Here is a 70,310-nt window from a genome sequence, read left to right on the forward strand (position 1 = left end):
TTCCAATTTTCTAACTCATATTGCAATAAACCTGGACTTTATTTATTTTCTTGGCTACATTTCCAAAGTGGTTTAACTGAGTCAATGAGTGGACAGCTGTCAAGTTACTTTGCCTGTAATCCACATTTATGTTTGAGATAACTAGAAAAAACTTTAAAAGAATGGTCTTAAAGATTCTTAAAAAACGAAAGGAAAATGTGGAGGAAGTCAAGAAAATGATGTATGCATCAAACAAATACCAGCAGAAGTGGAAAACTTCACAAGAAGTCAAAAAGAAATTCTGGAGCTGAACAGCACAGCAACTGAAATGAAAAAATCACTATAGGGATTCAAATTCAGATTGGAGTAGGCAGAAGAATGAATCCATTAACTTGAAGATAAGACGACGGAAACAATAGAGGTTGAGGAATAGGAAACACACACACACACACAAAACCGAACACTGAAGAAGAGTGAACAGGGCTTGAGAGTAACAGAGCTTGAGGGACCTGTGGAACACCATCAAGCAGACCAGAAGGAAGTCCCAGGAGGAGAAGAAAAAGGGACAGAGCAAATATTTGAACAAAGAGTGACTGTAAATTTCTCAAATTTGATGAAAACATGAATATAAACATCCAGAAGCTCAATAAACTTCAAGTAAGATTAACTTAAAGAAACAAACACTGAGATACATTCTAATTAAACTTTCAAAAGACAGAGACAAAGGGAGAGTCTTGAAAGCAGCGAGAGAGAAGCATACAAGGGATCCTCAGTAAGATAATCAGCAGATTTCCCATCAGAAACTTTAAAGGCCAGAGATAAACTGTCAAACGAGAATCCTCTATTTGGCAAAACTCCTTCAAGAGAGAGAAATGAAGATGTTCCAGATACACAAAAGCTGAAGGAGTTCATTCTTACTGGGTAAGAAGTGCTTAAGGTAGTCCTGCAAGGTGAAGTGAAAGGACACCAGACAATAACTTAAGGCCAACTTTATAGGGATAAAGACCTCACTAAAGCTGAATCACTGGGCAATTACAAAAGCTAATATTTTATAATAATAGCTTGTAATTCCATTTTTTGTTTTCTACATAATTTAAGAGACATGCATTTATTTATTTGTTTTAAAGATTTTATTTCTTTATTAAGAAGAGAAAGAGCATGAAAGTGGAGGAAGGAGCAAAGGGGGAGGGAGAAGGAGAGGGAAAGAATCTCAAGAAGAGTCACGGCTGAGCGCAGAGCCTGACACAGGGCTCGATCTCATGACCCGGAGATCACAGTCTGAGCTGAAACCAAGAGTCAGAGGCTTAACTGACTGAGCCACCCAGGCACCTCTCAGAGACTAATGCATTTAAAAGAATTATTAGATTATATTTTTAACCACACAACTATAAAGATGTAATTTTGTGACATCAGTTGTACACAAAACTAAAAGCTGTAGACATGTATGTCATGTTCCAAGGAGAACCCAAGAAAGGACTACCTTTTGGGGCCTGTTGACGGCCTGTTAGGAGACCCTTTGTGGCCCACCTATAGGCTGTGGACCACATTTGAGAACCACTGGGGACAGGCACAACTGTTAAAGGACACAGGGCATGAAGCTGGAGTCCTCAGTGAGGCTGAAGGGCCTGGCATGAGCATGATGGCTATACTTGTGTGAGATGGGAAGGGGTCAGTGGGGAAGAGCACCTTTTTTGATGCAGGCTATAAGTAGGAAGTGATGGTTCCTGCTAGCAGGAGTCGCCCATGTCTGCTCCGTATGTGTACATTACAGTTAAAAGTAAGCCTCAAACTGAAGCTCAGTCATTGCTGACCTGCCATGGGGCTTCAGTCTAGAAATGAAGTCATGGACTCCATTTCCAATTCTCTAAATGTCTCCTCTTTCTCCTATAGCAGAGTTGCAGGCAAACTAGCAATGAATGGATCTTTGAGCCCTTGGCATATTTTTCCACCACCCAAGGAGAACTTCCCTGCCACTCCTTACCTGGACAAGGCATCTGTTGGGAGCACATCATGCCCCCCTGCCCAGTAACTACGTACAGTCCTGGAGAGCTGAACCAGTAGTTTACACTTCCAAGTGGAACTCCCCTGGCAGCTGAGAAGACAAGTTTGGCAAAATAGGGACTTTTTAATTCTTTTAAGCAGTTATCAACCAAATAATTAATAAAGTATCAACCATCATCTCACATATGTGTCCAAAAATGCTCCCAGGATACGAGATAAAAAATATATACCTCCCTTGTCCTGAACTGCATGTTCCGTGAGGGCAGAGATTGTGTCTTATTTGCCTGTGCTTATCCAGGGCCTAGCATAGCACTTACCATAAAAAATATTCAGAATCCAAGTGAGGATTCCATTTAGTTGGCAAGACACAACCATGGAAGCCAATGTAATGGCAACATGATACAGAAGAAAGAAAGCGCTTCTTGTATATCTTCCTCTGCGTCTCTCTTATAAGGACGCTTGTGATGGCATTTGGGGCCCACCTGGATAATCCAGGGTAATCTTCTCATCTCAAGCTCCTTAAATTAATTACATCTGCAGATTTTTTTTTCCAAACAAGGCAATATTCACAGATTCTGAGGGTTAAGGACATAGATATATCTTTGGGAGCCATTATTGGCCTACTGCTCTACTTCTGGCCTATGGCATGTGACCAGAAGTAAGGTACACCGCTTCCAGGGCTTCCCTGGTGCAAGCTTCCCAGGTGAAATATTTACTCTCTTTCCCTCCCTGCCAGCTATCCAGAGGGGCTGTGGAAGCCATGTGTTAAAGATGGCAAAGACCCTAGTACTCTGGGTCCCTAAATGGCTATGTGGTTCAGAGCCCCATATTATCTTTGCTAATTGTCCTTTACATAAGCAGTAATATCTACTGCCTTAAGCTATGGATAATTTGGGATTTTTCTGTTTCAAGAGATAGCATTATCTTAACTAATTCATTATAAATCTGAAGTTGTCCTCTTTACCCCTACTAACCTCCTTGTCAATATCCTATTAATATCCTTCCCAGAAGTAATTATTTTATTAACTTATATGTTTGCTCTTTTCTTTTTTTAAAAGATTTTATTTATTTATTTATTTATTTATTTGACAGATATATATATATATATATATATAGAGAGAGAGAGAGAGAGAGAGAGAGAGAGAGAGAGAGTGTGTGCACAGGCAGAGTGGCAGGCAGAGGTCAGGGGAGAAACAGGCTACCCGCCGAGCAAGGAGCCCGATGCGGGGCTCCATCCCAAGACCCGAGGTTCATGACCTGAGGTAGATGTTTCACCGACTAAGCCACCCTGGCACCCCTGTTTGTTTATTTCTTATATGACTCTCACTAGACTGTAAGTTTAACAAAGTTAGGGGCTGTGTTCGCCTTGTTCACTACTGTGTTCTTAATCATCTCATATAGAGTTTGGCAAACAACAGCTACTCAACATGTATTTGGTAAAAACAAGAATCAAAGAGCCCCAACAAGTCAGCTCTGTAGAGGGGAAGAGACTTCTGCAAAGGGTCAAAGAATCAGATCATGAAGCATGATGGGTAGTTAATTCTAAAGACCTCAAAGAAGCCCATCTCACAATCTTACGTTCTTACTGGGGGAGCGGGGATAGGCTCCCACACCTAAGCCATGATGTAATCAGACCCAGAAAACAGTGGGCCAAGCTCACATACGTTGCCTAAACTCTTCCCAAGTAGCTATATAACTGCTGGGACTCCATAGCTTTGCAGGCCAAGAAGCAGATCTTTTTTTTTTTTTTTTTAATTGACAGAGAGAGACACAGCGATAGAGGGAACACAAGCTGAGGGAGTGGGAGAGAGAAAGGCAGGCTCCCCTCCGAGTGGGGAGTCCGATGTGGGGCTCGAACCCAGGACCCAGGATCCAGGATCATGACCTGAGCCAAAAGGAAATGGTCAACCAACTGAGCCACCCAGGCACCCCCAAGAAGCAGATCTTAATGAGAGCACAAAGAGGATCCCCTCAAGTTGCCTGATCCTTGGCCCATAATCTTAAAAATAAGCCCCCTCCGTACTGTGAGGCCAGAAATAAGAGCGTACTCAAGAACCAATATGCAGTTATTCTGAGTTCTACAGATACCGGTAGGAAAGAGGAGCTGGACTTCCAAGTGGCCCCTGACTCTGGATTCCACAAGGCTGTGCTCTGTCTGCCAGGACACCTTGCTACCCAGTGTCAGGCTTCCAGATACTGTCTGCCCTTTCGACGATGAAGAGCTGTTGGTTGGGTACAGCGTGTGAGCTCCTTGGCCTTTGTATTTTTGCACTGTATCTTAAAGGTAACAGTAAAACAATTTCTTACTCCTCAATTTCTTATATATGGCTTTTCTGCCACCTGTCTTCTTTAGTATTTCTCTCTTGCTAAGAGCACCAACAAACTCAAATTTCCACATGCAAGGCACATCCTTCAGTCTTCATTTTATCAAACATCTCTGTAGCAGCTGACAAATGATCACCCGGTAACGCCTGAAATTGTCCTTCCTTGACCTCTAGGACAATAAACTCAATTCTCCTCCTACTTCAGTCAGCCCCTTTGCATTCTTCATTAAAGTCACCCCTCCCTACCCATCCCTGAGCTGTTGAGGACCCTTGGAATACCATTCCTAAGTCACTGAAGGATCCTATCACTCACATGGCTCCAGAGATGACCTGCGTGCTGAGAATTTCTAAACCAGTCTCTAGAAGATACAGTTCATCTTTGGAGCTCTGAGCTGAAAATCCACTGGCCACTAGCATTCCAATGTGCCTCATATTTAATAAGATGCAGGAATGAATAATATAGGATCAAAAAAATACAACATCACTTATATCGTATTTCTGCCATTTAAAATGCATGATGTGCATCTAAGCATGAGGAAACAGACAAACCCAAATTAAGGGACAGTCTACAAAACAATAAGCCTGTATTCTCTTTAAAATGTCAACATCAAGAAAGGCTGAGTCCAGATTAAAGGAGACCAAAGACACAGGACAACTAAATTCAATGTGTAATCTGGGATTAGATCCTGACTGGGGCGGGGGGGGGGGGGGGGATGTGCTATTAGAATTAGGAACAGTAATGGGTTAATCATTTGAATTTGAATATAAACCAAATATTAAATAACAGCATTGTTTCCATGTTACATTTTCTGAATTTGATAAGCAGACTGAGGGTAGATAAGAGAATACCCTTGCTCCTAGGAGATTTACATCCAAATACTTAGGGATGAATGAAATGATCTTTGTGACTTATTCCCAAATACTTTAGTAGAAACAAAGCAAAAAAAGAACAAGATAAAGCAAAGTTGGGAAAATGTTAATAATGGGTGAATCTAGATGAATGGTCCATGAGAGTTTGTTGTAATACTTTTTTTTAAAGATTTATTTATTTGACAGACAGAGAGAGACAGATCATAAGTAGGCAGAGAGGCAGGCAGAGAGAGAAGGGGAAGCAAGCTCCCCGCCAAGCAGAGAGCCTGACAGAGGGTTAACCCACTGAGCCACTCAGGCACCCTTTGTTGCAATATTCGTGCAACTTTTCCAAAGATAAGATTATTTTTCTTTAAAAAGTTCAAAAAAAGAGCAAGAAGAGGTTTAGGATTTAGATTCTAGCTCCATTGCTCTCTATCTGTGCAGCCTTGGGACACTGTATAACCATCACTGCCTCAGTTTCTCCTGTTATCAACTGGGGATAATGACTGTAGCTACATCATAAGTTTTTGTGAGGGTTACAAGTACTGACACATGTAAAGGGTTTGGAACACTGCCCACTATATAGTAAGCGTTCAGTAAATGTTAGTATATCTAAAATTGAACTCCAACGTAGACTGTCTCTTGCATTCTTCACTATGGTTTATAGTATCATGATCCAATCAGTTTTCTGAGCTAGAACATTCATTCCATCCTTCTGTGTCCCCAGCATTTTGTCCATGCCTCTGTTATGGTGTATTTGCATATGTCCATCTCAACTAGATTGGAGTTGGAGGTGGAGGCAACAGAGAAAGAGAAAGAACATTCCAAATAGAGCAAATTTAAGGACACCTAGTGGGCTCAGTCAGAAGAGCAGGTGACTCTTGATCTTGGGGTCATGAGTTCAAGCCCCATATTGGGTATAGATTTTACTTAAAAAATAAAAATAAATAAATAGATAAGTAAATAAAATTACCCAGAAAGAACAAATAACATGAAGGTACAGAGATGAGAGAACAAGGCATACAGAAGTCCAATTAGATTGGAGTACAAAAGGTGAGAGAGGAGGGGTATGAAATGAGGCTAGATTAAATAAAAATATATCATTAAGGGATTTATTTTTTTTTTAAGTGGGCTCTGCACCCAACATGGGACTTAAACTCACAACCCCTAGGTCAAGAGTCACATGCTCTACTGACTGAGCCAGCCAGGTGCCCCGTAAAAGGATTATTGGTATTCACAGTCTGAAAAGAGTTATCTGGTACATACTTTAGATCAGTACTGTGGCACTTGACAATACCTCTTCCCTCTTCTCATGAAAATGGGAACTACAGCTAAGAGAAGCAAAGACAAAGCCAGAGAGGAGAAAAAACAAAAAGGCATGACAGAGGAAAAAGAACTCAGGCAACTGGGGCTTCCAGAGCTGAAAATGAGACTACTCAATGATAGGAGACCAGCATTTAAATGGACAAGACATTATCAGGTAAAATTAGTCATTCAGGTGTCTGAGTACAAGCTCCTGGTAGACGGCAAACTCCTTTAAGACAAGGAGGGACTGACTAATCTTGCTCCCAGCCTGTGGTATGGTACATGTCCCATAGTAGGGAGGCTCAGGAAATACCTGCCGAATACATGTGCAGCTACCAACGGCTTGACCTCGGAGGCCAAAGTCTTGACCGGGTGTGTAACAGTCCTACTTTGCCTCAACAGGCCTCAAACCCCCCCAAAGCATTTAGAATCCTTATTAGCATTGCTCACCAGCAGAAGCAGCTTTCATCATCATCTGGGCAAATTCGATGGCACCTCCTTTTCTGAAGGCTAATTTAAAGGTAGCCTGTCCTTCCCAGCCACCTGGGGGAAGAAATGACACACACTCACTAAGGTGCTGGCACCTCTGGCCGGAGAGGACTGCCCCGGACAGAGAGAGAAGCACTACCCAAAGGAGCGGGGCAGCTTTTTTTGAATTCCAGCATGAGCCAAGTCTGAATCTTAAACCTTCTGGAAGCTTTTGAGAAAAAACAAACAAACAAAAAACCACTTCTGAGGGGGCACTTACCATCTGGGGCTGCCTGAATGATTCCTTTAATGAAGTTGGGGGTAAAGACGGGTTGTTCAACGGTGCAGTTACTCATCAGATCAAACGGCATCATAAAAGAAAACATGGAGTCATTGACTGTGTGTGAAGTCACGAAGATCACCTACGAGAAGAAAGAAATTTCAGAGAAGGACTACAGTTTGTCCACGGATTGAGACATAGCAGAGCAATTCTAAGGTCAAGGCTGCTTTGAAATCCTGGCCTAATTGAGAAACATCACCCATTTTCTTCCATATTCCTCCACATGGAAAATCATAAACGTGTGAATGTTTTAAAACACTTTGAAAGTCAACATTTACCCTCTCTCCATTTTAAGGAAAACAAATGCGCAGTTAATCTGATCAAAGAAGAAGTAGAATTACCCGGTATGAAGTAAGAAACACTGTTCCCCTCTTTGTACCACAGAAGACACTGGATCCCTCTGGTTGCTGCGGGAAGGAGAGTTCTACATCCTGACACTGAGTCAAAACACTGCAGAAAAGAAAGGGTAGACGCCGCTCAATTCCAAAGTCATATAAAATGACACACATAAAGCTTTTAGCATAGTTCCTAGCCCAGAGTGAGCACTCGATAAACATTACCTGCTGCTCTTATTGCCATTATTTCACTGAAATAGAAAGGAAATTAAATGATATTATTCTCTGACTGCTCACCTATTCTTCTCCCTTTTAATCACTAGTTTCTCTTTTTACTTTTTCTTTTTTTTTTTTAAGATTCATTTATTTATTACAAACTGAGGGTTGCCAGTGGGAGGAGGGTAGGGAGAGGGTGGTTGGGTTATGGACATTGGGGAGGGTATGTGCTATGGTGAGTGCTGTGAAGTGTGTAAACCTGGCGATTCACAGACCTGTACCCCTGGGGCTAATAATACATTTTATGTTAATAAAAAATTCTAAAAATGTTTTAAAGATTTATTTATTTATTTTAGAGAGAAAGCATGCACAGGCAGGAGGGAAGCAGACTCCTCACTGAGTTGGGAGCCCTACGTGGGGCTTGATCTCAGGATCCTCAAATCATGACCTGAGCTGAAACCAAGGGTCAGAGGCTTAACTGACTGAGCCACCCCGGTGCTCCGGGTTCTTTTTTTTCTTAATTTACATTCTTCTTCTTCTTCTTAAACTTCTTACCATCTCAAAACCTTCTTACCATCTCAAAAAAGAATTTTTATTCTTTATGTGCAGTAAGTATAAAGCACTGTGGTAATGGAAATGTTTCTCTGACTCTTATAGAGACAGTAAGGCACACAGTGGGCTTCAGATTCCTCAGGCATGTTGTGTCCTCTTCCTGTCATGTTCTCCCTTCACTATTAACCTGAGAAACTTGGACTCATCCTATTCTTGCTCACAGAATCCTAACGGATTTCTTCTCTTTCTCAGTAATTACTATAATACATATGTGCTTATTTGTTCAATGTCTTAACTATGATCATTAAGGACAATGTCTTTCCACTGTAGCTCTAGCAAACAGTGGTTGCTACTAAATATTTATGGACAGAATGACTGAATGAAAACATGAATATAAATAATAGAGCAAGTATTGGGGCGCCTGGGTAGGCTTAGTGGGTTAAAGCCTCTGCCTTCGGCTCGGGTCATGATCTCAGGGTCCTGGGATCGAGCCCCACATCGAACACATCCTTGCTCAGCAGGGAGCCTGATTCCCCCTCTCTCTATGCCTGTCTGTCTGACTACTTGTGATCTCTGTCTGCCAAATAAATAAATAAAATCTTTTAAAAAAATAAATAAATAATAGAGCAAGTACTAATATGACATACATCACATTACTAGCACAAAAATGTCATAGCAGTTTAGTGGAAGGAGAGATTAGCTTTGGTCGAAGTGATTAAAAATGACTTTATAGAAAGATCGAAGTGTGAGCTGATTCTTAAGATATGGACAGTGTTTCAGGAGGCAGAGGTGAAGACAAGGGGCAGTCTGGATAGGGAGCAAACGGCATGAATGGAGGTGCAAGAGCAGCATCCATGGTGTACGCAGTGGGAAGCAAACTGCACACTTGGGAGCCGGCTACATGTGTGGATTCAGCAAAACAGCATGGGAGTGTTGGGGTGGAGGAGAATAGTGAGATAGAGCTGGAAAGCCATGCTGGAACTAGAGCTTGGAGACACTATTTAATAGGCGAGGAGAAACTGTGAGCTACAGCTGTCTTAGCAGGCTAGTCACATGATCAAGGAGCGGGGTGCGGAATATGAGAGGCACCACTTTAAGAATCCCTAAGGTGTACTCTGCTGGCTCAGTCAGTAGAGCATGCAGCTCTTGATCTTGGGGTCATGAGTTCAAGTCCTATGCTGGGTATGGAGTTGACCTTAAAAAAAAAAAAATCCCTAAAATATTCCTGATGTGCCACAATAAGAACTGGAACTGGGGTGGTGGTGTGGTGATAAAAAGGGTTTTTTAATATACAATGAAAATATAGGATGCCAGCAAAAATGTCAGGAAAAATAGGGAATTCCGGGGGTGCCCGGGTGGTGCAACTTGTTGGATGTTGGACTTGGTTGGGGTCAGGTTGTGGCCTCAGGGTCTGGGATTGTGTCCTGAGTTAGGGTCCACACTCAGTGAGGAGTCTTCTTAGGACACTCTCTCCCTTTCCCTCTGCATCTCCTCTCTCTCTCTCTCTCTCTCTCTCTCAAATAAATAAATCAATCTTTGAAAAAAAATAGGGAACTCCAAAACTCGGTTCAGAACTCTGGAATCTAACCAAAACCTTATAGCAACTAAGATAATGTTTAATCAAGAAAAAAATAGCTGAGTCTCAGTAAGAGAGCTTTTTGACACTTTAACTTACCCTGGTACCATCCTCCAATCCCCAGTTTGGCAACAGCCTTAAAAATAACCCACATTGTGGGGTGTCTGGGTGGCTCAGTAATTAAGTGTCTGCCTTTGGCTCAGGTCATGATCCCAGGGTCCTGGGATCAAGCCCTGCATGAAGACCCCTGCTCAGTGGGAAGCCCACTTCTCCCTCTCCCAATGAAACTCTGGTGAAGCAGACTATTTCTGAATAAACGTAAATAATAAAATAAAATAACCCACATTCCTAGTCTAAGTGCCAAGTACCAAAGAGAGCAGAACACACCTTATTCTCAAAGAATTGTGGTTGTTTTAACTTGTCTGGTAGCTCCCTGAGGGGCTGGCTCAAAGGGTGTGTGCCTAATTCAGGCACTACCCAGGTGACTACCCAGGGTGCATTTATCAAAAACAGTTCAAGGTAAATGTATTAGTTGCTGCTATCTGGGGCAAAGATGACACTTAGTGCAAATGAACAAAATTGAAAAGTTAGGGATGAAAGGCTGATGAGATGCTTTAGTGAATAACAGCTTTGAAAAGCTCTGACGTATTCATGGAACTCTAGAAAGCCATATGCATCTCTGCCCAGGGCTGGATTCAGGCTCAGAAGAAAACTGAGAAGGCCCAAAACTTTTACCTCTGGTTGACAATAAGGCTCTTCTCAAGCAGGAAGTGAAAGCTAAGACAGAGCTGTAAACTACCTGGCTGAGTGACAAAAACATGCTCTAAACATACGGGCAGACCCCATCTGCAAAGGCAGGGAGGTTTTTTTTGTTTTGTTTTGTTTTGTTTTGGTACAGATTTATAAGGTAATAGTCAAATCACTAGTTGGCAACTAAGTTAACATAAAAGAGACTTTAGTGACCACATTGGACAAAGAGTACAAACTTTATAAAATTTATAATTCAGAAAGCTATTAAACAATAACCACAACAAGCAGCAACAATGTACCCTAAGAGAGAAAATCTGATTTTCAGATTTGCCAAATTATAATATTCAGAATGTCCAGTTTTCAACAACAATAAAAAATCATGAGGCTTGCAAATAAACAAATAAGTATGGCCCATAGGTTTTTCTGTGAACATTAGACAATCAAGCTAATAGAAACTGTACTGAGGAAGCCCACACATTGGATTAACTAAACAAAGATGTTATTTGTTTGTCTGTTAGGTGAAACTCTAAGTACAACGTGGTGCTCAAACTCCCAACCCCAAGATCAAGGATCACATGCTCTATTGACTGAACCAGCAAGGCACCCCACAAGACCAAGACTTTAAATAAACTATTTTAAGTATGCTTAAAGAGCTAAAGGAAACCATGTCTAAAATAACCAAAGGAAATAATGAGAACAATGTTTCAAAAGGTTGAGAATATCAATAAAGAGATAGAAATAGAAAAATGAAACAAATAGAAATTCTGAAGATGGAGATTATAAGTGAAAAATTCAATAGTGGTGGGCTTAATGGCAGATTTCAGCAGGCAAAGGAAAGAATCAGTGAACCTGAAGATAGGTCAATTAAAAATAGCAGTTACTACCCCAGTAACAGAAAGAAAAAAGAATGAAGAAAAATGAACAGAGTCTAATAGACCTGTGGGACAAAATCAAGCTTACAACCAAAGGCATAATGAGACTGCCTGAAGGAGAGGAGAGGAAAAAAGTGGGCATAAAAAATATTTGAAGAAATAATGGCCAAAATTTCCTCCAATTTAATGAAATACATGAATCTACATATCCAATAAGCTCCTACTAGGATAAACTCAAAAAGACCCACACCAAGACATATTATAATCAAACAGCTGAAAACCAGATACAGAGACTCGAAAGCAGCAAGAGAAAAGGATCATCACTTACAAAGAATCCTCAATATGACAAATAGCTGACTTCTCATAAAAAACTAGGGAGGCAGGGCTGCCTGGGTGGCTCGGTTGATTAAGTGGCTCCCTTTGGCTCAGGTCCTGATCCCAGGATCCTGGGATTGAGCCCCACATTGGGCTCCCTGCTCAGCGTAGAGTCTGTTTGCCCCTGTACCTGTGCCCCTCCCCCTGCTTGTGCTTTCTCTCTCACTCTCCCAAATAAATAAAATCTTTTTTTATTATTATTTTAAAAAATGTTTTAAAGATTTTTATTATTTATTTGAGAGAGAGTAGGAAAGAGAGAGAGCATGAGTGGGGGGGAGGGGTAGAGGGAGAGGGAGAAGCAGACTCCCCACTGAGCAGGAAGTCCAACACAGAACTTGATCCCAGGACCCTGGGACCATGACCCAAGCCAAAGACAGATGCTTAATGGACTGAGCCACCCAGGCACCCCTCAAATAAATAAAATCTTTAAAGAAAAGAAAAAAACTATGGAGGCTAGTGGAATGACATATGCAAAGTGCTAAAAGGAAAAAAAAATCTGTCAACCAAAAATTCTGTATCTGGGAAAACCATCCCTCAAAAATTAAGGAGAAATTAAAATACTACCAAGTAAACAAAAACTGAGAATTCATCACTAGTAGATCTGAACTATAAGAAATGCCAAAGGAAGTCCTTCAGCCTGAAACAAAAAGACTCTGGGGGGTGGGGCCTGGAAGGCTGTCAGTTAAGAGTCAACTCTTGATTTCAACTCAGGTTATGATCACAGGGTTGTGAAATTGAGCCCTACATCAGGCTCCATGCTGTGTGCGGCCCCTGCTTGGGATTCTCTCTTCCCCTGCCTCTCTCCTTCTGTCCCTCCCCCACCTTTCTCTTAAAAAATAAAAATAAAAAGACATGGACAGTAAATTAAACCCTTACAAATAAACAGAGAACACTGGTAAAGCTAACTACATAGGTAAACATAAAAGTCAGTATTAATGTATTTTTGGTTTGGAACTCTTCATTTCTTCCTATATGAATTAAAAGGCGACTGCATAAAATAATAATTGTAAATCTTCAGTGATCAGTACACAATGTATAAAAATGTAAATTGAGGCAATAATTGTATAAGGGGACAGACTATATAGGAACAAATTTTTTGCATAGAATTAAAATTTGGTATTGGGGCACATGGGTGGCTCAGTCGGTTAAGTGTCTGTCTTTGGCTCAGATCATGATCCCAGGGTCCTGGGGTCAAGACCTGTGTAGGGCTCCCTGCTCAGTGGGGAATCTGCTTATCCCTTTCCCTCTGTTCCCCCAACTCATGCTCTCTTTCTCTCTTACTTGCTCTCTTTCTCTCTCAAGTAAATAAATAAAATCTCTAAAAAACAACTAAATTGGTTTAATTTGAACCAGTGTTACAAATCAAGATGTTAAATGTAATCTTCAGGACAACCGCAAAGAGAGTAACTAAAACACAAACAGTAAAAGAAATAAGGAGGGAATCAAGATAGCATATTAGGAAAGCATATTGGATACAAAGGAACTAAACTAAACTAAACTAAACTAAAACACAAACAGTAAAAGAAATAAGGAGGGAATCAAGATAGCATATTAGGATAGCATATTGAACACAAAGGAAGGCATTAATGAAGGAACTGAAACATAGAGGAAACAAATAGCAAAGGAGCAGAAGTTAATTCCTTCCTTATAATTATATTAGGTGTAAGTGAATTAAACTCTCCAATTAAAAGTCAGAGATTGGCAAAATACACATTTTTAAAATATGATACAACTATACGCTGTCTACAAAAGACTTCCTTTAGATCCAAAGACACAAATAGGTTTAAAGTGAAAGGATGAAAAAAGATATTCCATGAAACAGTAGCCAAAAGAGAGCTGCAGGAGCTATACTAATACCAGAAAAAAATGGACTTTATTTATTTTTTTAAAGATTTTATTTATTTACTTGACAGAGATCACAAGTAGGCAGAGAGGTAGGCAGAGAGAGAGGAAGGGAAGCAGGCTCCCCAGTGAGCAGGGAGCCTGATGCAGGGCTCCATCCCAGGACCCTGAGATCATGCCCTGAGCCAAAGGCAGAGGCTTTAACCCACTGAGCCACACAGGTGCCCCCCAAAATGGACTTTAAAACAAAAATTATTATGAGACAATACTATATCATGATAAAAGGGCCAATCATCAAAAGACATTACAAATGTAAACATGAATACATTTAATAAAAGTCAACTAGACCTAACATAAGGACACTTCAGCCACAAAGGTAGAATACACATTCTTCTCAAATACACATGAAACATTGTGTAAGACAGATCATATGTTAGGCAACAAAACAAGTCTCACTAAATTTATGAAGACTGTAATCATATTGAGTATCTTTTCTGACCACAATGGAATGAAATTATAATAACAGAGGGAACCTGACAAATTAACAAATACGTGAAAATTAAACAAAACGCTCTTAAACAACTAATGATTCAAAAAAGATATCACAAGTGAAATTAGAAAACAGAATTGAATCACTAGAAATTAGAAATTTTTAGATGAATAAAAATGAAAACACACAAAACTTTTGAGATGCAGCGAAAGTGGTGCTTAAGAAGGAAATATATAGCTTTTAATGCTTGCAATTTTTTAAAAAGATTTTATTTATTTATTTGACAGACAGAGAGCACAAGTAGGCAGAGAGGCAGGCAGAGAGAGAGGGGGAAGCAGGCTACCCGCTGAGCAGAGAGCCCTATGCAGGACTCGAACCCAGGACCCTACGATTATGACCTGAGCCGAAGGCAGAGGCTTAACCCACTGAGCCACCCAGGCGCCCCAATGCTTGCAATTTTTTTCAGAACAGCAAACACATAATCTAATTTTCCACACTAGAAAACTATAAAAACAAGACCAAACTAAACCCAAAGCTAGCAGAAGGAAGGAAATAATAAAGATTATAGTGAACATAAATAAAGAATAGAAACAAAAGAATCAATGAAACCAAAATTTTATCCTTTATCCTTTAAGCAAAATTGACCAACTTTTACCTAGACTAAGAAAAAAAGAAAGAAACACTAAATTACTAAAATTTGAAATAAAAGTGGGGATGTTATCACAGAATTTATAGGGAAAAAAAGATTATGAGCGAATATATGAAAAATTACATGCCAACAAATTAGATAATCTGGGGCACCTGGGTGGCTCAGTGGGTTAAAGCCTCTGCCTTCAGCTCAGGTCATGATCCCAGGGTCCTAGGATCAAGCCCCGCATCAGGCTCTCTGCTCAGTGGGGAGCCTTCTTCCCCCTCTTTCTCTCTGCCTGCCTCTCTGCCTACTTTGATCTGTCAAATAAATAAATAAAATCTTTTTTTTTAATTTTATTTATTTATTTGACAGACAGAGATCACAAGTAGACAGAGAGGCAGGCAGAGAGAGAGAGGGAAGCAGGCTCCCTGCTGAGCAGAGAGCCAGACGTGGGACTCGATCCCAGGACACTGAGATCACGACCCGAGCCGAAGGCAGCGGCCTAACCCACTGAGCCACTCAGGTGCCCCTAAATAAATAAAATCTTAAAGAAAGAATGATACCTTGTGTCTGAGAAGAAAGATATTTCTACGCTAAGAACTCCATCATGTGTCTTAATTCCATAAAATAAAACCATTTTTTAAAAAATGGTTAAAATTGGGACACCTGGGTGGCTCAGTTGGTTAAGCAGCTGCCTTCGGCTCAGGTCATGATCCCAGCGTCCTGGGATCAAGTCCCGCATTGGGCTCCTTGCTCGGCAGGGAGCCTGCTTCTTCCTCTGCCTCTGCCTGCCACTCTGTCTGCCTGTGCTTGCTCTCTCTCTCTCTCTCTCTCTCTCTGACAAATAAATAAACAAAATCTTTAAAAAAATAAATAAATAAAAATTTAAAAATAAATAAATAAAATAAAAAATGGTTAAAATGGAAAATTTTATGTTATATGAACTTTACCTCAGTAAAAAAGTAGGTTTATATATTAAGTGTAAAACCTCAATAAATCAATTAATCAAATTTAAAAAACTGTGAAGAAAGAATCCCATGAGTTTGGATTGGATCTGGGAGACAAAAAAGTCATGAGAAATCAAAGGTGATCTTTGCCTCCAAAGAAATAGGGAAGCCAGAAAAAGAAGCTTATTGGGAAGTAGGGACATAAATTTGGCTCTAGACATGTTGAAATAGTCAGGAGGCAGGAGTACTCTTTGCAATTTCATTCTGTCGTGTCCTTGGGTCAGCACATAGTACACGGGGTTTCTCAATCTTGGCACTATTGACTGGGTTGGATAATTATTTGTTGTTACGGGCTGTGCTTTGTAGATTGTTAGCAACACCCCTTGTCTCTCGCCACCAAGTATCAGTAGAAGCCCACCTCCACACCGAATTGTGAAAACCAAAATGTCCCCTGGGTGCAAAATCACCCCAGACCAAGAACCACTGTCCTACAAGGATGGCAAAGTGACTGCAAAATTTCAGGGAAAAGTACAGTACAGTGAAACAAAGAATGAATTTTCATCATGTTGGTAAATGTTATAATGTGGAAACAACAAATTTCTAAAAAAGAGGTAAAAACTGCAAATGAAATTTCACAGTACCAGGGTGCCAGGGTGGCTCAGTTGTTGGGCATCTGCCTTCAGCTTGGGTCATGGTCCCAGGGTCCTGGGATCAAGCCCCATATAGGAGGACTCCCTGCTCCGCAGGAAGCCTTCCTCTCCCTCTCCCATTCCTGCTCCTTGTGTTCCCTCTCCTGCTGTGTCCCTCTCTCTGTCAAACAAATAAATAAAATCTTTTTTTTTTAAGATTTAAAAAAAAAGATTTTTTAAATCTTAAAAAAAAAAAAATTTTATTTATTTGTTTGACAGAGAGAGGAGGAAGCAGGATCCCCACCAAGCAAGAGTCTGACTCGGGACTCGATCCCAGGACCCTGAGATCATGACTTGAGCTGAAGGCAGAGGCCTAAACCACTGAGCCACCCAGGCGCCCCAAAATAAACAAAATCTTAAAAAAAAAATTTCACAGCCCATTTGGCTAAGGATATCAAACACTATTCTGTCTCCAGTTAACAACCTAACTTTACACCTCGAGAAACTAAAGAACAAACCAAACCCAAAGCTAGTAGAAGGAAGGAAATAAAGATTAGAGCTGACATAAACAAAAAAGAATACAAAAGCAATAGAAAAAAAATCAGTGAAACTAAGTCATTTTTTTAAATCAATGAAACTGACAAATGCTTGGCTTGATTAACTACTTAAAAAAAGAGATGACTCGGGGCACCTGGGTGGCTCAGTGGGTTAAGCCTCTGCCTTCGGCTCAGGTCATGATCTCAGGGGCCTGGGATCGAGCCCCACGTCGGGCTCTCTGCTCAGCGGGGAGCCTGCTTCCCCTTCTCTCTCTGCCTGCTGCTCTGCCTACTTCTGATCTCTCTCTGTCAAATAAACAAGATCTTTAAAAGAAAAAAAAAAAAAGAGATGACTCAAATTACCAAAATCAGAAATGAAAGAAAGGACATTACAACGGAAGCCACAGGAAAAAAAAAAAAAAGGATAAGACAATACTATTTTCTATTGTATGTATGTATGTATGTATTTTCTATTGTATGTAAATAGTATGACAATACTATTTAAAATTGTATGGCAATATATTGGATAACCTAGAAGAAATGGACAAATTCCTAGGAGCTAATTCATTAATAAATAGAAAACCTGAACAAACCAATAATAAGTAAAAACACTGAATTAGTAACCAAGAACTTCCAGCAAAGAAAAGCCCAGAATCAGAGGGCTACACTGGACAATTCACCAAACCCTAAAAGAATACCTAACACTGATCCCCTAGAAAATCTGCCCAAAAACTGAAGAGAAGGGAACACTTCCAAAGTCCTTCTCTGAGGCCAGCATCACCCTGATGTCAAAGCTAGAAAAAGATACAAGACAAGAAAACTATGGATTAACATCTCCAAAAAACACTGATGGAAAAATCATAAACAAAATACTAGCAAACTGAGTATAACAGTACATTGAAAGGATTATACACATAACCAAGTGGGATTTATTCTTGGAACATAGGATGGTTCAACATATGAATATCAATCAACATAATAAAAATAGAACTATCATATGATCCAGCAATCTCACTTCTGGGTACATATCCAAAGGAAATGAAAATAGGATATCAAAGAGATAACATGCACTCCTATGTTCACAGCAGGATTAGTCACAATATCCAAGAGAAACAACCTACTTGTCGGTCAGTGAATGAATGGATAAAGAAGATGTGGTATTTATATATACATATCATTCAATCATAAGAAGGAAATCCTGTCACATGCTACAACATGAACGAACCTTGAGAACACTGTGCTGACTGAAATAACCTCGAGAAAGGTAAGTACTGTATCGTCTCACTTATATGTAGAATCTTAAGGAAAAAAAAGTCAAATGCATAGAAGCAAAAAGTAGAATGGTGGCTACCAGGGACTCAGGGAATGGGGGAAATGGGGCGATGGTGGTCAAAAGGTACAAATTTGTAGTTATGTAGGATGAATAAGTTTAGAGATCCAACGTACAGTAGGCATGATGACTACATTTAATGAGTATATTGAAAGGGCGCCTGGGTGGCTCAGTGGGTTGGGCTTCTGCCTTTGGCTCAGGTCATGATCCCAGGATCCAGGGATGGAGCCCCACATCAGGCTCCCTGCCCAGTGGGGAGCCTGTTTCTCCCTCTCCCTCTGCCACTACCCCTGCTTGTGCTCTCTTGCCCTCTGTCAAATAACTAAAATCTTTCTTTTAAAAATGAGTATAGTGGGTGCCTAGGTGGCTTGGTGGGTTAAAGCTTCTAGGCCTTCGGCTTGGGTCGTGATCCCAGGGTCCTGGGATGGGCCCCCGAATCAGGCTCTCTGCTCAGCGGGGGGCCTGCTTCCTCCTCTCTCTCTGCCTGCCTCTCTGCCTATTTGTGATCTCTGTCTATCAAATAAATAAATAAATAAAATCTGGGGCACCGGGGTGGCTCAGTGGGTTAAAGCCTCTGCCTTCGGCTCAGGTCATGATCCCAGGGTCCTGGGATCGAGCCCCGCATCGGGCTCTCTTCTCAGCAGGGAGCCTGCTTCCCTCTCTCTCTCTCTGCCTGCCTCTCTGTCTACTTGTGATCTCTCTTTGTCAAAATAAATAAATAAAATCTTAAAAAAAATTCTATAGGGTGACTTTGCAAAAATATATCTTTCAATATACATTCGTTTAATTTAAAATATTTTTGACAGAATTTTTATATATTTTTAAAATACATTTTAATCTTTTTTAAAAAGTCTGTATCCTCTGAGTCCATTGTTCCACTTTCAGGAACATATCCCCAAGAAACATTGTGATAGGTGGGCAAAGATAAGTCATCAAAAGTGTTCACTGAAGCAATGTTTATAGCAATGACAAATCACACCCTGAACATCCTGGAGAGAAGCAATGAATACTGGAATACCAGTCATTGAAAATAATGATGTAGGTATTGATACTGGAGAGCATTCCCAATACATTGGTAAGTGAGGAAAACAAATTACAAAGCAGTCTCAGGTGTGGGGGTGTTGCTCATATTTCCCTGGGAGGAAGTGCAGAAGGATACATACCAAAATGTAAAAAGCACTGGATGTTGGAATCTGGGGTAATTTAATTTTTTTCTAGTTTTTCTACAATAAACACATATGGTACTATCTGCACAATTTTAGAATATTGGTTAAAAAAAGAAAACTCAGTGTCTTCCCTATTTACCAGTAGAGTCCTATATGTTCAATTATAACTTAGCTGGGGGGGAAAAAAAAAGCAACCTCCCCAGAACACAGCTACAGTGTGATAAAATTCTCAAATGTGTATTCTGAATAGGCAAAAGAAGTAAAAATACAACCAATCTTCTTCTCAACCTTGTTTTAAAAAGTAGTTTCTATCATCACCAAAAGAACCCCAAACAATCCCATTTAAAAATGAGCAGAGGAGCTGAATAGACATTTTTTACAAATAAGAGATACAGATGGCCAAAAGACACTTGAAAAGATGCTCAACATCACTCATCATCAGGGAAATGCAAGTCAAAACCACAGTGAAAGCTCCCTTCACACCTGTCAGAATGGCTAACATCAAAAAGACAAAAGCAAGTGTTGGAGAGGATGTAGAGGAAAAAGAACACTTGTGCACTCTCTGTAGGAATGTAAACTGATGCAGACAGTGTGGAAAACAGTATGGAGTTTTCTCAGAAAATTAAAAACAGAAATACCATATGATCCAGTGATTCCACTACTGGGTATTTACCTAAAGAAAATGAAAACACTGATTTGAAAAGACATATGCACCCCTATGTTTACTGCAGCATTAGTTACAGCAGCCAAGATATGGAAGTAACATAAGTGTTCCTCCATAGAAAATTAGATAAGGAAGATGTGATACACACACACACACACACGAATATTATGCAGCCATAAAAAAGAATGGGATTTTTTTTTTTTTTGCCATTTGCAACAACATGGATGGACCCAGAGTGTATAACACTAAGTGGAATAAATCAAAGAATACCATTTAATTTCAATTATACATGGAATCTAAAAAACAAAATGAATAAACACCCAAAAAGAATAAACACAGAGGATAAACTCATGGTTGCCAGAGAAGGTGCGGGGCGGGGGGGGGGGGGGCTGTTGAGTAAAAGGGATGAAGGGGAATGGGAGACACAGCCTTCCAGGTTTGGAATGATTAAGTCACAGGAATAAAAGGGAACGGCATAGGGAACAGTCAATGGTACTGTAGTACTGTAATCTGTTTTGTATGGTGACAGACGGTGACTATTTAGGATGAGCCTAGCATCATTTACGGAGCAGCCCAATCACTATGTCGTCCACCTGAAACTAATGTTACACTGTGTGTCAACTATGATCAAATAAAAAAAAATTAAATAAAGATAAAGAAATATCGTAGTTTCTACACAAGAAGCCAGAGCACTGACAGGGTGGGTGTTCTCTGATGACAAGGTAGAGAAGCAGTCCTTTTGGTTTCTGAGGGACAGCTGGAGTTGAGACGATCAGACCCCAATCCAAGCTCTCCCGGTGCAAGCAATTTACTTCTCTTTGTTTCAGTTTGAGGAATTCCCGGAGAAATAAGGGAAACACTGCTGATCCTCATTGTAGATAGAGCAGGTTTGAGTACGAAGCTCTTACAGGTGTTTGGCGATGATCAAGCATTCAAGAGCACAGAATGGACCCCATCAAGGTAACTCGAACGACCATGAAATCAGTGTTTCTGATACAACCTTTTAAAACATGCTTCATGCCCTGCCTCCGAGCCACACACAGAAAAGCAGAGGCAGACCCGACGCTCAGCGAGAAGACGCCCAAACACCAGATCAGAAGTGACTGCAGGGCACAGAGCCACCTGTGCTCAGGTCAAAGCGCTCTGGGCGGTGAGCCGGGAGACCTCGCACGCGGCGGGCCATCATCATCTCCTACTACAAGGGAAGACCGACGGCCTCCACCGCACGAAGGAATCTGTCAACAACATTTTCTCGGGGAGGAAGCAGAGAAAACAGATCTGGACATCAGCACTCGGTACTGTCTGAGCGGATCTTCCCGACAAACGCGCAGTCCCCCGGGAGCACAGCACTGGGTGTCAGAGGCTCCCGCTACCCGACAGCAAAGGAGACCGAGGGCCAGTCGGAGCCGAGACACGAGCCGGGGGCCACCGCGCAGGAGTCTGGAAAGCCGGGAGGGAGGAACGGAGCAGGGGAGCGGCGTGGAGGCGAGGCACGAGGTGGGAAGGGGAGCGAGAGGCGCGCCCGCCCCCGCGCGAACACGGAAGCGCCGCGCAGCCAGCGTCCGCCTCCCGAGGGGTCTGGTCCGCATCTTTACCGTAAAGGAAGCGCAGTCAGCCCCCCGCCCCCATCGGGGCGAATAGAAACGGCGCTTCAGGAGGTTCTGAGGGCGAGCGAGGCCCTCGCAGCGCGGGACCGCGGGACCGTCAGAGTGGCCGCACTCCCGCCTCTTCCGCCCCGGCGTGCCGGGAGCCCCGGAGGGGTGCGCCCACCGCTTCCCCTCACCCCCCGCCCGGCCGCCGTCACCCCGCGGAGGTCCTGCGCTCCCAACGGCTGCTAACCCCAAGGGGCGGCGCGACACCCTACTACACCAGTGCGCTCCCGCCTCTCTCCTGAGGCGACGAGCGCCTCGCACCGCGCACCCGCCCATTTACCTGACCGAGGCCACGCGCTCCAGCCTCGGCCACCTCTGAGTCCCTAAACGCCCGCCGGGGCGCGCGCGCTCAAACGGAGGGGGCCGGAAAAGGCGGGAAAGGTCCCCATTGGCTGAGAGTCTACAAGCCGCCGGCCCCGCCCGCCGGCCTCCTCCCGGCTCTGACAGCACCCCTCCCCGGCCCCCGGCTTCCCTTCAGGCACCTTTCGCCAAAAGGGATGATGGCCCCGCGGCGGTTCTCGGTGTGACTCTGATTCACTGCCATCTTTCTCCAGGCCTCCTCCTGCCGCCCCTCAGATGGGAAGGGGCGGGGCCTGCGCCAGGCCGGGGGGCGGGGCTTTGAAGGGGAGGGCGGAGATTATGGCGCAAGGACGAGGGTGGGGGGTGAGTGGGCAAAGGGGCTGGTCACGTGAGGGGCGGTGGTCCGAGAACCCGGAGGTGTCCAGGTTGGGATGCCGGCTGCGGGGGAGCGGGCGGGGAAGGGAGCGCACCGGGGAACGAACCGGGGGAACTGACCCCGCCTCCGGAGCTCGGAGGGTTGAGAGGCAGGTGAGTGGCCTCCTGGATCCACACCTGTCCTCTTGGTCCCCGCGTCGTAGCCCGGGCATGGCTGCTCTGCTGCCCGCGGGAATGGACTCACAAGCAGGATTTTCCTGCATCTTTCCTGGCCCGGTCAGGAGGCTAATGCCCTGTGGAGAAAGGGTCCAGAAGGATTTCTCGCTTCTCCTAGGGCGAGCATAACTTTTCCCCACCAGAAAAAGCCTGGAATCTGAGCCGGTTTCTTATGAGGCAGCGTCCAGGAAAGGGTGCGTGAGCTGGGTGCGGGGGTGTCTGTGCCGGCCCCAAGATCCAGAGAGCCCGTGTCAACCATCCTACCTGCGCGGCCTCCTTGGACCGGTGACTGGGAGGATCTAGTGGGATACGTTATATTGGAATCGCTTTGAAGACTAAACTGTTGTCCATACTCTTATTTCCTTTAGAATTCGCAAAACAGCACCAAAGGGCTTCAAGCAAAGGGATGTTAACAGCTTCAGGATTACCGTATTTCTCCAAGTTTAAGATGCTGCCAGTTATAGGATGCATCATTTTTATTTTTATTTATTTTTTTCAAAGATTTTATTTATTTATTTGACAGAGAGAAATCACAAGTAGATGGAGAGGCAGGCAGAGAGAGAGAGAGGGAAGCAGAATCTCTGCCGAGCAGAGAACCCAATGCGGGACTCGATCCCAGGACCCTGAGATCATGACCTGAGCCGAAGGCAGCGGCTTAACCCACTGAGCCACCCAGGCGCCCGGATGCTTCATTTTTAAATATACCACTGAGAAAAAACAGTTGCCAAAGAAAGATGTGTCATCGGTTATAAGCTTTTTTTTTTTTTTTTTTTTTTTTTTTTTTTAAGTAATCTCTACACCCAACTTAGGGCTTGAATTCATGACCTGGGGATCAAGAGTCACATGCTCTAGGGACTCAGTCAGCCAGGTGTCCCAAGCTGACTTTTTTTTTTTAAACACAAAACTATTGGAACAAATGCAATACAATAGGAATGGTGTGAAGCTGTAGAACGAGCATCGAGATAATGGAGTACTCCTCTTGCAATGGTAACTAAGTGTGCAACTTTGGGCAAGACAACTATGCTTTCTGGACTTCAGTGTCCATATCTGTATCAAAGAATGGAACTAAAAGAACTGTTTTCTCTTAGTTGTGATTTTTTTTTAAAGATTTTATTTATTTATTTGACAGAGATCACAAGTAGGCAGAGAGGCAGGCAGAGAGAGAGGAAGGGAAGCAGGCTCCCTGCCGAGCAGAGAGCCCGATGCGGGACTCGATCCCAGGACCCTGAGATCATGACCTGAGCCGAAGGCAGCGGCTTAACCCACTGAGCCACCCAGGCGCCCTCTTAGTTGTGATTTTTAAGTTGGCAGAACTACTCGGTCACTCAAATCTTCCCACATCTATCCATCTTGGTGTGGCATTGCCACTCTGCCCCTGGTCCGCATCATTCTACCTGAATGACTCCCCACCACTCTTCTATACCTTGCATTCACCTTACAGAATATTAAGGCCCCAAACACAATTGTTTATGGCCATCACATTCAAATTCAGAAAGACAGAGACAAAGTTGTGTTATTTGTTGGCTACAGAAGAGATTAGGAACCTCAAAGGGAGGAAGTTTAAGTTTGAAAAAGACAAGAGACCAGCTAGTGCTTTAGATGTAAATTCTTAACTCTTTAAGCATTCACTGTACAGTAGGCAGGTCTCCAGGCAAGAAGGGCCCACTCCTTTCATAGAATTGGGTTTTATGCCTTCTGGAGAAAGGAGGGAAAAGCTAGGGGATTAGTTAAATGAAAATAAACCTTGTTTACATTGAAGGAGATGGTCTATACAGAACAGTGTCCCTGAAGGTCTAGCATGATAGCTCTATCACTCCTTCTAAACACAAAACTCCGTGGAATAATGACTGAAGTCCAACCTCAAGCCAACTGAAGACAAACTGATCTCACGAAATGTTTTCCACCTATAATTCCTGTGGCTGCTTCTTACCAAGACGGTCCCTGTCTCACCCCCCCCCCCCCAATCAGTAATGGCTGATTTCGGCCACGGAGTGAGGAGCACAAATGAAACACAGGCCAGACAGTTCTTGTTCAAACAGCAATGTTTAGTTGTACAACACATAAAGTCTAGCAACATTTATACAACCAGTTGGAGTGTCTGTTGGCTTGTTTTCAATTGGGAAATTTAACCATAATGTCACCCAAAGGTTGGCTGGGACTGGTAACATTTAAGAAATGGGTCGTTCTTGCATCCCCTAGGCTTGGGCCTCTTGCTCCATCAGGACTTAGTTGTAGATGAATGGCCCACAAGTCACCAGCCTTTGAGAAAGTAGTGTCCAGGTAGAGATGGCAGGGATGGGCAAGGGGGGGGGGATCCCATAAAGACATAGTATGTGGGGCAGTGGCAGCCAACATTCGCAAACATTCATGCATCTGATGGGGGGCTTTGCCCTCCACTGGGTATTTTCCACTAGCCTACAGTGACCAACTGAGGCCAGGCTAATTCATTACTCACATTAGCAGGGTGAAGGTCAGGGTAGCAGGTAGCAGGAGTAGTCAGGGTAGGTGGGAAGAGATCCCTCTTATTGCTAAGTGGACAGAAGGGTGCTTTTTGTTTTTTCTTCCTAGAGTTCACATCCCACGGGTTTCTGGAGGTTTATGTCTGTGTTTAGTTCTTTTTTAAAGTTTGAGGGTAAGGAAGTCAATTCCGGAAATGTCTCTCCAGGAAAACCACTCTAGGTGGCCGCCTTACAGGGTGGGGCGAGTGTGAAGCTGAACTCTGGGCCAGCTACAAGTGGTGGTTTTTATTTTAAAATGACCCTAGGCCTGACTCCCCCCACATCCATAGTGACCCATCATCAGAAATAAGCTGTAAGCAATGAAGGAGACACCCTTGTCCCACACTGGGGCTCACACGGCTGACATCCACAAATCTGACAAGCAGAAAAGTTGCTTTCTTGACCCTTGAAGGAAGCCAAGAGTAGCTCATGCAGATGAATGGACAGGGAGCAATGCCATTTCCCTTCGGAGATGGTTACAAGTAGCTGGTAGGGGTGTCCAAGGGCAGAAGGAGCTCTTGATGAGTTCTTTCCCCCTACAGATGGGCTGGGACCGGCTGATACAGACGATGGAGGAGGGCTGGGCTGGCGAGAACTCCATTCCACTGGGAGCAGGGAGGGGTTTGGACACGGAGAAAGCAACTGTCCTAAAGAGACAGCTGGCCCCTCCGACCTGCTGAGAGCTGAAGGGGGGCTGTGGTGGTGGTGGGCTGGGCAAGCACAGCTCTAAAAATGGGCATAGCCCAGCAGCAATAAGAGCTGGGAGGAATGGAGGGAGAAGCAGTGCTTGAAATGGCCTTCATTCAGCAGTGGGGCAGGGGGTGGCTGGCACAGGTGGAAGGACAGTGCCCAGGAGGCCTTCTCCCTGCGGGGGGGGGGGGGGTGAGAATGGTTGAGGGTGTGGAGACCAGCAGCTGGCAGCAGACACATAACACAGCTTCTCCGCAGAGGCTGACGTCAAGGTGTAGGGGTGCCAAGCATCATTCTCTACTCAGCCTCTCCAATGCCCGCCACCCCCACTAGACCTCCCCTGCCAGCCTTAGGTGGCCAGTCCCATGTCTGCATACATGACTGCCCACCGTATACCCCAGGGTTCCCTCTCCTGTTGAAATGTAGCAAGCTCTGTGCTTTAACCCTGCTGCTGTCCTATCCTGCTAGGTGCTTACCCTGCAATGACTTTGTGAGTGCGGGACTATGTGTATTGCACTGGTAAAGAGCCTCCAAGAAAGACTGAGACCATAGGTTTTGGGTCTCTGGTTTTGGGGTTCACCCACCTCTTTCCCCTGGCCCACTGAATCTTGATCTGAAGTCTATGTGTTTTCCTAGCACCTGAGTGATACGAGACTAGAAATGCTGGGATTTGTCGCGGACCAGTAAAACACCGAGCGCTGGGCCCGGAGGTGGAAAAGGAGGTTGTATGAGGTCATTGTAAACGGCAGCTAGTTGGGTGTTTTCCCTTACCTAAGGCTAAACTGTTTCCCCAGCCCCAAGTTTCAGCCACCTTACGGACTAAAGGAGGAAGAGGAACTCGTTTGTAAAACCAATGGGGGTAATCTAGGCCTTAATGCAGAGCTGAAGGGAATGGCAAGAAAAGGCCGATGGGATGATTGTGGGTGTCCTTAGGAATGTCTGCAAGAGTCAGGAGGGGGAAAGCGAGGAAAAGCAGAGACAGACAGACAGACAGACATGCACAGTGAGAGAGAACAGAAGCCCAGAGGAGGTCAAGCATGAATGAGAAGCAAGCAGTAGAGAAGCCAACTTTCGGGGGAGGAAGAACCCTGATGGAGAAAAGTGAGGTGTTGTCTCACATTTGCCTCTGAAGCCAAACCACAGAGAAAGGCAAAGATGGTGTACCGCTCTTGAGACGTCTTTAGATCTAATTCTTCTAGAACTCAGTGCCCAAAGGTTGTCTCACTGGACCAGCACATGTGCTTCTCGAACCAGATACTGGGAACTGGGTAACTCATCGTGTTTCCTCCTCTGCCTGGGCCCACAGGGGTCCACCATGCGCTGTGGATACTTTCTTTCCCTCTCGTCTCTGCGGGTCTGATTTCTCTCGTAATCCCGGCCGGCACTGTCACGTGGTTGGCTGTGATTTTATTTTAAGGTGGCCTGAAGGCCTTTTTGGGCATAAATCCTACATATAGGAATGTAGCTAAGATGGGTTAGACTCAAAGCGAGTGGAAGAAGTCACAGAGAGGGGCAGGATGAAGGAATGCGGGAAGGGGGAGAAGCTGGGAGCAGAGGGGAGTGAGGAGAGGCGCGTGTGGAAGGCAACGGACTGCAGCCAGCACGGACGGTGACAGGTGGTGGGTTTCCGACAGTGGAGACAGTGGAGACGACACACACTGAAGGGTGGAGCTCTCTTCCCCACTTCTCTTTTCTGCAGGAGCCCAGCTCCCACCTACTCTGCTCTCCTTCGACCTTCCCACTCCTAGGAAGGCCCAGCCTTACCCTAGATGGCCACCTCCCACCCCCTCCCCCACCAGGTCCAGCTCCAAAGCTGTCCTTAGAGAGTCTCTGCCATCCCCTTTGTGGGCGGTTCAGAGATAAGAAAGAGTTACCTGCGGCTCACTTGTTCCCCATCATTTTTAAGTGAAACCTCCCCCAAAACCTCTTGAGTGAGGCACACAGCTTGGTTCTGGGACACAAGGAAAGGAGACAGATAATGGACAGCCATGGAGGAACCAAACTTACAAGGGACCTTCCAGGGAAGGCAGTGAAAATACCTCATCCCTGCGCAGGTACACACACACACACACATACACACACACACACACACACTCTCTCTCTCTCTCTCTCTCTCTCTCTCTCACACACACACACACACACACACACACACACACACTGTAGACAAACCACAAACACCAGACAGGCCTGCGGGACAGAGTAGAAAGCAAGAAGGTGGTTGGTGGTGATACTGGGATGTGTGTGTGGAAAAGCAGGGATGTGTGATGATACAGAGAAAGGGCCGTCAGGGGTTACTGTCGTGGCTTTCCTCTGTGTCCACGCTCACCGGAGGGAGGCCTCCATTGTCATTGAGCCGCTTGGCCCTGTAGGTCTCGTAGTGGATGTTGTGTGTCACTTCCTTGAGGTCCTGGAGGTGGGTCCTGAAGGACATGGGGTGAGGAGAGAGAGGGGTGTGGTTATGGGTGGGAGGAGGAAGAGATGGACCCACACCTAGGGCCAGTGCATCACTCCCATGGCCTAGGCCCAATGACTGGGACCCAAGCCAGAGAGAGAATAAAAGTACTTCTTTGGCCCCTTCTGCTTCATAATGGGACAAGGAACGGGGCGCAGAGCGCTCTGTCAGAGGAAGTAGACCTGAAGGGATGGCCTCCTGACCAAGAAGTAAAGCCACCCTCTGAGGGAACGGGCGAGTCTCACCTGATGACAAAGTCTCGGAGCAAGGCAAACTCACAGTGGTTGAGGTTTTCCACTGTGAACAAAACAGAACAACAGGTGGTCATTTCACTAATGCAGAAACACCCAGCAGGCTCACTTCTATTCAGGTCACACAGGGCTTCTAAAAACCGGCCAAGGCCTCAGACACAATTCCTATCCTCGAGAAGCTTATGATCTGATTGGAAGAGAGTAACACACGCCAAATGTAACAGCCGAGCCATCTTAGAAAAGGTCACACGCTATATGGTGACTCTAACTCAATACAGATTTGAGTACCTACTATCTGCAAGCCGTCTGCCACGCATTGTGGGAGAAGGGGACTAAGACACGAAGGCTCTAGTCCCACGATCTAATGGACAGGACAGACATCCTCATAAATGATTCTCATTCACGACGGATGAGAAAATGCAATTTAAAAAAAAACTCAACACAAGGTCATCGGCAAATGAGAGACGTGATCCAGTGGGATGAACTTGGTTTGGGAATTAAAATCAACTCAGCTGTGGCCTTGAACTCTGGCTCTAAAATCCCAGTTTCAACTGCTAACAAGTTGTGTGATCTTGAGCAAGACCCTTCCCCTGTCTGAGGCTCGAGACCCTCGGGGGCTAATGTTCTGAGGACAGGCACGCCTCCCCTGCTCCCCACAGAGGGTGGGCATGCTCGAACAAGATCACTGAAGCAATTCTTTGAAACCTTCCAGAATCGTTATTGACCTTCTCAAGGTCACATCCGTTCACAACAAAACGAAAATGAGCACCTCCGAAACACCCTTTAGCAGTCTGTCAGATCACGTCCCCTTTCATGTGAAAACCTTTCTGCGGTTTTCCAGTGCTTTTTAGTCTCTCCATGTCCTCCGCTCCTTTGACGCATGGGTCAGGGCCTCCCAGTCAGGTGTTAAACCAGCCTTTGACCGCTGCCTGCCTCTGACACTCATCTTCTCAGTTAGACTGTAAGCTCCTTACAGCAGGGTCTGGCTGGCATTCGTTTCGTATCCGACGTACCAGGACAGTGCCCTGAACTCTAGAGGCTGAGTAAGTAAGCATAACATGACCACAACGGCCAGTTCTTCAAGAAGATGCACTGAATTACCTTCAATGATTCCCCAGGGAGTTTTTCTGCCGAGGACACGCTTGCCATTCACTTGGTACTCCTTGTCACTTCCCACGACAGCGAACGGCATGCTTTCCTGCTGACAAACCATACACGTGCATGTCAGCCTCCTGCCATCCGGGCTGCCACGGACAGGATGCCCAAGGGTCCTGGGCCTCTGGCCTTGAACTACACACTTCCACTGCCCATTCCATGATCCCACTGATGGGCAAGGGCAAGGTGTGTGGTAAAAGGGACTCTGAAGTTCTGGGTCCAGCCCTGGCCGCATCCCTCCCTGTCTGGCGGGTTAACCTCGGTAGGTCGGCTTTCCTTCAACCAGAGAAAGCTTTGTATTTTTTAGGGAGTTTTAACGCATTTGGTTTGGTTTGGAACAGCTAGGACAGAACGACAGCTCTTTAGGGATACGCACCCAAGGGATAGCCAAGTTACATGTTTTAAGCTACCTCCCATCAAACCTGCAGGCAGAGGTCCGTGTCCGCCGCCCTCCACCTTTGGAGCTCCGTAGGCTCCTCTGTTCCCCCCTAGTGGGTTGTATATATTCCCAAATCCATTTGCCTGATGTGTGTTCCACTTGCTCTTAGAAAAACTATGATTTAAGCCAAGGATGTGTGACCGTGGAGAATGGTTTCTCTGAAAATCGAGCTGAGTGTTTCAGAAAGACTTGAGAAAGTCTCAAAAACATTTAAGATTTGCAGGGCACCTGGGTGGCTCAGTGGGTTAAGCCGCTGCCTTCGGCTCAGGTCATGATCTCAGGGTCCTGGGACCAAGCCCCACATCGGGCTCTCTGCTCAGCAAGGAGCCTGCTTCCTCCTCTCTCTCTGCCTGCCTCTCTGCCTGCTTGTGATCTCTCTCTGTCAAATAAATAAATAAAATCTTTAAAAAAAAAAAACATTTAAGATTTGCATACACCATTTTTTTTAAAGCGATTTCTTCTCTTCAGTGGATTTTCTCAATTAACTGACCCACTACCTCTCTCAGCTACACCAGATAAGGGGCTTCGGATGGATTATCCACCCCTGACAGAAGAGAAGACTCCAGACCAAAGCAAACAAGTGGCTTTTCTCAGGTCATAGTGGTGCATAGAAAAGCCTGGACTGGAACTCAGAATTCTGACGTAAAATCCCAGAACTGTCAAAGTTTGGAATTGAGAGAGGGATTGTAGAAATCCCAAGAAGTCTTAAGATCTGCAGGAGAGGGGCACCTGGGTGGCTCAGTGGGTTAAAGCCTCTGCCTTCAGCTCAGGTCATGATCTCAGGATCCTGGGATCGAGCCCCGCATCGGGCTCTCTGCTCAGCAGAGAGCCTGCTTCCTCCTCTCTCTCTCTCTCTCTGCCTACTTGTGATCTCTGTCTGTCAAGTAAATTAAAAAAAAAAAAGAAAGAAAAGATCCCCAGGAGACGCCCCAGGGATAGCTGAGAAGACAGCACTCTGTGCCCACATCCCTGAGCCAGAGCAGCTCTGTTTTCATGTTTTATATTTCAACAAGAGTTCTGTCTAATGTTTAATTTTTTTTAATTTTTTTTTTATTTTTTAATTTTTTTTTTAACAGAGAGAGAGATCACAAGTAGGCAGAGAGGCAGGCATAGAGAGAGGAGAAAGCAGGCTCCCCGCTGAGCAGAGAGCCCGATGCGGGCCTCGATCCCAGGACCCTGAGATCATGACCTGAGCCGAAGGCAGAGGCTTAACCCACTGAGCCACCCAGGCACCCTAATGTTTAATTTTTTAAAAGAGTTCCTCTAGGGGGAAAAAATGCCTATAAGCCACTCACCTAGCCTGAATTCTGCATCTTATAGAGGGGAAACTGAGGCAGGGCTCTGATTAGAGCATGGACACCTTGGACCCCAGCTTGATGTTCTTTCTGCCCATGCTCTTCCATGAACCAGACCCTGTTTTTCCAGGCCCTGTTGGGGGAGAAGAGGCTTTTGGGGTAGCCCAGGATGGATGCAAACCTTGGCTCTCTGGGTTCAGGGTTCGCAGTCCTGGCCAGGGCCCTACCGCTCATCCTCTTCCATATCACTTCTGGTCTGGGTCAGCAAGGTGGGGCAGATGGTTCAAAAGGGGGAAAGCAGATGGCAAGACAGAAGGGGGACACAATCCACATCCCACTCGTTCCAAGGGGGACATTTGTGCGCCAAACAGAGCCCTGGGCACCCACCCGGATTTTGTCATTCTCTGTCTTGTCCTCCAAATCCTCATCAAATTCCTTCTGGGGGTAGAACTCAATGCCATTCACTTCAAGCTCCTTTCGAACCTAGGGGTAAGGAAGAGAAGGTAACCAAAGGTAGCCAAGTGTCGGGATAACTGGGGGGGGGGGGCGGTGATGCGTGTGCATGTGTGTGTGTGTGTGTATGTGTGTGTGTGTGTGTGTGCACTGAAGTCAGAGGGATGAGTGTAGCTTTTGCTAATCCAGTCATCTCTGAACTCAAGGCCCTGAGCGGCAGGAAGATCATAAATGGCAGCCCCAGTCATCCAGCTGCTACAGCCCAGGCTGAGACGAGGAAGAATCTGGGGGTGCGGCTTGCTCATCTCAGGGTCCAGAAGCTTAGGGTTTAGACAAGCAACACTGCTGAGATTCCCCAAGGGCAGTGCTCATGCTGCCGTATGTCACATTGTTGTTTGCGGGGAAGAGAGTTGAGGCTCAACCCCAAGCCTGTCTGGTCTGTCCTTTCTCGAAGCTTGGCTTCAGTCTCACCTCCTCCAGGAAGCTGTCCAGCAACTTCCCAGTGCTCTACCTGAGTACAAGTTTCTCAAAGGCAGCAAATGTCTGTTTGAAGACCCCACTTCCATCCCTGTGCATCCAGCATGGGGATGAGCTTATAGAAGACACTAATAAAGACTAGCAGACAGGTGATTAATTATTCTAGCCCCTCAAGCACGCTAACTAACATCAAGGAGTGCTTTCCAGTTGCATGGTGATTTATGTATTCAGCAGTCTTCTCCAGAAAGTTTGGAGGGTGGGAAGGAGGCAGCCTGAGGCTACTAATTTCTCTTTGCCATTGGTCCTCAACATGGCTAGCCCAGCCTCTTTAATGGTTCAGTGGGAGCTGAGTGGGAAGGGGTGATATGATGACCAAGGATAGGACACGGCTTGGAGCAGAGGAAAGGAAGGAAGGGTGGGGACAGGAAAAGGAGGGGCCTTCTCACCCTTTGCTTGAATTCAGACTTCTCCTCCAGGGTCATGGTGTCAGCCTTAGCAATGACCGGAATGATGTTCACAACTTTGCTGAGGTGCTTCATGAACTCCAGATCGAGGGGTCGCAAGCTGGGGCCCAGAGAAGGCGGGGTGTCAGAGCCACCTTGCCCTCCCCACTCTGCCATGGCCACCATGCCAGGGCTACCCTTGGGATGGGAGGGACTGGGCAGGGAACCTGGCTGAGGTCAAGGGACTGCTCCTTCTCCTCCATGACACGCTCCCAGACTCTCACTGCCTGCGGAACAGGCTGCAACCGTCTGCCCCCACAGGGCAGAGACCACGGTCTCCCCTTCTCTTCAAATCCCGCCCCTCCCACAGCCCTGCTCAAACAGCTCCTTCAGGACAGCATTCCTGCCGTGGGGATCTTTTTCTCTTGGGAATAGCCCTGGACTGTTGTCTCTGCCTTTATGTCCCCTTAAGTCCTTGTGTCACGGTTACTGATATATCTTATTATCCATATAGGACAGCACTTTTTTTTTTTTAGTAATCTCCATGCCCAACATGGGGCTTGAACTCACAACGCCCCTGATTGAGAGCCGCCTGCCCCATGGACTGAGCCAGCCAGGCACCCAGGACAGCCCCTCTGATGGGCCTTCTCCCAGCCCACCCTTAGTCCTGCAGGGCCCAGCTGGGGGCTTTGGCCCTTGCCATCTGAGGGCCTTGCTCCCCTGGGCTCTGGGGCCCCCATCTGGCTCTAGTTCCCTGTCTGGTGACTTACTAAGTCAGGCTATCTGTTGGCTTGCTCTACCATGAGTCCACATTCTAGGGAGCAATAAAACTAATCTTTTTATTGAGTTCCTAGACCCCACCATTGAACACCTGCTGAGTACCCAGTTCTTCCAAAATCGGGACACCGCCTGGCTCACATCGTCCGCTCAAGAACTGAACCCTGGCCCAGCAGTTAGGCATAGTAGTAAGTTATGGAAGCTCGACTGCTTGCCCACCGGGATCTCTCCATCCCACACTGGAACTCGCTGGCACTTGGCCCATCTGCCACTCACAACTGGACTTCCCTGCACACCTGCTCATCACCAGCCTTCATCTCTAGACATGCTGGGCTGCCCACCCACCAAAGCCTACAGCTGGACCCCACGCCCCTCCAAAACGCCCACCTGATCTAGTGGCCCTGCCCCTCCCCATTTCACTCTTCTTGCTGCCCACCCCTCCCCCCACCCCAGCCTTGTGCAAAGCAGATCTCCTGTATAGACAAGGAGCCCTCTGGGCTCACATGCAGGACCCCCCCTCCAACTGGCACAGTTGTGCTAGAACACCAGTGGGCAGCATGGGGGCTGGGCTCGGTCAGCTTTACTCTCTTGGTAGGAAAGTCACACTCTCCGGGGGAAAGTCCAGGCGATCACAGGGCCTGATGGCAGCAGGGCCCATCTGGGGGTGTTGATTCTCCATGACAGAGCGGGCACAGCTGACACGAACCAGAGTGAGCCACAGCCATGGGGGGAGGGACTGGTACGTACGAGTGTCCCGTGGGGGAGATGAAGTAGAGGCAGCAGTGGACACGAGTGTCGGGGATCCGTTTCTTCCTGGCGATGTTGACCTCTTCCTTCAGGAACTTCTCGTACTGTTCATTGATGTACTTCTCAATGGGCTCCCAGCTGGGGGGGGGGGGAAGAAAGCAGATGGATGTCCCAGAAAGAAAGGCCTGTTGGCCATTCTCCCTCAGGCCCCCATGGATAGCTTTCCTTGTTAAGCAAAGCCAGAACTCCCACGGGGACCTGGTCCTCTGACTGGGCCAGTAGAACTTGCAGAACCCCACCTCACCCCAGAGAGTCGCACACACTCTCCCCACCTCCATTCCTTATTAGCTAGAAGGCTCTGTGGAAGTCTCAGCCCCTCTCTGAGTACCAATGCATGCCTGGAGGGATTAAGGACTACTTAACACAGCAATGGCACATAGAAAGTATTCAACACAGCCACAACACATTATCGTGACCGTGGTCAACGCTATCACTACCTTTCTCCTTTAAGGAGCATGCTATAACCAGAGGACAGGACAACCAGTCGCTTTTCTAAGATTGTTCCAAGTTGTGTTGTTTGGCGATCCTGCCTTGTGTGCGGCAGACCCCAGCATCCTCACAGAGGAACCATGGTCTCTGTCCCTATCTGGGAGCAAATCTCCGCCTGGAACTTTCCATCTACATCCTTGGCGGGATGCTGATGGCCGCTTTGCTCTGTGAATTCCCGGAGGTGTTCTCCTCCTGGAAATTCCCATGTGTCCTCTCATCATGCAGGGTTATGACACTGCCCACAGGCCAAGCTCGGCCACAGACTTCAGGTCAGCCTAGATGTTTGCCACAGGTCCCCTTGGGTCTGCCCTGCCCTGCTGCCACCTCCAGGCAATCCCACAGCCAAAATTCCCTCTGCTTTGGCCCTTTCCTGGGGCTCTTCACAAAGCCCCCGTCTCCCATCCTTTAGCTCGCCTTCCCACTTAGCCCCTCAGCATGGAGGGCGCAGATGGTTCTCAACATGAAGGAATCTGCACCATGTTCAGCATCTTCAGGGCAGAAATCTCACAGGCAGGCAGACATATACCAGTTTTCATTGTTGATCTGGTCTCCGAAGCCCGGGGTGTCGATGACAGTCAGCTTCATTTTGACCCCGCCTTCCTCTATCACTAGAGGGTGAACAGAAAAGGCACCAGAGATGTCAATTGTCGGGCTGATGCTGGCTACGCTGCTGGCTACCATCCAGGGAGACCCAGGCTCCTTCCTTCTTCAGGACCAATTATGGGAAAAGTCAATTTCAGGGTCTTCCCACTTCAGCAGCTCTGTTCATGCTGTTCCCTGCACCTAGCATGTCTTCCCTGCTTCTTGCTGCTTGAATCCCACCCATGCTCCACCATTCAGCTCAAGCCCCATTTCTAATCCCCCCGTCTTTTCTAGACCAAGGAGTTGGTTCTACAGACCTTAGGCCTCCGTTCTCTTCTGTCTTGAGATTGCTTTCCATTTGTCTCATTCCCCAGTAGGCCCATCTCTCCCTCCCTGGCAGAGAGCCTTCTGAACAAGGGCCACAGGGGTCCCCGCCTGGTCCTCACCGTGCCCAATAGCTTTGATCTCCACGGTCTTGGGAATCTTCTCCTCCCGGTTCCAGCTGGAGGCCTTGCGGCTCACCTGGGATTTGAAGAGTGTGTTGACCAGCGTTGACTTGCCCAGTCCGCTCTGACCTGCCGCAAGACAGGAGGAGGATGACACGGTGGGGAAGACCCGTGTCTACCTCCTGAGCCTGCCGTCTCTCCTACGAGCTTACAGAATTCTACAGCCTTGATCCAGGCCATGCCCCCTCTTCACCGCCCATGGGGGGAGCAGAGGACTGGATGGGAGAGCAGGCAGGTGGGAATGCTTCCCTGGTACTGGAGAGGGACTTGGGGAAACATCAGTTGGATTCCACATTCTCTCCTTCCTGGAGCCCCAGGACCGTGGGGAGGGGAAACAACTTCTGCCTTTGTCTAGTGCAGTGATTTCTTGTTTTGTGCCTGCTGGACTTCAGCTTTTAGTCTTTACAAATCCTAAACGGAATGACAGAACTACTTTGTCTTCCTAGGCTGCCTCAGTGCATCTGAGACTTTCACATCTGTTAGCCACATCTGCCTTTGAATCCCACAGCCCTGGGAATCCCCTAGCAGAACTCTCCTTATCCCCAGCTCAAGTGGTCCCAGAGAGATTGACCCCCACCTGACATAAAATGTGTGCAAGGTCACATAACTAAGAAAGGCAAGACCAGGGCCTTGAACCCAAGGAACCCCCTGGTTCCGTGTCCACTCTTCTTTCTAGTGCTGCCTTAGTACCTCATGCCAGAAAAATGCCCAAGAGGGCACTGAGAGAGGAGGGGGCAGCTGACCAGCCAGGGCCGGTCCCTCACCTCCACTTCCTTAGTGAGTGCTCCCTTTGGACCCATCTTTTTCTTTCTTTTTTTTTTTTAATTTTAAATATGCTCCACTCCGAACTTGGAGCTTGAACTTAGGACCCGGAGATCAAGAGTCACATACTCTACTGACTGAGCCACCTGGGCACCCCATTTTGACCTGTTTTACACGAGTCTGCAGAATCTAGAGAAGATTTCCTTCCAAGGAGGAGTTCTGCAACTAAAAGGCGCTTGAAAACCACTGGCCCAAGCCGCACTTCTCAAACTTGTACGTGCACAAGGATCAGATGCTACACTTGATCTTAGCCAAAAGGCCAAGAAGCGATGCACGAGGATCACACAAGCCCTACATCTGCTCGATGGCACCAGCGTCACCTGCACCCTTGCAGGAAATGCAGGATCCCAGGCCCCGCCCCAGCCCTTTCATTCAGAATCTGCCTTTTGACAGGACTCTCCCAGATGAATGACATACACAGTAAAGTCAGAAGTGCTGGTCTAGAACATGCCTGTGGTATATTGGGGGGCTGATGAGACCCAAAAGCTCCAGACCCAACACTGCTGTTTCCCTGAACACCTGGGACTAGCCATGTTCACTTCTGTAGTTTCCTTACTGACAACTGATGGCAAGGGAGGGAACTGGATGAGACCAGGGATAGCAGATAAGCGGCATGTCTCATTCCAACTGATCAATCAACAGTAGCCACCCAGGCCAATATGTTAAAAAAGGCTACCTGTGGGCTCAGTCCTGAATGTGAGCTGGGACTGACCAGCAATGTCTCTCCCGGTGGCACTGCTGGGGAGAGAAGAAGCCTGCACAGCTTCTCCTTGCTATTCCCGGTCTGGATAATTTCTGAGGTTGTTTGCTCAGTAAGTACTCCTGAGTGCTAAGTGCTGTGCTGGATTTGGAGGCAGAGAGGCAAACAAGACAACATATTTACCCTCAAGAAGCTGTTTAGTGTGCGGAAGACCAAAACACAAGCGGGTAGTTATGATATGTTGCCATTATCACCATGAAAAAGGGAACTACAGAGTATTACGGCAGAAAACTGAAGGGAATGTAATCCAGTCTCTCTGGAATAAAGGAGGACTTCTCGGAAGAAGCAACAACTAAGTTGAAACCTTTGGAGAAACTTTGAAAGACCCCTGAGAAGCTGGAATGGGGTTCTAGAAAGAAGGAATGGCAGAGCCAAAGGTTCAGAGGCTGGAAAGAACATCCTGAGTCCAGAACTTACCAATGAGGAGTAGAATGCTACATGGTTAGTGGTAAGAAGTGAATGGAGAGAGAGCACCAGGCCAGGCTAGGAGTTTAAGCCCTTAAATCTACTGAAGGGTTTTAAGTAGGATGGGGGACCTGATGAGTTCTGCAAGTTGGGAAAATTATTTAGTCACTGGTGAACAATGGTTTGAAACAGAAAGAAGACAGAGGACCAGGAGGGTCAATGCCAGAGTGTGGCCCGGGGCCATGGTCCCTGAACCATTTGCTACTCGTTCTTGAGGTAAGAAATTTGCACCGGAAAATATATTGACCATAACACTGAACACACTACTTAGTTCACCTGATTTTTTTTTTCTTGACTTTCTAGATGATTTAAACTCCAGCCACCTCCTTATCTTTGGGCAGCACTGAGTCAGGGAGCTGTGGCAATCTAGGTGGGAGGCCTAGCTTAGCTCAGAGTGGTCACAGCTGAGAAAGAAAGACATGGGCAGACTTCAGAGAGATTTACAAGGGGAAACTGGCAGGTCCTGAAGGCTGATGGAATGAAATAAGGGAGAAAGAAACATGTCCATGTCCCTGTTTCAGCAATTGAGTGAATATCTCACTAATATCAGGCAAAGGTCCCTTCCTGCTCCTACATTCTGTGACCTGGTGACACCACCTAGTGACCAATAGCCTACAAATTCTCTTTAAGGTTTCAAGCACTACAGAAGATCAGAAAGAAGACCACCCTCCATCTGACACCAGTGGGGAACAACACTGATGATTTCCCCGTGCCACACACCTAAAAACTGACTGAGTATGGACCCAGATGGGACCAGGCGGACCATCTACCCACAGTTCCCACCCCTGGATTAGCCAGTCTTCTGGGGAGAACAGAGTCAGGCTTTTGTGATCAACATAGTGAAATCCTTCCTCCTGGAAAGAGCTCATCTTAGGGAAGCCAGGGTTGAGGCCCAGCCTAGGGACGGAGACAGGATCCTCGGTGCTGCCCACCAGCATGGCCTCCAGTGACCCCACAGCCTTGCATACCAACCACCATGATGTTGAAGTCGAAACCAGTCTTCATGGTTTTCTTGCGCATCTGCTCAATGATGGTGTCAATGCCAATGTAGCCGAGCAGGTTGGAGTTGATGCTCATGGGTTTCATGGGCACTGCCGGCTTAGGCCTGGGCTCAGGCACCAGCTCTGACATGGCTGCGTCCGTCCTGGTCTCTGGGAGCCCTGCAAAGCCAAAGGGGGAGAGGTGGGCTGGGGGAAAACAGAAGTCACGTGGAAGCCATAGTATTAGTCTCTTGATACAGAATCATACAGAGTTGGGATTGGAAGGGACCTCAGGTGTCATCCAGCATGGGTCCCTCACTTCACAGATGGAGGGACTGAGGCCTGGGGAGCAGGGGAGAAGGACTTCCCCAAGACATAGAGCAAGTCAAATGCCAGATTGGGATCAGTGCCCAGCCTCTCCAGCTGCTGGGGCACTTTCTGATGTACTCGCTGCCCCAAAGCGCATCTATGCATCTAATCCAGGGACTTCACCTTGGCCCTGTTGACATTTGGGTCTGGATAATTACTGGGGGGGGGGGGGTCCTGTGCACTGTAGGATGTTCAGTGCCCCGCCCCGGCCTCTATTAGATGCCAGTTGTGACAATAAAAAGTATTTGTACACAGTGCCAAATGTCCCCTGGGGACAGTATAACCCTAGAGGAGAACCACCGATCTAAGATATGTCTGGGGTTATTATGACCTGAGTTCTGCCTCCTCAAATAAAGGGCTAAGACCTTTTAGGATACTGGACCTAACCTCTATTGACAGTCACTGACCTTCTATAAGACAAAGCAACTAGTTGCTTTGTCTTATAGAAGCAAACAGGGCTCCCCCCTCACACCACAGGAGCATCACTCTTGCCTCCGGCCTCAGTGTCCCCTCTGTTCCATAAGCACCACTGCAAAGTCGGGGTGTCTATGCCTTGAGGAGCCCCAGACACCATCCTAGCCATAGTTTTAAATCTGTGGGAAGAATAAGTCTCTCCTTTTGACCAGTGGGGAGGGGATGAGACACAGCCAGCCTGCGGCAGCCACTTGCCTAAGATGACATAGTGTGTTCTTGGGATGGTGGGTGGCAAAAGAAAGGGGAGGCTAAGGACAGAGCATTCCCTAGAAGGGAAAGGCCAACGTCCCTCTGGGTCTGGTAGGTCACAGGCATGTTCGCGCACAAGGGAAATCGGTGCATTTCCTCATGGGGCCAATGTCCCCCAGGGCAGGTTTCAGTATAGAACACCTCCATTTTCCCATCCATAAAATGGGTATATGTGGTGAAATGGACCGAGCCTGGCCCTGCTACTTGCCGGATGTGTGGACTTGGGCAAATCACCACTCCCTGCCCCGCCCCTGAGCCTGTTTCCTCATCTATAAGCTAGGATCATGATTAAGGCTGCGGTGAGCATCACATGAGCTACGATGCTCAGAAGCAGTGGCATAACCCCCCACACTTCCAGACCCTCTTGCCCCCTGTGTCCCTTTCAAGTTCACCAGCTTGTCCGAAGGGCAAATGAGGTGGGGCGTGGGCAAGCGATGCTAGTTACAAGCATAGTTATTGGACTCCACGCTCTCTCCAGGACCCCTTCCAACGCTGCCATTCTGGAATCCTGGGGTTCCTGCAGAGTCTCAGGCTCCCGGGAGAGCTGATGGAGCAGCAGATGGGCAAGAGGGGGAGAGGACAGGAGGGCCTCCCTCCCCCACCCCCAGACTCAGCCAGGAGTCTGTTCTTGTACCCCCACCACCTGGTCCGGCCACCAGTCCTGGCAAGACTCTCTCTCTCCCAATGGGAAGCCGTTCTTTCCTTGTCACTCCCAGGCACAGCCAAATCTGACAAAGCCTCGGGACCTCCCCAGGGCCTGGCGTGGCTCCCTCCTGCTTCCCAGGAAGCTGTTGCCAGCCAGACGGCTCCAGGCGGCCACAAGATCGGCTCAGCCCTGCGGCAGCTGACTCTCACAGCCTGGCCTGCTCCTCCACTCTCTGCACATGGCTCCCGGGCCCCACTCAGCACACCTGCACCGGGGGCCGTGCCCCGTTTTCCTTGCCCAGCTGCCGCCACGGCTGGCCCAGGCCACTTCCCGCCATGCCTCTACAGCCAAGCCCACTTGTTCTCACAAGCCATGTTGTGAGACAAATCCATCGGAGGGCAGGGGGGTGTCCCATACTATTTTACAGACTTGGAAAGTGAGTCTTGTATTTATTTTCGGGAGATTTTGTTAGTATCCTTGTAAAGGAGGTGCCCTCCCTATGGCTGGCTCAGCTCGAGCCCGTCAATGGCAGAATCCTAAAAGAGCTTTCCCAAAAGACGGACGCTGGTTGCGAGAAGGGGGCTGCCCACCAGATTCCCAGGCAACTTCTAGAACCAGCAAGCACCTCCTCGCACCCGTGCACACACCGTGTTACGTGCCTGCTGGCAAGTCACACCTCTCCCAACCCTAGGCCAATTACATGCCAGCCACATGCTACCCGCAACCACCCGTCAGCCACACGCACGGCAAACGTGTGGCGGGTCACCACGTCACAACCTCTGCTCTGGGCCACTCCAGCCCCTGGCTGACACCTACTCCTTCTTCACCATTGGGCTCAAGGCCTACCTCTAGAAAAGCCTCTGCTTTCCTACCTGATACGCGTGGCCCTCTTCTGTGCTTCCTTGGCCCCCCAGTACCCTGTACCCATCAGGTTCATTCCTTCACTCCGTCCCTTCCAGGACATTTTTCTTTTAAGATTTTTATTTATTTGACAGAGAGAGACACAGAGAGAGAGGGAACACAAGCATGGGGAGTGGGAGAGGGAGAAGCAGGCTTCCCACTAAGCAGGGAGCCTGATGTGGGACTCGATCCCAGGACCCCGGAATCATGACCTGAGCCAAAGGCAGACGCTTTAACAACGGAGCCACCAGGCACCCCGCTTCCAGGACATTTCATTGCTGTCTAATGGAAGCCTAATCCAGCCAACCCTAGACTTCATGCCGAAGATACTTTTGGACCCCAGACAAGGTCCTCGCCCCCAAGGGTCCACTGTGTGGTGAGGGTGCCTGACAAGCACACCATTCCCAGGGCACAGGACGATGCTGCTCTGGAGAGGAATTCCGTAGCTCCATCCCTAGCCCAGAAAGCAGCCCTGGTCCTACCATGCCAACCCCAGATGGGCATCTGGCCCAGGCTTAACTCCCAGCTGGATGACCTCTGTGAACCTCAGTTTTCTCCTCAGGAAAATGGGCACATTACCTACGTTGCCAGGTTGTTGTGAAAGTTATACAAAAGCATGGATACAAATTACCTGGCATTAAACACAGGCCCATCATTCTTCAGGGAAGGGTCGTGTCTCATTGATCTCTGTGCCCCATTGAACCTAACATAACACAGGCACTCAGCAATGGATTGATGGATGGATGGATGGACAGACGCCTGGCAGGGAGGCAGATGTCAATGGATGGATGGTTGGATGGACGGATGGACAGATGCCTCGCAGGGAGCCAGATGTCACTTTAGAACCATCACTTTTCTTCTCCCTCACAGGCTTCTCCCTTTGCAGACCAGCTGACCCCCTCCGCCAACAAGCAAATGGCTCCTCGGTAGGCCACAGTCAAGGGAGCAGACTCTGTTAAGAGCAACCCTCTCTCTCCCTGCTACAGGGATTGGACAGGGGCTCCCTAAGGGTGGGATGAGCTAAGGATGAAGGTCACAGCAGGATATAGCTCAAGTGCCACCCTGCCTAGATGGTCCTTTGGGGTCCTCCTAAGCTCCCAGCTCTCCCAGGCTTTCTGGAGAGGTGGGGGTTCTGTCAGCAGCACCCCCTGCCAGGTGCCACCTGCCCCATCAATGCTCTAGGGAGATGCACTGTCCACCTGACTCAGCTCTGGCTGAGGCCCCCACAGAAACAGCTCCCCCCTCCCCGTGCCAAGCAAGGACTCCACCGCTTTCTTTTACACGGGCAAATAAATGGCTTTGTCTTTGTCTGGCCCAGGGACCCCACCCCTCTGTTGGGAAGGTGGCAGCAGGGGGAGGGGATCTTTCCGGAATAGCACCTGCCTCCTTGGCTCAGCGAGGGGTGGGGTGGGAGAGGTCTCTTCCTCCCTTCCAGGGCTGGAGATCTTCCCCTGCTCCCAGCCCTAGCAGCCTCTAAGACCCCACCCCCACCGGCAGAGGCAATTCCAGACCAATTCCAGACCACCGCAGCTCCAGCCCCGCTCTTAGAAAACGAATCACCTAAGACATCTCGATCCTTTCCCATTCACAGTTGCAAAGGGCCCTGGGACACCCCCTTCCCCCATCCCAGTTCTCTGGAGGCCAATGAGTTCCCTTGGAGACCACCAGCTGGTGCCTGTCTCAGTGTGCGCCTGTGTGTGGGGGAAGGGGCCTATGTGTCAGCGCACAGGTCTCTTATCTGGCGGTCCCTGGCCCCGATACCTGTGCGTGGTGTGCATGTGTATGCGTGTGCTCTAGCGTGGGGTCTTCTGTGCGCATCTGGGTCCCTGCTTGTACGTCCGTGGGCCTCTCGAACTCCCCGCGATCCCGTGTGTGCGTTTCTCCGGGCATGTAAACCCTGGGGTGTGTGCGTGTGTCCGTGCATATGTCACCGCGCGTGGGCTCCTCCGCGCAGCAACCCTCCCTCTGGCAGCACCTCCAGCCGGGGTTTTCGGAGCCGCAGCCTCCTCCCAGCGGGCGCCGGTGGCCCGGCCAGCCGCCCTACCTTTGGACATGAATCCTCCTTTGTCTCCGTTCCTCCGGGGAGATGCTCAGGGCGCGGGGCTGCAAGGCTGAGCGGGGCGCGGGCTCCCCCTGGGCAGAGCAGCCCCTGCAGCCGGGCCTCGCCCCTCCGCGCTCTCCGCCCACCCGCCCGGCCCGCGGCCCGGCCGCGCCGCCCCTGCGCCCCGCGCCGCCGTGCCCGCCGGGGACCTGGCTTCGGCTCGCTTGGCGCCGCTGCCCGTGCCCGCGCGTACCGATGCCGCCGCCGCCGCCGCCGCTGCCACCCGCACCACGTGACCCGCGCGCCTGCCGGCCCCGCCGAGAGCCCCTCCCCCTCCCACAGCGCCCGCGTCCGCACCGGCTCTCCGCCCGCACGCGGGAGCGGGTACCGGGTCCCGCCTGCAGGCGGCCCGGGAGGCGCGCGGGGGCGCTGTGTCTGCCGCTCCGGAAGCCGCGCCGGGGGAGGTGCCCGAATCCCAGTCTCGATCCCTGCCCGCCCCCCCATCCCGCTCCCCGCCTCTTACCCTGCAAGCTGGGGCGGGGCGGGGGGCGCGGGGGATCGGAGACAGCGGCGAGCTGCGGTGCGCGCGCGGGTCACGCGCGGGTGGGGATGTTGCGCGGGCTCAGCGCGTTTCTGCCCAGGCGCCGGCGCCTGCGGAGCCCTGAGTCAGGGGCCCGGGTTCCAGGCCTGGCTTCTGGATGATGAGCCCTATGACCTTGAGGTGGTCAGGAACTTTCCCGAGCCTCAATTTACCCATCAGAAAAAAATGTTCATGCATTCAGTCAACATTAATAGCTCATTGCCAGGCCCTGGGGCACAGGAATGAGGATGACTCTTCTAGGCCTAGTAGGGGAGACAGCTGGGGGCTGGGGTACACAGAGAGTACTGGGTGCTGTGAGGCGGTCATCCAGAGGAGAGGGATTTTGGAAGAGTTCATGGGGAAGCTGAGGGCCAAGACAGAAAGGCAAATGGTGGTGGGAGGGAAGAGGGGAAGGGCACTCTGTGGTTAGGGGCAGCAGAGGTGAGCAGACCCAGAGGGGAAAGCTGCATGGTGCTGGTGGACAACTCACAGCTCCTGGGGCAGCAGCAGCAGAGAAAATTCCAGATGGAAATACAGAGCTGGAGGCTGGGAAAGATCAAAGTCTTGGAAGCTGGGCGAAGGAGCTGGACTTTGAGGGAAGCCGGTGGTGAGTCACCAGTGACTGTTAGCATAAAGAGCCACCATCACATCCCTGAGTCCCTGGGACAGCTGCATGGGGAACAGAGAACCCCCCCACCCTGGAGTGTGGGGTGCGGTGGGGGGAGGGAGGGTGGGACTGTGGCATGGCAGGGGCAGAGTGTCGAAGAGTAGGGGACAGCCAGCCAAGTGCCAATGAGATAGATCATCAGAGATGTAAACAGACTGGTTGGAAAGAGAGTGAAAGATGAGGAAAAGGAAGAAACCCAGGTTTCTCCGAGACAGAATGAACTTCTAGCCCTTATGTTGACCTATTTACAGTCCTATCTGTACTGTATGCAGGACTTCTATGTATACAAGTCTCCAACTTACCTTTCAGGATGAAAGGGCTGGGGGTAGGGAAACAAGGAAGAACAGGTCAGGTGGGGCACCTTTCCAGCAACAGATATCTTCCTGAAAGGCTGAATGTGCATCGTTTAGAAGGTCTCAGGTGAGGTCACTGTGCCTATCTAGAGAGCACTGTAGGGACGGCTGTTGGACAAATCACGGCTTCTTGACGTAGGAGTCTGTATTTCCATACAGGTGGTTCGCTTTGAAAGCTGGACTCACCTGTAGATCACCTGATTACTCCACCACGGAAGACGCTAAAGGAAGGACTCAGAGCAATTGCTCCTGCACAAGTCACCCCTGGAAACTTCCCTTCTGGTGACTTCCCTCAACCTCACCTCTGACCGGCAGGGGGGACCCAGCTTAGGGTGCATCCCCTGTGTTCCACCCCTTGGTCTCGATGTCTTTTCCCTCAACACGTTCACCTCTGACCTTACAGTCCTACCTCCTTTTCTCCACCTATTTATCTCCAAGCCAACACACTCTGACCCCCCACAACACCCCAGTACATCCCCAGCCAAGCCCTTTGCATTTACCTTTGGTTTCTCTGGCTTGGTCCAGTGTGCCAGGCTCTGCGGGCCAGTCTCTGGCAGCATCTGCAGTAGCATGGACCCACGATGGGGCTGTGTTTCTGCTTGGCCTCAGCGGGTAGGTGGCTGATATGGTCAGGTTAATGACTCTGTCCAGTGTGATCTCCCCCATGGCGGTGCCCAGCTTGCTTGTGTCCAAAGCCAAAGAATCTGGAGCTCTGTCCGGCTGGGCTGTATTTGCTCTAGCCAGAGCCGTGGCTGCATGTGTCCTGGCTGTGCCCAGCTTGACTGGGTCTGGTACCACCAAATCCACGGCTGTGCCCTCTGTGGTTGGATCTGGCTTGGCTGGACCTGCTATAGCTATGGCTTTGCCCAGCTCGTCTGGCTCTGGGGTCACCAAATCCGTGACTGTGCTTGGCTCGGATGGGCCTGCTGTAGCAAAGTCCACGGCTGCATCCAGCTTGGTGCCCAGAGCAGCCAACTCCATGCCTGGATCCCGTCCGGATGTGTTTGGTGTGGCCGGATGGACAGTCAAGTTAGGTCTGTTGGTGACCGTTGTGCTTAAACGTCTGCCTGTGCCTAGCCTGGTTGCGTCCAGAGTAGCCAAATCCATGGTCGTCGCAGGACCCATGGTAGAGGTGGCCCTTTGGAGATGCAGCCGGGGTCTCGGGATACCCCTGGCCCGGGGCTTGCCTCTTCCTGGAGATGCTCTGGTAATCGCATGGGCAGTCCCTGGGACAGGATGCTTCTGACCTACCAAGCCTGGCCCTGCGGGACATGGTGATTTCTGGGCTAACCGGGATTGAAACGGTAGGGCCAGGTAGGAACTCACCAGAGGCTTCTCCACTATGGGCATCCTGCTGGGTTTGGCCAGACCTGGGTTCCCTGGGCCCTCACAGTGGACTCTGCCCCCAGGCACTTGGGTCAGAGATCGTGAGCCTGGGCTGAGCAGCCTCCCTCCTCCATGGATGGCAGCCTCCTTGCCCGGGGTGGGCAGCTCTTCCCAGTGAGAAGGTAGGGGACTCAGGGGCCATGCCTGGCTGTTCTGCCGGAGCGTTAAGGAGATGGAGCTGAGCTTCCGGGGCACGGTCTCCTGTGGGGGCACAGTCCGGGCCCTGGCTCCAGGGCCTGGTCGGCCGGAAGCCTGTGGGATATGGCTTTGAGGAAAGGCATCCAGACGGATGGTTTTCCTGAGGACAGGGACGAGGGGAGACACCCCTCCAGAGAGCTTTGAGGGGCGGGCAGAGCGCCCCAGCAGGTGGCTGTGGGAGAGAGGGGTTGTGGGGTTGAGGGAGCCATGCTGTTGCATCTCAAAATCGTGGTCCATCCAGGTCTTCCGTCTTCCCCTGAGGCAATCAACAGAGAGAAGACGCCAAGCAGGGGGTGAAGGGCTCCGCTTGCATTTCTTTGATTCCTAGTTAATAAAGAGTATGAAAACTTCTTACTAAGTAGCAAATTAATTTGCAGTTGTCAGTGTTTGCCAAGGTCTTATAAAACAAGACAGTATTTTAAAATGCAAAATACTTAAATCCTATGAAATGTTACAGAGTAATTGTTGGGTAAAGCCTGATTTATCATTTTCATATTATGCAGTCAGTAAGGTACGAAATAGTTTTAAAAACTATTCACCATATAACTAGTGGAAATATAACAATGGAAGAAATTGCTAAATATATATGTAAAGCGGGGTGGCTCAGTGGGTTAAAGCCTCTGCCTTCGGCTCAGGTCATGATCCCAGGGTCCTGGGATCGAGTCCTGCATCGGGATCTCTGCTCAGCAGGGAGCCTGCTTCCCTCTCTCTCTCTCTGCCTGCATCTCTGCCTACTTGTGATCTCTGACTGTCAAATAAATAAAATCTTTAAAAAATAAATAAATATACATATATATAAAGCTTAATCTCTAAATAGAATTTGTTAACAATGAGACAACAGAAATGTTTTACAAGAAATATATTGACAAAAAAATTTTAATATATCGGGATATAAAATTGTGGCATCCTCAATGGTTTGAGTTTTATACTACTTATCCAAAACACAAATGCCTAGAGGTCATGGGCGCCTGGCTCAGTACAGTCAGTAGAGCACACAACTCTTGATGTTGGGATTTTACGTTTGAACCCCATATGAGGCAAGAAGCCTACTTAAAAACAAAAAACAAGAAGCAAACAAACGAACAAAAAAACACTGCCAGGTCTGAAGGGGCCTTGTTCTGGGACCCCTGCTGGAGGGCAGTAGTTATCGGAAGCCCGTCTGCCTCTGTCTTTTCCAGGAGGGGCCGTAGGGCTCTGGGTTCCCACCCACAGCACCCACAGGAGTTCAGGCATCCAGGTGGGAGACCGAGGGATAACCTGTTTGGCTTGGGAACAGCGTCTGCCTCCGGGGCTTCTGCCCAGGACCAGGAAAGAGCCCTGGGCTGGCCTGCTGCTGGAGCCAGAATCAGCCGGAGCTGAAGAGGGCCACGGTGAGGGGGGACTCGGAGAGCCAAGTGACAAGGGCTCACAGTGAACTAGCCACAGTCCCTGCCCCTGGGGAGCCTGCCATCCCCAGTAGCGCCAGGCAGTGAAGCCGGCCCAGCTAAGCCCGACGTGGGCATTGGCCTCAGAGGAAGGAGGCTGGCCTGGAGGCTGGGGCGGCTCCCACAGAAGCCCCAAAGGGGAGGGGTGTGTTATCTGCCTGAAAATCAACTGTGGGACTCCTAGGCTGTTGGGGAGGGGGCGGGGGGGGGGGCAGGGCGGCCTAAGGCCACAGGTGCAGTGATCAGGCCCAGGCCAGGCCACAGTGATGCTCGACCCAGGAAAATGACCCAGTCAGATCAGCCGGTGGGAAGAGTCACTCCTGTGCCGGGTGACAGAGGGATGAGAAGGGAACAGAGGTGGAGGCCAGGGGAATGGCAGGGACACCCACGGTTGAAACTCCACGGCTGGCGTGGAGCTGGAGAAGGCTGCCCAGCACAGCGGTAGAAACAACAGAGCAGCAGGAGGTGGGGAGAAGAGGGGTTGAGGATGCTGGCTCTTAGTCTGTGTGGATGAGCTATCCCCCAAGGTGGGCTCCAAGACCCCCAGATGGCCAGCTAGCGCACACTCTGGGCTCCGTGTAATTTTCCTGCGGGACCAAAGTTGTTCCTGTTGCTTTCAACATAGCAGGCAGGACAGGCCGGGGCTGGTCGGAAGGGTTCTCAGGAGAGGGGCTGACCCTAAAGCCAGGTCCCTAAGGTCTGGAGCAAGGGGTCTTCACAGTGATACCCCAGCCCTTCTCCAGCCACATGTTTGTACCCAAGACTGTGCCAGCCTCCATCACCCCCCACTCAGCACAGCCGTATGGCCCTGCTCTCCTGGTCTTATTCACAACCACGCATACCTGGGCACACGCTGGCCTCACCCGCAAATATCTACCCCCGGTGTGCATGCCCACACGGAGAGGGCAGGCCCAAGGATAGGATCTCTGAGATGCACTTGTTCCAATGTCGCCAGACCCCCACCTGCTCACTGAGCCTATCTCCCATCATCTATCCCTGGTCCCCTCCCATCCACTCCCTCTCCACACACACACACATAAATACCCACCTGCCTTGATCAGAGAACAAGTAAAGTCCAGTGCCCCTCAGTCCAGGAAGCCCTCCTCTGTGCCCAGATGGCTACTGTGACCAGCTCAGGGCCCTCTTCCCTCTGGTCCCCTCATGGGCCTCTGCTCAGCCTCCAAGCCATCGTCCCCAGGCCTAGGGCACAGCCCTCTCCTGACCTGTCCCACCAGCTACATCCGCAGCTGGGCTGGGCTCTGGGGCAGGGAGGGGCTGGCTTCTCAGGAGTGGGCGTCTGTGAATGGCTGTTCTGAGCCTCTGGAATCCTGAAGGGCCTGGGGAGGCTCCTAATGGCCAGGCTGGGCTGCCCTGGACTCAAGGGCATTTTGGGGGAGGGCCGTGCCCTGTCGTCTGCCCTCCCCAAATTTAAATCTACTCTGTCTCCCACAGACTCTGACCCCTGAGACACATCTCCTGGTTCCCTCCAAAGTTTCCCTCAGCATAGCTAGCGCTCTCACACGGGAACCCATGCAGTTTGATCCTGTAAACCAAATGATTAGAGCTCTTGGAGCCAATTAAGGACACTCCAAATACGGCCATGCTCCGGTGGTCCCCGCACCATCCTCGTTTCTCTCTGCATTGCTTCCACGCCTCCGTTTAGCTCTGCGACCCCCAGCTATCTTGTCACCCACCTGAGGACTTTTCTGGGTCAAGCTGGAGTTCCCAGAAGCTAAAGCCGGGGCTGTCTGCTTCAACAATTCCTTGAGCCCTTCCCCACTCCAGCTGGACCCTGTTCCAAGGCCCTGAGGACATGAAGATGACCCAAGTCTGGGCCCGGGAGCCCCACCCTGTGGGCTGGGTGTCTTCTTCTGCCCCTGTCATCGCAACAGTAATAACAGTGATCGTGCTAATCATAGCTGCCATTTACTGGACACTTACTATATGCCAGGCACTGTGCCGAGGCTGGGAAGGAGCTCGCCGGCCGCTCAAGAAGATGGGTATGTAAACAGGTCCTTAGAGTAATACAGCAATGACAATATAGGACATCCTTTGAGCACTCCCCCTGAGCCAGGAACTAGGCTAAACCTGCTCTCGGTGCCTCCTGTAATCTTCGCCTTGTCACCTGCTTTTGGCTGATGAGCACACGGCCACCCACAAACGCGGTGCGGTCTGGTCGCTTTTCCTGGGGATTGCCCTCCTTAGCGAGTGAGCTCCTGGAGCCGTGCTGGCCAATAGAACGTTCTACGATAATGGAAATGTTCTATATCTGTGCCATCCAGTGTGACAGCCGCTAGCCACAGGGGAACTTATTTTCTCTGGGTCTGAGGCCCTGGCAAGCATCAGCTGAATGAATGAATGAACGGATGAGTGAATGAATGAAATGACGGAGTGAATGGTGACCGTGTGGACTCTGACCTTCCCCTCTTCATCCATTCTCTCCCTTTCCAACCTCTAAGTTTTCAAACTTGGCTGCGCTCTGGTTACTGGGGCAACACCTGCTGGAAGCCCCGTGGGTGGGGGAGGGGAGGGGTCTGGAGTTCCTCCCCCTCCCTTCTTGTTCTGGGGACCAGCCCAGTTTGAGGAAGAATACAGATGGCTGGGGGAGGGGACAGCACAGTTCTGCCCGGACAGATTGGGTAGGGGGAGCCTTTACTGGTCACCCCCACTGGATTACATCATTTCTGAGATATGGAAGCCCTGAGTAGGAGTCAGGAGTCCTGGATTCTCTCCCCCACTTTGGCAAACAAGTCATTACACAGCTTCTACCAGATCGCTTGGGTTTCTGGCCCTCGGTATCCTTTGCAAAGTTTCATCCCAGGTGCCTTCACGTGGGCTCTTCCAGCTTAAAGATCTAGCATTCCTCCACCTGGCTCCCTGCCAGGCTCTTAGGGACTTGAGAGTCAGGCCTGAGTCTGGCTCAAGTCTGTATCTCCCAGGCCCATCTGCCCGGATCTGTCCTCCAGGATGGGGGTGGGGGGCGGGGGCCACCTGGAGGACACGGCCTGCCCAGTAATTACAGCCTGGGTTCAGCTGCCCTCTAGTGGTCTGCGGTGGCAATGACCTCATGTCTGCGCTGCTGTTCTTTCTCCGCAAAGGAATGATCCTCAAGGCCTTGGAAGTAGCCTCAGAGGACAAACATTGATCCAAGCAAAACATCATTGTGGTGGCCTCCCAGACAAGCGATGCGGGCTCTAGAATCCCCGTCCTGGATTTGCTACCGCCGTGTGATTTTGAACAGGTCACCAGTCTCCAAGCTCCAGTTTCTTCACCCGTAAAAATGGGAATGGTATCGGTCAGGATGGGTTAAATTACACTGCAATAGCAAACAGTTCCAAAACCCGAGGGCCTTATAACAACAAAGGTTTCCTTCTCATTCATTTCTCATGTCCACTGTGGTATGGATCCACAGAGGCTCTGCTCTGGGTCATCTTCCTGGGACCCAGGCTGATGGAGCAGCCACCTTCTGGAGCCTTGCTGGTCATTGCGACAGAGAGACGGAAGGGTGAAATGTGCACTAGCAATGAAATGCTTTGGCTTAGACTCTCTCCTCCTCCTCCTCCTCCTCATCCTCCTCCCCCTCCTCCTCCTTCTCAGTAGGCTCCACACTGGGCCCAGCTCCAGGCCCAGACTCATGACCCTGAGATCAAGACCTGAGCTGAGATCAAGAGTCAGATGCTTAACTGCCTGAGCCACCCACACACCCCTGGCCTGGACTCACTTCTGATCCCAGAATTAGCCACATGGTCCCACCCACCACAAGGTAGGGAAGTTAACCCTACTGTGTGTGAGAACGGAAGAGCCAGAAATAGTTGATGAACAGGACCGATGACCCACTTGCACAGTTGTAGGTATATAGTGAGAAGTGCAGTGAATTCAATCCAGGTTAGCCACTAAAACTGTAGCCTCGTCATTCTGGTTCCCTTTTTTCTTTGCCCTCCTGATTTCCTGTGACTTCCGCATCAGCTCCACCTGCTTCCAGCTGCGGATACAGAGGGGGGCAGACTTGGACTGGAGGAAACTCACACAATAAACCTGTGGCTTGCCATCCAGGTCTCCAAATTCTGAGCCCTTCCTACTGTAGGGGGCAGAGAAGGGGTTTGCCCCCTGGAGGCTCTCTGTAACAGTGTTGATTGACAGCGTGATTGTCTGTTGAGGGAGCCTGAAGCCTCTGCCTTCCTCCCGAAGCTAGTCTCTGGCCTTTCGAAGCCCTTCCTGACCGACCAAAGTGGAGAGCTGAGGGGGTGGAACAATGAGAAGCCTGTGCTGCACCCCCCAACCCGGGGCCAAGAGTCCGAACATTGCAACCATTCCTACGCAGTGACCCTGCACATTCCTGCCTCTTGTCCTGTTCTGGGCCTGGCCCAGACACACCCACCATCTCCTGACAGCTCCCAGATGGTAGGAAAGGGAAGCTTTCGGGACTCTGCAAAACATCCCAAGGCATTAAAAAACCTGCACAACAGTTTCCCACCCCCACCATGGCCCCCAGGAAGCCTCTAAGCCTTTCTAAAATCTCAGTAGCTAAGCAGATGGGTAGCCCCTGGCAAGACTTGCAAAGAGACCAGCCCATTCATCCAACAGGCATGCTTTCACGGAGGCCCTCCCCAGTGCCAGGCAGGCTGTGGGCTGAGACGAGGAGATGCCATTGCTGCTCTCCACTGACACATAAACAAAATCACAGCACAAGATTAGGGCTGTAATGGGGAAAGCTGCTGGTGGAATCAGGGAGGGCTTCTTGGAGGAGGTAGCAACTGGAAAGTCATCTGATTCTCTCCCTGGATCTAACCTTATGTGAAAAACCACCTTCTGGTCATTCAGTCTCCCTTCCCACCACCCACCAATATTCTAGACTTCAACCACACGATACCCCTCACACTTTTCAGAGAGTACCGGGTTCCCCCTAACCTCCATGGCTCTGCACTTACTGACTGCTCTTCCCTTTACAGGGAAAACTCTTATTCAGCCTTCAAAACCCAGATGAGTCGTTATGTCCTCCAGGAAGCTTTCCTTTACAAAGCCCCACCCCAAGAGTCTTCAGTTCTCTTTTCAGTTTCTCACACAGCTCCTTGCTGTGGTGACACTTCTGTCATTTGTTTACACATCTGTCCCCTCCAGCATGTGAGCTCTTTTAATTCAGAGACTCTTATCTTCTTTGTCATTGCATTCTTGGTGGCAGGGCTAGTGCTGGGTAGAGCAGGTATGTGACAGGCTTCCATGGGGTTCGGGAGGATAGCTATAGGACACACAGTATTTATAGGGTGCTTACTTGCCAACTAGCTCCTTCGACATTTGCCACAACCCAGGGGGCAGGCAGGGCAGGAGTGATACAGAAACAACGCTCCATCTACGGAAAACCTGCCCTGGGCTGAGCACGAGGCCAGGCACTGGCGGGGGACGTTCATCTGGGCTTCAGTCATCTGTGATTTTCAGTGCCTGGTGCACAGAAATGCTGGCTGGATTCTGATGTATGTCTACGAGCTAAGGAAGCTTGCCCAAGGACGTGCGATATAAATGAACAGTTTTCTAGGATTTATTATGGTCAGGTCCTGACCCCAGGTTGCTCCCAGTATAGTCCTCTGGCATGCCCTGGCAGAAGGAAAAATCTGTCTTCATGGGCAATGGCCTGTTTCCGTAGGCTCTGCTGTCTGAGTCAATCCTCCCCCTTCCCCAAAATATGCCGAGGATACAGTCTGTTGTGTTAATGTCCCATTTGAGACATTTCTTTTTAGTATCTAGAACCGGAAATTTGTCTTTCACAAAGAGTCCACTTCTCTTCCTTCTATCACATAACAAGAATAAAATGACTTCTTTTTTTTTTAAGATTTTTATTTATTTATTCGACAGACAGAGATCACAAGTAGTCAGAGAGGCAGGCAGAGAGAGAGAGAAGGAAGCAGGCTCCCTGCAGAGCAGAGAGCCCGAAGTGGGGCTCGATCCCAGGACCCTGGGATCATGACCTGAGCCGAAGGCAGAGGCCTTAACCCACTGAGCCACCCAGGCACCCCAATAAAATGACTTCTTAGTGTGTCCTCTTTCCCTCTGACTGCCAGGAAGCTCAGAGACAATAGTATCACGGGTGCAGACAGAATGTTTCCTTTTCGCCCCTACGTGTGTGGCTTCTTTAACTGAAACCTTCTTGCATTCTTTAGGCGAAGAGCAGATGTAAATAAGCATTTATGTAAGAAGCTGTGGGAACTGGGAAAGGGCCCAAGTTTAGGCACAAGGCTGGCGAGATCCCCTTACCCTCTCTGAGCCCCAGGCTCCTCTTCGGCAGCCCCGGGATGAGAAGCTCTGCTGCCTTCCTCGGCAAAGGCAGCTGTGAGGAGGACTGGCCATGGCCCAAGCCTCAGACAGGGTCACGGTCAACACCCTCCCTGCGGAGATTACGTGTTTATAACCTTGAACACATTCACACTTCGAATCCAGTGTGGCCAGAAGTTTTATTTTTAAAGAGGAGTCAGAAAAAGAGATTTCTTTTTTTTTTTTTTGAAGATTTTATTTATTTATTTGATAGATAGAGATCACAAGTAGGCAGAGAGGCAGGCAGAGAGAGCGAGAGGAGGAAGCAGGCTCCCTGCCGAGCAGAGAGCCCGATGTGGGGCTCGATCCCAGGACCCTGGGATCATGACCTGAGCCGAAGGCAGAGGCTTTAACCCACTGAGCCACCCAGGCGCCCCAGAAAAAGAGATTTCTCGTGTGAAATCTCCTGACTTATAAATGTTTCCAATTAATTTGCATTTTCCCCCAAAACTCTGTGTTGGACAAACCAAATTTGGTAGTAGGCCAGATATAGCCTGAGGCCCTCGCAGGCTCACCCAGTCCAGCCCTCTGGGTAGCCCGGGTGGCTAACATCTCTCCGCACTTGTTTCCTCCTCTTAATAGGACATCTTCAGTCCCTCTCTCTTCCTCCCAAGACCTGTTCCCTCCCTCAGGCAACTGCCCCTGCCCACCCCAGCCCTCCTGGGACCATATGATCAGTAGGCTATCTCCACCCGGGTCCAGCAGTGGGGACCAGAGGGGGCTGGAAATCAGGGTGCCCCATGCCCTGAGCTCATGTGCCTCCAGGGGCGGGGGCTGAGGGCAATGGGAGTCCACGCCCTGAGCTTTTGCTGGAACAAGATGCCTGCTCCATCCTGGAATCAAGGTGCTGAAGGCTGTGGGAGCCTAGGACTGCCAGGGGAAGTTGACCGCCACCAGGAGAAAGTCTGCTGGAAAATGCAACCGCCACAAAGGAAATCAGGACCAAGGGAGACAGACAGAGAGATGGCAGGTCCTAGGGACATCCTTGAACACCATGATCCAACAAGCCTGAGTCCCGACCCAAGCCCTTTTACTTCAGCTGATTTCACGTTGGCGTCTTGTGCCTGCAAGAAGGGCACAGTGAGGGGTGGTAAGTGAGGCCAGCCGCCTGGTACCAGAGCACGTGGGGAAAATCTCCACAATTGGACGCAGCAGGGCCGGGCTGGGGGAGGCCAGAGAGGCCCCAGGGGCACAGAACTGAAGGAGGCACTTGGGTGTGAGCCTCAGGTGCCTCTTGGGCCTCACCCTGGCCGGGTTCTGCAACCCAGGGTAGGCAAGACCTGGGCTTGTCCCATAGCGGAAGAGCAGCCCCAGCCCTCCAGAGATGCAGCTCTCGCTTTCCCTCATTCCTTAGGGAATGAACATCCGGGGACCCGGCCATCAGACTAGCTCCCAACAACCTTCCTGAGAACTGTGCTGTGAGTGAGAAAGAACATTCTATTTGGTTTAAGGCCTTTGTTTTGCATCTCTGTGACTGAACTCTTAATCTCAGTGGCACTCGACCTCATGTATTCAGCTAACAGCTTCGGCTGTCCTGATTAGGGGGAGGGAGTGAGAGTTACTGGTTTCCAGTGGATGGAAACCAGAGATGCCCATTCTCCCACAACACACAGGACAGCCTCCCACAGCAAAGAATGATCTGGGCCACCACATCAGGAATGCTACTGCTGAGAAACTGCTTTAGCTACCCTCTCTGAGACAGGTGTCCCTATCCCTAAAAAGGGGAATATTGCACTATCATAGTTTTTTCTGAAGATCCAGTGACATGACAGACATGAACCGCCCTTCAGGAAAGGAGAGAGTCCCACAAAAATAGTCAGAAGTCTTTTTTATTGCAAGAAACTAAGAGGGGCACTCCAGAGGAAGAGAGTGAGACAGACTGCCAATCACACAGGAAGGAGGCTCCCTGGTGGGGCTAGGGTGGGCAGGGTGGGTGCGGGGAGGGGGGGCAGTATCTGAAGGAGCGGTACAGGGCAGGGGGGGGCAGGGGCCTTGGGGAAGGGGAGATATAGAAAAGTTTGGCAGAGGGACAGAAAAGAGAGCTGCTGCTGGTGGCCCCTGGGGCCGCTCACTAGCTCACCCTATCCCCACTACCTTCCCACTCCGCCTGTCACACACACAGACCTGCATCTCCTCTCCCCCACATGCCTCTCCTCTCCCCCGCAGACATACTCTCTCTCTCTCATGCACACACACACACACCCCTCCTTCCTCTGTGGTCTTACACCCTGCCCCCCCATCACATACTCTCAGTGCCAAGCCTGAGTCCAGAGGCATAGGGCTGGGTTGGGTTAGGGACTTTTCCTTGGGTCTGCTTTGAAGTTGGCCATGTGAAGCTGTAGGGTGGGTGCCTTGGGTGGCCTGGGCCGTTGAGCATCACCAGGAATTCAGTGGGGAAGTGGGACTCTCTCAAGGCTCAGGACAGGCAGGGACAGCGGTGCCTGGCTGCGGGTGAGGGACAAGAGAGCTGGGCAGCACAAAGGCACTGGGGTTCAGTGGGGAATTAAACCCAGAGCTGGGGAGAGCAGGAGGGGGAGAGCAAGCCCTGGGCCAGCAGCAGTGACACCTTAAGGTGCCCAGGTTCCACATCTTAACAGGTGCAGCCAGGGTCCACCCGGAGGACCCGGAAGCCTCTGCTGGGAGGGTCCAGGCTGAAGAAGGATGGCCTGGAGGACCAGGGGTTGTCCTCTCTGCCCCGGGGTCTGCAGGCTGGGCGAGGCGGGGGAGGGCGCCCAGTGCCGGCCACGGGCCACCCGCCGGGGTCCACTCAGACCTCTGGCCCTCCAAAGGCCAAGTTGTCTCTGACCATCAGGGTCTTGCGGAAGTCTCGGTCCACCAGGGGGCGCTGCAGGCGCCACTTGTGCGCCTCCTGCAGGCCGGGCTCGAAGTAGTAGATGCAGGCGCCGAAGCCCACCAGGATGAGCACAGAGATGACCAGGTAGACGGGCACGAACCAGTCCAGGAAGTGCGGCATCGCGGCGGCCTCAGCTGCCGAGACACGGGCGGTGAGTGCTTGGCGGAGGCGCCCCTGGTCCCACCTGCCAGCCCGGAGGGACCCGCGCCGGCTACCCAGAGCCAGAAGGTCGGAGCATCACCTTACAGCTGGGAAGGCTGAGGCCCAGGAGAGTGGAGGGCGGGGACTCGCCGGCTTGCCCCCTGCGCGGGGCCAAGAACAGAGCTGCCCCCCTCACAGGGGCCCTCCTGGGACCTACTCACCCTTGACGAAGGCCGCTTAGAGCTGAGGGCGGGACCTGGCTCCATCCCTCACAGGCCCGGGTGCCCTCAGGCAAGTTGCCTAAACTCTCGCTCAACCGGAGCCTGGGGGGGATTCCGAGGGCTCAGTGAAGGACAGCGGGGGCCATGCCTCGCCTGAGCCACCCCTCCCGGCCCTGACTGTCAGTCGCAGATGTTGCCCTCTGCCCCTCCCCCTCTTGCCAGACCCTCACAGATGAGTGGGTCCCCAGCCGCTGGCACATCCTGGCTGGGTGTGGCTTGCAAGAGCCATCTGAACAAACACCCATCCCCAGGGGACCGGGTTGATGGCAACAGGGTCTGCGCAGTCTCCCGAACTCACGCCTATGCCCAGTTTTGTAATTATAAGACTGTGAACACCGCCCCAAAAACTTGGGCCTTGGGTTTCCACATCTGTAAAATGGGCATGAAGATGGCACCTGGACCGGGGAGCTGCTGTGACTGTTCAATGGGTTAATTTATGTAAAATACTCAGAATTAACGCCTGGCCCATGATACGTGCTCTATAGTTCCTTGTTCTTACTCTCTGAGCCTCAGTTTCCTTATCTGTAAAATGGGGACAGAAGTAGGATCCATTTCTTAAGGTCACTGTGAATGTGTGACAAGGTAAGACCTAAAGAGCATTTCGGACCACGCTGCATGGCCCCGAATCAGCCCTTGTCTTACCTGTTGTTATTTCCAGCCCACCGGGGACAGGAAAGCAGGAAAATGGAAGGTGGCAGATATAAGGGGCTTCATGAAGTTTCCATATACCGAGACCCCTTAGAATGGCCCAAAGGTACTCACAGCTGTGCTCTGCCAACCTCCCCATCCTCCTCTCCCCGCCCATGTGCCATCCTATGGAACTGCTCGTCAGTCACCTGTGTGTCCCAGCATGTCATACAGTCTCCATCTTTCATAGGATGGAGATGCCCTTTTCATTTTCATTTTCCCTGGGATGTCCTTTGTACCATGTTCATGTGGTAGGCTCCTACGCATTTTTCAAAAGCCAGACCATCTTTTCCAGGAATGGGATAGAGTAGGACCCATTTAACCCACCCTCAAACCCTTCTTGAGGAGTAAAAATTGGGGAAGGATGAGAGCCCCACGTCTGCCTGCCAGGAGAGAGCCCTCTTAGGGCGTGTTCACAAATCACGAGGCCTGTGGGGTAGGTGTTACTGTCTACATTTTACTGAGGCCCAGAGGGGTTCACTAACTTGCCCCTGGGTTGGAAGGTGACTAAGAGCTGGGTGGGCCCCAAAGGCCCAGAGATGGCCTGAGGTTTGAGTCCTCCAGAATGAGTAAAGGACACCTGAGCAGAATGAAATGAGCAGGGACCCACCTTGGCTTCTGGGGAAGGAAGAAAGGGGATGAATGGAATGACTCCAGGACAAGCTAAAGAGAAGCCCCCGCTACTCAGACCTCTGTCTCCAAACTCCAGCCCCTCTTGTCCTACAACTTCCAGGTGGGTCTTCAAGGTGTACCGTGACCCCCGGAGAGAGAGATGCTGCTTACCAGTCCCACATCCATCCTGATGCCTGCCCCTGACCCCCAGGGTCCCCACTGGCCCCTCTGAAGCACAGACAGTGTCTCAAGGTGCCATACTCATGGAGAAATAAAATGAAGAGGGCTTAGCCATTCTCTCCTAAGCATCTGCCTTTCTGGAGAGCCAAAGAGAGAGTTCAAAATTGCTTTGGTGCAGCTGGGTTGAGAGGAAGTCAGGAAGAGGGACCCCAAGCAGGAAGGCTGCTCCAAATGAACTTGACTGAGGCCAAGTATTCGTGCCCCACCCCCCAGCCACAGGCAGGAACCCCAGTCCCCTTGCAGCTTAAACATGAGAATGAAGGACTTGGGCAGAGCCAAAGCCACTTGGGCTGCAGTGGTGTGGCTCTATGGAGCAGGGTTTAGAGTTCCCCAACCTCTCTATCCCTGTGAAGAAAACCCCAGGCATTCCCAGGCAGACTGAGGACCCCCGGATCTTCTCCTGGATTCTCAGGGACTAGTCTAGCTGAAACAAATCACTCGCTGCGCTTCTGTGCGACCTTGGGCCGTACCTCACCCCACTCTGGACTTCAAGGTTCCCCACGCACCGTGACGAGGTGGGAGAGGGGTTACCAGATAATCTATAAGGAATTTTCCAGCCCCATTCTAGCCAAAGTCCCATCCAGGACAGTGTGACGGTTGAGGTCTGTAGAGCCCAGCTTCCTGCCTCCCAAACCATTGGCAGGTGCCCCCTTCCCCTCCCCCAAATGCCGGCAGACCCACCTCACGCCCTGCCGATGCCTGTCCAGGGGGGCTCTGTGCTGAGTGCACCACCTCAGCCTGAGCAGCTCAGCATCGGCCTGCAGACTGTCGCAGCTGCTGTCCCCAGACACACTGCCATCTGCAGCTGCCGTGGGTGCTGGAGGCAGAGAAAGGGCGAGGCTAGTGTCCCCCGTGGGAGACTGAGCTCCTCAGGCCCTGGGGGCTCTGACTGGGCCAGGAGGGGGAAGTCTTATGCTGGCAAGGCACACTGGTACCTCTCCCTGCCCATCAAGACCCTTCTCTCTACCCCCCACCCTCAGGATGGTGGGAGGCGGGACATGTCTCAGCCAATCAACAGACTGGCAGAACAAGGGCTTTATCCTCCGTTGCCCTGGCAACCAGCCTTCCCTTCTGGATCCCTCGCGCTGTGCACGTGGTACAGAAATGACAGGGCAGGGTTGGGAGAATTCGGGGAGGGATGGGAACCACCCAGCAGGCTGCTGGGTCCCGTGTCTGCTGAGCCTGGAGAGGAGGGGACCCCAGCTGAGATAAATAGAAGGGTTTGGAGGCTTGCGGTTTGGTTTGCGGGTAGGGAGAGATGAGGGTCCCCAGCCAGTGGGTGGGTACACAGAAGTAGTGACTGGTAGAGCCAATGAGAATCCTGTATTGTAAAGAACCAAGGCGGAGACTCTGGACACTTAGGTCCAATGTAGACACTGCTTTCAGTGTTTTATGCATAGTAATTCATTTATCCGTCATCCAAGGTCACACAGCAAGAAAGTGACAATGCCAGAGTCAGAGCCCTAGCCTGGCCTTCAGGCCCCCACACAGGAGCTGCCTCTCCAGGTTCTGCCTCACCAGCCCCACAGTTGCCCTGGCTGGGATACAACCTCACATGGTTGTGACTCCCGGGCAGTGAACACCCCAATGTCCCAGGCATGGCCCCCCACACTGCTTCATTCTGTCCTCCAGCTGGACTGGCGTTGAGAGCCCATCTGGAATGAGGCCGCTACAGCTCAGAGGTGAGGCTTCTTACTTTCTCCTCCCTCTAAGTCACCCAGCTTCTCAGTGACAAAGCTAGGGAGTGGGGGTGGGGTAAGGGGTCCACCTCCCAAGCCTGGGTCCTCCCACCTGTGCCATAAACAGAGTGTCAGCAAGCTGTCAGGCTCCCAGTGTGCACTCCATAAACATCAGTGCCTACTGCCTTAGAGTAGAGAGCAGCCCCAGAGGCCTATAGGGCAGGAAAGCAGTTTTAAGGAAACACTTCCTCAGGGAGTCCATTCCCAGAAATCTGAGGATAGGCAGGTGGGAAAGGTCATTGGGGGAGATGCCTTCAGGACCCAGGGTCCCCCACCCCACAGACACCCTGCCAGCTCTGGGACCATCTGGACCCCTTTAAGGGTGGTGGGTCCTCTCCAGATGCATATGGCAAGGGGAATGAGTTTGCATTCACAGGGGGAATTGTAATGAGACTGAGTACTCATTTAGAAAAATGCAAATCTTAAGTGGTGAGTGTTTACCTCTGTATACAGCTTTGATCAATGTCTAGGAGATTTCCATCTCCCCAGACAGTTCCCTCCTGCCTGGTGCCAGTCAATACCCCCTTCCCAAAGGTACCCACTGATATCTATCACTGTAAATTAGGTTTTCCTGTATTTGTATTTAATGTAAACGGACTCACACATTATGTACTTTTGTGTCTGGCGTCTGTCGCTCAACACAATCATTTTAGTTCTCAACTGATGTTGCTACATTGGTCAGTATACCACAACTGGTTTATCTGCTGACCACCGAAGGACATTTGGGGTGTTTCCAGTATGGGACTATTGTGAGCATAGACTCCTCAGTGCTTCTCAACAGTCTGGAGTGGGAGGACAGAGAGGAGTTGGGGGAGGGGTATGGAGAAATTTTCGGAGGTAACGGACATGTGCATTACACTGATGGTGATAGTGGCTTCCTAGGAGGACACACTGGTCAATACTTATCAAACCACAGGGACGCCTGGGTGGCTCAGTCGTTAAGCGTCTGCCTTCGGCTCAGGTCATGATCCCAGGGTCCTGGGGTCAAGCCCTGTGTACGGCTCCCTGCTCAGTGGGAAGTCTGCTTCTCCCTCTCCCTCTGCCTGCTGCTTCCCCTACTGTGCTTTCTCCGTGTCAAATAAAAAAATAAATCTTAAAAAAAAACCAAACTTACCAAACCATAGACTAACTAGGTGTAGCTTATCCTATGTCAATTATACTATGATAAAGCCGTAAAAAATGTGATCAATGGCCTTCAGATATTGTTTTAGCCATATGATTCTTTATTCACACACAAACATATTGGGGGCTCCTGGGTGGCTCAGTGGTTTAAAGCCTCTGCCTTCGGCTCAGGTCATGATCCCAGGATCGTGGGATCATGTGGAATCGAGACCCTCATCAGGCTCTCTGCTCAGCAGGGAGCCTGCTTCCTCCTCTCTCTTCCTCTGCCTGCCTCTCTGCCTACTTGTGATCTCTGTCAAATAAATAAATAAAATCTTAAGAAAAAAAAAACATAATGGGAAGCTCAATATAAAACAGAGAATAAAGCCTGAGCTGCTTCTGTTAAATAATGGGATGGGGTTTCTGGGCCCTACCCACGCAGCTTCCCCTTGCTCCTTATAGCATATCCCTGAGGCATCTCCCCAGAGCTCCACAGAAGCCAATTTGAAAAACACTGTCCCAGAGGGTGTCTGATGGCCCTGCCAGTTCCATGTGTTCTTGATATTAGAACCTCCAGGCCTGGGTCTGGCCTTCTGGCCCATCCCCTCGCTTCATCGCTGTATGGATCCCACACACAGCTCCTTTCTACTGCACTAACCAGGCGACAAGCCCCAGCTCACTTTCACATCTCAGTCAACCGTTACCTCCGCAGCAAGTGTAGCGGTGGCTCCCCAGGGACCCTACATGCATCTGGGCCCCCGAGGCTCCCTGGGGTGGCTCTCACCAACTGGGCTGCTTTGGCTGTTGTAATCGGTCCAACCGCCACCGAGCAGGGATGGTATCTCTGGTGCCTGGGTCACTAGCGAGCAGCAGCAAACCTGGCCCGAGGCAGGCACTCAGCACCTGCTGATTGAATGGGTCTCAGCTCAGCCCCTTCTAGCAAGTGCTAGCGGGGCCAGGGTCTCTCTGGGGCACTCCGAGGGCCTCAGTGACCTCTGCAGCCTCCCCTCTCCCCACTGTCTCCTGACTCCATCTGCTTCAGCCCCTGGCCTCCCTCATCAGGGATGCTCCCCGCTCTGGGTTCTTAGCATCTACTGCTACTCCTGCCTGAAGCCCCGTCCATATCCTTAACTGGCTCCTCTCTCGCTGAATTCAGGCATCTGCTCAAACATGACTTGCTGACAGAAGCCTCCCCTGACCCAAAGTAGCTTCTTCCTGTCCATCTCCATCCCCTAGCTCACCTTACTTAATGTTCAGAGTACTCATTACCATAGGACTTTTGGGGAGTCCCTTCCACACCCCATGTAGCAGCAATCAGGAACTGGGGCAGGAACTCCATGAAGCCATATACTTCCAGCTCTTTCTAAGCAAGATACAGTTTCGCCTGCAGTGAGAAGGATGTAGGTTAGCCAGGGAGTATGGCTCTGCTCTCCCAGACACCACAGCAGGGAGCACACCTGTGCGATCAAGGTCTGGTTCTCCCAACTCCAGAGCTGATAGACAATGCCCGACTCATCTGTATTCTCAAGGTGGGGTGAAGGGTCTACCCTAGGAAATGATGAAAGAACCCCCGCTGAGAATTAATCAATGGATGTAAATCCATCCATTCATTCAACAAATAATATTGGAGCAACTCCCATGGGGCCAGGCACTTTTTAAAGGCACAGACAGGCAAAATGACAAAGTCTCCGCTCTCCTGTGTCTTTTGCTGTAGCTGGAAAGACAACGCACAAGTAATCATGTAACTGTTGGGAGAAGCAATGGGCCAGCGTCGGGCACTTCGCTGCGGGCTCCTGCTGGGAATGCCAAGGGAGCAAGGCCCTGAAAGCTCTTTACCCAGACGATTGATTTCTCAGGGTTGTGTTTGCAGCAAGCAACCTTGAAGGAGGAGGTGACATCTCCCCCATGCCCCGGACAAAGAACTGTATGCTGCTTGCTATAAAAGGAGTGAATGTCCAGTCCCCTTCTATACTGCTGTCCTATGCATGAAGTGTATAAGGGTCCATGGTGGGTCCTTCACAGGGCTTGGGGGACATGGAGTAGTGACACAAACACACCTGCTACTGTTTATACCATGAGTAATAGGAAACAAACTAGACAAAATCCTTTGTCTCTTACCCAGGAGTTTCATCCATGAAACAGTAACACACTATAACTAAACAATAATAAACAGTAACAGTTTATTCGTTTGTAAATACGGTACAATCTCAGAGGCTGTGCAGTTCTTGACCACATGCGAAGTGGAGATGAGTGCTGTTGAGAAAAATAGAGCAGAAAAAGAAGACAGGGAGATTTGCTTTTTTTTTTTTTTTTAAGGTAATGGAGGTGGTTTTTTTTTTTTTTTGATGATTTATTATTAATTTAAGTACACTCTACTCCCAAGGTGGGGCTTGAACTCACAACCCCAAGATCAAGAGTGGCAAGTTCTACCAGCTGAGCCAGCCAGCCTCCCCAAGACTTGCTACTTTAGATAGGGATTGTTAAGAAAGGCCCCTCTAAGTATTTTTTTAATTAAAAAATAAAAATTAGGAGCACCTGGGTGGCTCAGTCAATTAAGCATCCGCCTTCAGCTCAGGTCATGATCTCAGGACCCTGGGACCAAGTTCCATGTCAGTCTCAGCTGAGAATCTCCTTCACCCCCTGCCTCTCCCCCTACTCATGCTCTTCTTAAAAATTAAAAAAACAAACAAACAGGGGCACCTGGGTGGGTCAGTCTGTTGGGCATCTGCCTTTGGCTCAGGTCATGATCCCAGGGTCCTTGGATCGAGACCCACATTGGGCTCCCTCCTCAGTGGGAAGTCTGCTTCTCTCTCTCTCTCACTTTGTGCTCTCCCTCTCTCTCAAAGAAATAAAATCTAATAAAATAAAATTAAAAATTAAAAAAATAGGGGCATCTGGGTGGCTCAGTCCACCTTGGGCTCATAATCCCAGGGTCCTGGAATCAGAGTCATGCAGCAGGCTCCATGCTCAGCACTGGGTCTGCTTCTCCCTCTCCCTCTGCCTCTCCCCCTACACACGCTCTCTCTCTCTCTCGCAAATAAATAATCTTTTTTTAAAATTTTGAATTTTAATTTTAAAAATTTGAAAAATAAAAATTAATTTAAAAATAAAAATTTATGGGCCCTTGGGTGGCTCAGTGGGTTAAGCCTCTGCCTTCAGCTCAGGTCATGATCTCAGGGTCCTGGGATCAAGCCCCCCTATCCAGCTCTCCGCTCAGCTGGGAGCATGCTTCCCCCTCTCTATCTCTGCCGGTCTCTCTACTTACTTGTGATCTCTGTCTGTCAAATAAATAAATAAATAAAATCTTAAAAAAAAAAAAAAAAAAAAAGATGGCTCTGATTGCTGCATGGAGAAGAGCCCCCCTGTGGAGGAAGCGGGGACCCAATAAGAAAGTTGTTACACGAGTCCGCGGTGAGAGATGACGATAGCTTGTCCTGGTGGTGGCGGTGGAGGTGGTGAGAAGTGGTCAGCTTCTGGATGCATTTTAAGTCTGAAACCCACAAGCTTGCTTACTGATTGGATGTGGGATGCGAAAAGAGGAGCCAAGAGTGACCTCAAGGTTTTGTTCTGAGCTGAACCAGGGAAGACGTGGGAGGGGCAGGCTTGGAAGGAATCAAGAGTATGATGAATGAGCATGAGCGAACGAAAACTTAACACTGAATGCCTTCTTCCTCCGAGGCGGGAAATAAAAGGCCTGTCCAGGGACTGTACTTTAAGAGCCTGAGGCCAGAGCTGGAGCTCCCCGCTCAAAAAAGGAGGTCAGGGGGCGCCTGGGTGTTTCAGTGGGTTAAGCCTCTGCCTTCGGCTCAGGTCATGATCTCAGGGTCCTGGGATCGAGCCCCGCATGGGGCTCTCTGCTCAGCAGGGAGCCTGCTTCCCCCCTTTCTCTCTGTCTGCCTCTCTGACTACTTGTGATCTCTCTCTCTCTCTGTCAAATAAATAAATAAAATATTAAAAAAAAAAAAAAGGTGGTCAGGGTTCCTTTAAAAGGACTCCGCCCCTCCCCGCGAAGCCCCGCCCAGATGAGGGTCACGTGCCCCTCGGTCTCTCTTAAGGGCGGACCTCAGCGGTTTGAAAGATCCGCGCGCGGGGCAAGAGCGGAGGTTCTTTGCGTGACTGGGATGTCGGTGTTGCGGCCACTGGACAAGCAGCCTGGCCTGAACACGGCCACCATCTTGGTAGGCGTCAGCTGCTCCGCTTCCCCCGCCCGCCTTCCCTCCTTCCCTCCTTGGCTGCGTCTCAGCTGCCAGCTCCTGGGCGCTCTGTCAGGGTCTGGAGCGAGCCTTTCAGGCTGGGGTGTGGTGGGCGGGACAGCCACACTCCGAACCAATGGGAGTGGTCGCCCGCTGAGGCTGAAGGACGCCCCCGCCAATACGAGCGCGGCGGGCTCTTTCCCCGTTTCTGATTGGTGGAGCTGCTGGGCGGGGAGACTAGGGAGGGTCCCGGGAGGCTGAGTTCCTCTCAGAGCCGGCGAAGTGGTTCCCGGGGTCGCTGGGTCCCGCGGTCCGGGGGAGGGTTCTGGGAGGGAAGGACTGCTGTGCGGCCAGCACTGGGCCCTCCACCCGTACCCGGCCGAGCCCTGTCTCGGTAAACGGCGCCGTGCGCGCGAGAGCGGGAATCCGGCAGCCGCGCGGCGTTCGGTGTGTGGCCTGCTTCCCCGGGCCCCCGGCGGGTCTGCGGCGCCCGGTCTCAGGAGGCCGCCTTCTCTGCCCGGCAGCTGGTGGGCACGGAAGATGCTCTTCTGCAGCAGCTGGCCGACTCGATGCTCAAGGAGGACTGCGCCTCGGAGCTGAAGGTGTAAGTAGCCGAGGCCGGGGGTGTCCGATGGCTCTGCGGTGGCCTGAACGGTGGGCCCAGGAGCGCGAGCCGGGAGCCAGAGAGGCGGGCGCAGGTGGGGCCAGGCCCAGAGGCGCGATCCGTCCCCAGCCAAGGGACCCTCCATCGCTCTCTGTCACGCACTCCTGTTTTCCTGCAGCTCTTGTGACCACAGGAGATGTCTTTGTGCACCGGTTCGTTTTCTCGTTTCGGGGCTGCCAGCCCCACGGACCCCTAGGTCGGCCCCTTGAGGTCAGGGACTTTGACTTTTTTCCCTACTGAATCCCCAGTGGCTTGAGCAGTACTTGGCACAGAGGAAAGTTCAGATACCCCCCAGATTTCGAGAAAAGTTGACTAAAGAAATAGTATCTTGTTTTTCTTTTTTTAACTGGTGGAGAGTGGAAACAGCTGCTGGTGGGAATCAAGTGACTGGATGTATGTGGGTGTCATTGTCCCTGCTGGACAAGCTCCAGGGGCTCATGTTGACGGAGAAGGATCCCAGTCCACTGGGTGTACCTCCATGGGAAACAGAAACACCCCTCACTGGGAGAATCAACCCCCTTCCAGCACTTGAAAGAATCTGATGAGGGAACAAGCTCAGACGAGTGATAAGGGTGACTTACCCAAGGTCACATAGCTGGTCACGGGCAGCCCGAGATTTGAGCCCACTTCCATTGCCCTCCAGAGAGGTTCAGCCTTAACCCCTAATCCACACAGTCTAACACCCCTCTTCTGAGCCTGATCTCCCTCCCAGCATGCAGTGTAGCTGGCTAGCCCAGTGCCATCTTCAACCCCGACTCCCTCTTGCCAAGGTGGTTACCAGACAGAGCTACCTTCTGGCAGTAGGGGTCAGTCTAGATGGGACCAGCTCTGCCCTGCCGCTATGCTCACCTGAGGAGTCTAGTCCACAAGAGCCTCGGGGGAATAGGTGAGGAGCCCTCGACAGCCTCTTGCCCCAGAGCAGGCAGCATGCGAAAGGTCCGTGTGATGTGGGTATGTATATCTTTATCCTGCAGTTTCTCATTTTTCAGCCACCTGGCAAGGTCCCTCCCTCTGCCCTCCAACGTGAATCGGCCCCGAATTGACCTGATCATGTTCGTGGTCAACCTTCACAGCAAATACAGGTGAGAGCCAGAGAGTGGGGGCGTCAGGGCTCAGGTAGACCTGGCTTAGAGGTGTACTGGGATGGTGACCTCACTTGTGATGGGAAGCAGGGGACACAAGGAGAGGCTGCCTGGGGTTAGCCCAGAGGGTGAGGATGCGGAGCCAATGGCAAGTGAATGATATTTTAAAGACACTGATTAAGGGGCACCTGCGTGGCTCAGTCAGTTCAAGCATCGGACTCTTGATTTTGGCTCAGGTCATGATCTCAGGGTCCTGGGATTGTGCTCCACGTGGGTCTGCCTGAGATACTCTGTCCTTCTCCCTCTGCTCCTCCCCACCATGCACTTGCTCTCTCTCTCTCAAAATTTTAAAAATAAAAAATAAAGACACTAATAAACTCCAGCGGCAACATCGGTCATTTATCTAATGCTTTCAGCAACCTTCTCTGTATCCCTGATGGCAGACCCAGACATGAATGAAGCAGACCCCCCACCCCAAGATGTTCCCAGCCCACTGGGGGAGGAAGCCAGACTCCTGAACAGATGATTGCAGTATCTGGCATCGGTCCTGTAAAGGAAGAATGCGTTGGGCTATGAGACTCCCAACAAGACCTCTGACTCGGGACTCAGGGCAGGGTAGACTTTCTGCTGGAGGTGACCAGGACAAATTAGCCTGGTGAAAATGGGAGTCAGCAGAAGGTTCCAGATGAAGAAGGTTAATGTAATGGGTAGGAGGAGCACAAGGTGTGTGTACAGGACTGTGAAGGCCAGTCCAGGGTCAGGAGCCCAGGGTAGTGGGAGGCTGTAGCCAGGGGAGCGTGAATGGTGGTGATGCTGGGCACCTGGCCTGGCCTCCCTGTGGTGCTGGCTGCCCTGGGGGACAGGACCGCAATAAACCTGGGGAATATGGTAGAAGGTCTGCTCTCCCTCTTGGGGGATGGCCGACTGAGGGTAGGCGGGGTGCACCTCTAGCACAGAATCTGAAACACACACCCAGTGATGAGGTGGGGGTTAAGGGAAGGCTGGGGTGGAAACACTAGGACCAGGGACATAGAGCTACCAAACACAAACACCCAGCAGCAGGATCAAATCCAGACGGGCTGCCCGGCCAGGGGGAACATGTGAGCAGTGGCTAGAGCCCATGGTGGTGCAGAGAAAGGGCTGAGATCGGCCGTGATTGCCAGAGGTCCTGACTCAGCAGATCTGCTCTTTGGGTGAGATCTCTGTTCCAAAGGGACGCTGACCTGTCTCCAGGGAGGTTCTGCTCTACAGTCACACGTTGGGGCAAAGAGCCATCCTTACTGTTTGCTTCAGGCCTTGCTCATTCAGGCTGAAACGTTGGCTTGGTTCTCCTGACCAAGATGGCTTTTTGGCCAGGAGACAACAGATTTCTTTTTTTTTTTTTTTTTTTTAATATTTTATTTATTTATTTGACAGAGAGAGATCACAAGTAGACAGAGAGGCAGGCAGAGAGAGAGAGAGGGAAGCAGGCTCCCAAGACAACAGATTTCTTTATCCCTCCTTGGACACCAATGAATGAAACCCTTGGCCCAGCGGGTCAAAGTGCCCTTTTCCTAGATTTCCTAAGATTGTTTTCATATACTTGATATGACTATAAATATTGTCACTTTATTGGAAAGCAATTTTGCAATACCTAGGTACTTTTTTTTTTTTTGAGAGAGAGAGAGAGAGAGAGAGAGTGTGAGCAAAAGTGGGGGTGGTCAGAGGGAGAATCTCAAGCAGGCTTCATACTCAGTCCCATGGAGCCCAACATGGCTCTATCCCAGGGCCCTGAGATCATGATCTGAGCCAAAAGCAAGAGTCAGACAGAGTCAGATTCTCAACCGACTGAGCCACCCAGGAGCCCCCAACCTAGGTACATTTTAGAAAGACACATATTGTGACCCAGCCACTCTGCATCTAGCATCTTCCCTACAGAAACATTTGTCTACATGTGTAAGAACACATGGGGAAGAATGTTCATGCAGCATTCTTTGTAATGATGAGAAACTGGAGACCACGTAAGCGTCTATCACCTAGAAAATAGATTGTGATACGGGGTGGTCGTTCCAAAAAATGTCAC

The 70,310-nt window shown here is 49.9% G+C and overlaps 3 protein-coding genes across 5 annotated transcripts in view; 1 reads left to right on the forward strand and 2 right to left on the reverse strand.

Moving 5' to 3' along the window:
• Positions 1-22,376, reverse strand: part of LOC111157455 (WBP2 N-terminal like) — a 23,977-nt gene extending 1,601 nt beyond the window's left edge. The window contains exons 1-5 of the mRNA XM_022518866.1: positions 22,315-22,376; positions 7,611-7,719; positions 7,210-7,351; positions 6,912-7,004; positions 1,961-2,071 (exon numbers count right to left, since the gene is read on the reverse strand). Coding sequence (XP_022374574.1) covers positions 1,961-2,071; positions 6,912-7,004; positions 7,210-7,351; positions 7,611-7,719; positions 22,315-22,376 — 517 coding nt within the window. The remainder of the gene's footprint in view (positions 1-1,960; positions 2,072-6,911; positions 7,005-7,209; positions 7,352-7,610; positions 7,720-22,314) is intronic.
• A 3,571-nt stretch (positions 22,377-25,947) lies between these two features.
• Positions 25,948-43,851, reverse strand: LOC111157609 (septin 3). Of its 2 annotated transcripts, none has more exons than XM_022519167.1 (11): positions 43,747-43,851; positions 39,053-39,244; positions 35,978-36,106; positions 35,476-35,557; positions 34,401-34,538; positions 32,880-32,997; positions 31,891-31,986; positions 29,716-29,815; positions 28,609-28,660; positions 28,238-28,331; positions 25,948-26,086 (listed from the first exon to the last, which is right to left on the reverse strand). In XM_022519167.1, the coding sequence occupies exons 1-11, from the start codon at positions 43,754-43,756 to the stop codon at positions 26,021-26,023; spliced, it is 1,077 nt and encodes a 358-aa protein (XP_022374875.1). In that variant the 5' UTR covers positions 43,757-43,851; the 3' UTR covers positions 25,948-26,020. The 2 variants fall into 2 exon arrangements, with proteins under 2 accessions (XP_022374875.1, XP_022374876.1); XM_022519168.1 differs by having other exon boundaries at positions 26,021-26,086; positions 29,716-29,812; positions 43,747-43,756.
• A 22,508-nt stretch (positions 43,852-66,359) lies between these two features.
• Positions 66,360-70,310, forward strand: part of LOC111157562 (centromere protein M) — a 10,965-nt gene continuing 7,014 nt past the window's right edge. Inside the window, exons 1-3 of one of the 2 annotated variants that reach the window (XM_022519077.1) lie at positions 66,360-66,487; positions 67,027-67,106; positions 68,141-68,248. In XM_022519077.1, the coding sequence (XP_022374785.1) occupies positions 66,431-66,487; positions 67,027-67,106; positions 68,141-68,248 (245 nt within the window). In that variant the 5' untranslated portion in view covers positions 66,360-66,430. The remainder of the gene's footprint in view (positions 66,488-67,026; positions 67,107-68,140; positions 68,249-70,310) is intronic. The other variant, XM_022519078.1, reaches the window with a different exon arrangement.

The sequence above is a fragment of the Enhydra lutris genome, unplaced genomic scaffold (genome assembly GCF_002288905.1).
Source record: "Enhydra lutris kenyoni isolate GAN:26980312 unplaced genomic scaffold, ASM228890v2 scaffoldscaffold55, whole genome shotgun sequence".
Lineage (NCBI taxonomy): Eukaryota > Metazoa > Chordata > Mammalia > Carnivora > Mustelidae > Enhydra > Enhydra lutris.

Bases quoted from the DNA above. Each gene is read 5' to 3' on its own strand.
- LOC111157609 (XM_022519167.1), bottom strand. The intron at 32,998-34,400 runs GTACGTACCAGT...TCTGGGCCCCAG, and splicing joins ATCTCCCCCACGGGACACTC to CTTGCGACCCCTCGATCTGG. The intron at 29,816-31,890 runs GTGGGTGCCCAG...ATGGTTTGTCAG, and splicing joins CAGAGAATGACAAAATCCGG to CAGGAAAGCATGCCGTTCGC.